The 72,089-nt window shown below is 38.1% G+C and overlaps 3 protein-coding genes across 3 annotated transcripts; 1 reads left to right on the top strand and 2 right to left on the bottom strand.

The window, feature by feature from the left end:
- Positions 1 to 16,419: 16,419 nt before the first annotated feature.
- LOC132550204 (macrophage mannose receptor 1-like) lies at positions 16,420 to 43,222 on the top strand (the record flags this gene model as incomplete). The annotated part of the gene is made up of 29 exons (XM_060214238.1): positions 16,420 to 16,613; positions 17,285 to 17,426; positions 17,688 to 18,025; positions 20,357 to 20,498; positions 20,665 to 20,990; positions 21,730 to 21,868; positions 22,423 to 22,713; positions 23,001 to 23,180; positions 23,718 to 23,875; positions 24,275 to 24,388; positions 24,610 to 24,725; positions 25,572 to 25,720; positions 26,131 to 26,339; positions 26,534 to 26,664; positions 27,900 to 27,964; positions 29,043 to 29,210; positions 29,689 to 29,739; positions 29,923 to 30,101; positions 31,200 to 31,267; positions 31,715 to 31,815; positions 32,730 to 32,984; positions 33,364 to 33,512; positions 35,513 to 35,612; positions 37,436 to 37,698; positions 39,168 to 39,345; positions 40,015 to 40,278; positions 40,941 to 41,120; positions 41,638 to 41,916; positions 42,993 to 43,222. Coding segments are annotated over 29 exons (5,159 nt in total), but the record flags the coding sequence as incomplete, so codon positions are not given.
- Positions 43,223 to 48,278: 5,056 nt separating this feature from the next.
- On the bottom strand, positions 48,279 to 62,988 carry LOC132550203 (uncharacterized). Its single transcript, XM_060214236.1, has 17 exons — positions 62,933 to 62,988; positions 62,453 to 62,476; positions 56,126 to 56,346; positions 54,169 to 55,896; positions 53,857 to 53,973; positions 53,365 to 53,475; positions 52,358 to 52,462; positions 51,967 to 52,074; positions 51,704 to 51,814; positions 51,147 to 51,257; positions 50,785 to 50,929; positions 50,351 to 50,470; positions 50,077 to 50,126; positions 49,677 to 49,848; positions 48,986 to 49,281; positions 48,729 to 48,877; positions 48,279 to 48,467 (listed from the first exon to the last, which is right to left on the bottom strand). Exons 1-17 carry the CDS (start codon positions 62,986 to 62,988, stop codon positions 48,279 to 48,281), a joined length of 3,813 nt encoding a protein of 1,270 aa, XP_060070219.1.
- A 1,230-nt stretch (positions 62,989 to 64,218) lies between these two features.
- On the bottom strand, positions 64,219 to 71,547 carry LOC132550217 (uncharacterized). Its single transcript, XM_060214257.1, has 9 exons — positions 71,352 to 71,547; positions 70,091 to 70,148; positions 69,676 to 69,727; positions 69,019 to 69,209; positions 68,372 to 68,667; positions 66,860 to 66,917; positions 66,639 to 66,690; positions 66,275 to 66,468; positions 64,219 to 64,366 (listed from the first exon to the last, which is right to left on the bottom strand). The coding sequence occupies exons 1-9, from the start codon at positions 71,545 to 71,547 to the stop codon at positions 64,237 to 64,239; spliced, it is 1,227 nt and encodes a 408-aa protein (XP_060070240.1). The 3' UTR covers positions 64,219 to 64,236.
- Positions 71,548 to 72,089: the final 542 nt, after the last annotated feature.

Below are 72,089 nucleotides of genomic sequence, written 5' to 3'. Positions count from 1 at the left end.
AAGACAACCTTTTCTGATAAGGTTGTTTTATGAAGCACAAGTCAATCGATAATTTTGCGATATCGAAATTAGTTGAAAGGTGGAACAGGTTTATTGTTTCTGCATTAGCAATAACAAGATCGTATCATGCACCGATATCTGTGTCAGCGGGACCGATACAGTCTCTAGAGGTCCGCCACCAAGTCTTAAATTGACAGTGGATGTCAACCGATTATCTTATCTACGTGAACACGGATTGTTATTTCTTTAGAAAATTATTTCGGTCAATTCCAAACACGTTCAGTTTAAAGAGCAATTGTCCATTGTTGGAATGAGTTTGTTGATACATAAATGATTTAAATTAACACATTCACCGTTTGGATGATGTCTAACACTCCCTATCGCCCAAAATGTTTAGCAATTTTGCGTCCGACTTTGATTGTGTTTCCATTTTATGGCTGTGGCCTTTAAAGACGTTGAAGATAAAACAACAGTTAGATAATTGATAACAAAGTAGAATTCGACAGGTGATATTATGACGGTAATAAATGTGAGCACCAGCAGTATCTTGTTATTTTGTATAGTGATTTCTTTCTTTCGTTTGATAGGGCCCATTCCTTTAATCACACCGCAGAAATAAACTACACTAATTTTTCAAATGTATACCATAACGCGATGAAATAAAAACAGGCACTTGGCCATTTAGATATCGTTTCACAACACGGGATAATGTAACCACAGACTAATGAAACCGCAGGCTAATGTAATCAGAGTTGATTTAACCACAGACTAATATAACCACATAATGTAACCACAGACTAATGTAACCGCAGACTAATGTAACCACTGATTAATGTAACCACAGACTAATGTAACCGCAGACTAATGTAACTGCAGACTAATGTAACCGCAGACTAATGTAACCGCAGACTAATGTAACCACAGACTAATGTAACCACAGACTAATGTAACCACTGATTAATGTAACCACAGACTAATGTAACCACAGACTAATGTAAGTGCAGACTAATGTAACTACAGACTAATGTAACCGCAGACTAATGTAACCACAGACTAATGTAACCACAGACTAATGTAACCACAGACTAATGTAACCGCAGACTAATGTAACTGCAGACTAATGTAACCACAGACTAATGTAACTACAGACTAATGTAACCACAGACTAATGTAACCGCAGACTAATGTAACCACAGACTAATGTAACCGCAGACTAATGTAACTGCAGACTAATGTAACAACAGACTAATGTAACCACAGACTAATGTAACCGCAGACTAATGTAACCACTGATTAATGTAACTGCAGACTAATGTAACTGCAGATTAATGTAACCGCAGACTAATGTAACTGCAGACTAATGTAACCACAGACTAATGTAACCAGAGTTAATGTAACTGCAGACTAATGTAACCACAGACTAATGTAACTGCAGACTAATGTAACCACAGACAAATATAACCACAGACTAATGTAACCACAGACTAATGTAACCAGAGTTAATGTAACCACAGACTAGTGAACCAACAACTTGATATAGACATTTGAATATTTTGTCATTTAAAGAAATGTCAACTCCAAAGGACGGGCAACTACTTCCCGCACCATGGCATGACTTCTCTTATCCTTAGGAGAAAACAGAACAGAATAATGTGTAATAAAAAAATAAAGCCGAACTTACTAGCACATAAATTATCATTGAAAAAGATATAAATACCATAGAACAACCCACCTCTCGTGTGAACAGGGTTTCAAAAGATACAGGTTGTTGAAATATTCGGGAAGTTTAACCGGTCGTCATAGTGATATCATTGAGAAATGTTCTATTTCTTTGTGCGATGAGACGCTGGGCGTGTTTGATGCTCGTTAGTTTACGTTTTCGTAAACTCTGTTCTCGCTTGAACGTGACTTACTTAGATTGGCCAAAATTTACATGGCGGGTGTCGTCGATGAAGCTGAAGACGCTTACTCTTCCTGAACACCTATTTATGTTCTCCTTGCAATTTAATATTACATAATAATTGCTCGGAAAGCTGCTAATCTTTGTTGATATGTATATTTTTTGCATCCTGCAACTCTCCCAAGTACTTCGATAAAAGGCATTGATCATTGATAAAATATCAAAATGTAAATAAATGTAATAATTCTACGATAAAAGAACACGATCATATAGTAAGCATTTCTACTAATGACAAAGATTTACAAGGAAAACAGTTTAACAGCATATCACCTTTTTCTTAAATTTTTCATTGCTTACGAAGAAACAACTCTACTAAATTGGAAGGGATAGCCGAAAGAAACAATCAGCATAAATACTTTCAATATCATCTGTTCAAAAAAGTAAGACTTCTTCAAGATCCATCCTTTCCGAATTTTGTCGACTCTAATACAGTTGCAAACATGTTTTAAATCCTAATCACACCAAAAATTGGATTTAAGATTAATGCACATGCCAAATGCAATTCACGAACGTTGAATGTGACATATTTTGCTTTTGTGTCTACCATAGAATTTTAAAAGCTGTCACAGCTGACTGGTTATATCGTTTAGACGAGGACGAACGTTCGGAAGCTTCCGTCATATCACCTAAACCGAGGTCACAGCTGATCAATGAGCTAAAATATCCGTTTTATCACCATCATCTTGTCTGTGAAGCTGTCTAGAAAATAGGAAATTGTGATCACTCAAGAGAGTTCAAACACTAGGTCTTTGTGGAAGATTAGAGCATCCGGAGCTGTCCTGTGCCATTTGTGGCTATATTTTTTTCAGAAATGTTTGAATGACGTATTAGAAAGTGGCACAGTAGTTTTTTATGAATCCGTATCAGGCGATCAGGATAATTTCATGTCACCATACTCCCGCGATAGAAACTAGATTTTGACAAAGCATATCGTTGTAAGTTTCTACTTCAAAAGATATGGGTGGTATATTAATGCGATTGCTGTTTCAAAAAACCTTTTTTATGATTTTATCCTTTGTATATTTCTTCTTATTTGATTTGGACGTATTTTGCTGGTGTACAGAATGGAACAAATTAAATTGTTACAGAAGAAGTGGGTTTATGTTTTAGAAGAGGGTGTTGAAATTCTTTAAAATCCACATACTATCGATTCCACTTCCTGAATTAACAGAATCATACTAGTAATAAGACTGAAACCCAGATTTGATAACACTAAGAATGTTGGTGAGTAGTTTTGACAAAGGCTTGGTTCACTTTGCTGTTATTCTCATTTTTCAGTTTTCTCAAGGCAGTATTTGGAATAGTATAGTACAACACTCAATACTAAAACAGAGTTTAACGAAAAAAGTATTTGATTGAAAACGGTAACATTTTGTCCTAGCAAAGCCTTTATTCCCTTTGATATATGCTCCAGTCGACTCAAATACAGCATGATATTTTTAAATGGACGTCTACACACATATTTATATTAGTAACTTTTAGGGATGTAAACAGTACTAGTAGAGTGTGGGACCAAGGTTTGAGTATATTTTCGTCCCAAGGGACGCAACTCGCCATATACTGAAGATAGTGGAGCGAATTACTGATGTAAGCATTAAGTATAATGTTCACAGTGCCATGTTTATTGGTGTTAATAGCTAGAATAAATCCATTAATAAAGTTTTTTTTTCATAAAATTTCATGAATAAGCAGGAGCTGATATATTTATGGAACCGATGATATAGGACAATATATCAGCTGAATGTACGATATTTTCATACATTTTATTCATAAATATATATTTCGAATATGATGAATTCCCATTATCCTACTTGTTCCGGCGCGTGTGTTGTGTTATAATTATCATATACTAATGAAGTAACTAAAGCTGTTACAGTAAATCACATTACCTAAACAAACGAACGTTTTGTGGGGAAAATCTATTATAAAATAGTATGATAGTACGAGTCACACGGATATCCAAAAAGTCCTGTTTGTAAACCAAGAATTTCAAATACAAAAATGTACAAGGCATTAAACATATTTTACCCAAAGACACTTGTATTTTCCAAATTCGCCATGCCATGAAATACAAACATTGTATATACATTCCTGTTAACGTCACCAGGTTTTGTCCTGTTTCGTAATGACCCGTCCTTTATCACATCATAAAAAATATTCCACCGTTAATTATGTCTCGCCCTCCGTGTATAACTCAGATTCGAATTAATTAATGAATATTCATAGATAAGTACTAAGGAACAAGGGTTCAGTAGTCTAGAATTTCAGTCCGTACTAAACAACATTGTTGTTTGAAGTGTTTACAAAATAACAAATAAATAGTAAAACGATTCCTTTTTTCATAAAATGTGATCAAAATTTCTAATTATGTCATATTGTAAGCTGTATACTCTCAGGCGCAGAATTTCTAGATAAAAAATTGAACACAACTTATTAATTATTTTGGTTGTACGGTCAGGGACGCAAATGGAAAAGTCTCGCTTCTGATGCTTTGTCAAGAGACACAATTAAACCCTTGGTCAAGAATGCTCATACGTTTCTTCCTAATCCAATGAAACAGTAACGCGTTTGATATTGAACTTCTGGTATAGAAATCCTGTTCTTATGTACTCTGAAGTAAAGAAAGTTGAATATTAGAACACCTTTCCTAACCCTCCAATAAATCTTAAAAATCAGTCTTCCGCGACAGAAAACTTATCCGGTGCGCCTAAATACCCATATACCGTGACTTCGTGCGTTCTGTTCCATTTAAAGAAGTGTTGATTTCTAGCTATAGCCAAGGTGCGTGATCGCCAATACATCTGCAGTAGATAATTGTTTTTTTAAATAAATATGCCATACCTATCCCAACTTGATAGAGCACGGGCTCACGGAATGCCCATGGGAGGTAGCACTCAACAGCAGGTCACAACTCAATGCAGAGTTCACCAATCGACCATATTGCGGTTTTAGGTTAGTTAGGTAGTTTTAGGTCCCAAAGCAATGGGAAGAGTTGAGAACAGACCGAGATCCGGACGCCAACGTGTAGTGTCACGACATCAAGATCGGTAAATTAGGCTTGCTTGACGGACAATTAACGGCATACGAAACAGCATGAAATACCATTTGGTAATGGAAATAGACTGCGAGGGGCAAATTCATGCCCAAGTTGCCAGAATGTTGGTTTACCTTTGACACTTCAACGTTGTATGTGACGGTTCATGGCACATGCCAAGACGTTACCCCAAAAGCGTTGGAATTCCATGCTCTTCATAAATGAATTTCTACTCACTATTCTGATGAGATGGCCGTCAACGTGTATACTGGCGTCGAGGAGAGCGTCTTGCAGGCGCTTTTGTTTTGGAGCAAGACAGATTTTTGGGTGGATCGGTCATGGTTCGGGAAGGAATTTCCAATTTTTAAAGACATAATTGACCATTAAAACGGGAATTTTAAAGGCTGTACGCTATCGAAATGAAATCCTGAGGTCTTATGTTATGTCATTCATTTTAATGCATCATTTGACCTTTCAGCCTGACAATGCCAGGCCACACGTTGCAAGAGTTTGTAGGAATTTTCTTGCAACCCAGAACACCGCTCCTATGGATTCGCCTCCATACAGTCCCGGTTTGCCCCCAATGGAATATTTGTGGAATGAATTTGACAGAAGAGTAAACATCCCAAATAACCTCCGCCAGTTGAAATAACATTCCCATATGGTCGGTGAATGTCCGTATGAACTCCATGCCACGGACAATTAGAGACGTTTTAGCTGTTCGGAGAGGCACATAGGATAATAGGGATCGGTCTGACAACTGCTGTTATCTTAACTTTGTGTACATCAGTGTTCCCTTATTCATGGAGGCCTAATCAAGTCCTTATTTATTAAAATCCAGAAAATTTGAAGACGGATGATCCAATATTCGCAGTTAACTATTGAATTTCAATGTTAGGCATATTGCTCATAAATATCATTTCATCAAACCGTAAAGTTGAAAATGAGTTTCTTTTATTCTTAGTATATACCACATATATCATTGACTGGAAACAAAGATGTTGTCATTTAATGCTTATTAATCAAAATCAAAATAAGCAAACATTAGGTCTTTTTTGTATCCTAGCATTTGTTATACTTACGAGTTTTGTCGTGAATGGGAACACGATTAATCCCGCATTGCGTCTGGCTATGCTGAAACCTAAGGCAGCGCTTCTCGTTGTTGTAGGGATAAGTTCTGTCGACCATAGAAAGATAACGCACATCAATAATGTGATTACTGTTCTCCCTTTCGTTGTCACGGTGAATGAAGTGGTTACCTCTAAAGATGAAAAAGCATTTGTTCAACATAGAGTACTTTCCGATTACTTACATTTCAAACGTGCACGATTATTTGCAAGAACAATTAAATATTGAAAACATCAACAAAAAGAGACACAAAGAAATAAAAAAAAAATGTCAGCTTCAAAGAACCTAACTACTTTAAACGTCTGAGCAGCGATTGCATAAATGACATTGTGAGTGAAAAACAAACAACGGCCCATTCCTTCGATATGGTCTATATTTTGAAACAGAAACAATTTCTTATAACATGTATCCAAATGACCTCCTTGGCAATTGACTCCAGGATACTTCAGACCAAATTTTGTCCAAACCGCGAACAATACTACAGAAGTAGGATTTTAATGAATCTGGTCCGTTTCTTCTCTTGGGCCATTCCCCTCAAGTTACAGGGGTCGAGACCTACAATTTATACAAAATTGCTTCCCCTTTGCCAAGGAATGTTTCAGACTAAATTCGGAACAGAATTCAAACATTCCTACAGAAGAAGGGTTTTAAAGAATTAAATACCATTTATACAAAATGTATTCCCTTGCAACTAAACTTTTTGGCAAATCCAATTATTCTTAAGGAGGAGTATGATTTTTTAAAACTTCGAAAATTTCCCTTTTTTGGCCCATCCCTCAGGCCCCTGAAAGCCAAGACCTCCCATTTATGCAAAATTCGTTTCCCTCAAGAATTTTCATGCCATATTCGGTCACAATCCGCCTAGTCGTTCATGACGAACGATTCGTAGATAAAAGGTGACGGAACTCAAACTGACTTCAATCAACTGGGAAAACAGTATGACAGATTTAAACGAATGCCTTTAAATAAGTACAAGAAGAATAAGACCTGAAGGTGGAGAGTCTTCTGTTCATCGACGAAACACGCCATGGTAATATTGATCAATCCCGGAAAGTAATGTCAAGTTTCAACTCAGTAAGAGGTCGATAACATGAATTGTAAAGTGTGGACTTGGTATCAGGATAAGAAATGCATACTTGTGTTTGTGTTCTTTTCAGAATGATACTTTATAATGCCGGAAATATAACGAAGTACAGTGATATGCATATCATTAACGATGGACTTTATCGTTAGGCGTAGGAAAATTGTTCTTAAGGTAAATATCTCTCGACAATTGTGTTGTACAATCATATTATCTAAACAAACATAAATATGTAATATATATATATAATATAGTTAATAACGATACGCAAGTGATAATATAAAGAAAATTGTTTTTAAAAACACACAAGAAAATGTTAAGTTAGCATTTTGCATAACGTTTCCACAGCTTAGCTGCTCCTCAGTGCAATGTAACTATGCAAAGAATCTATGAGTCATGTGTATTGTCCACTTACTCGTGACGTCACATACAATATCATGCCCCTTTATCATCTATGTTAACGTGAAGTTTTAGAAAAGAAACAGAAGACTATATAAAAGGAACTGATACCATTACAAAGCGATCAATCGAAAAATTGAAAGAGCAGGTAATTTGATACACGAACACTGTATTATGTGAAGTTTGAATAAGATATATCCAGCACTTCTTAAAACATTGTTATAACAAAACTTTTATCCTAAGTAATATAAATGCAAGATGGTCCTTCCTGGGCAAGTTGTTCTTCTATTCTTGTTTTAAACACTATAAAACAACAACTACGACAACAACAACTACAACAACTCCGTAAGTAAACCAAAGTTGTTCGTCTAAAAGCCATAAAGAATAAGCGTATAACAAGGGCGCCAGTGGATATGTTACAATAAATGACGTATTCAGACTGTTTAGGTCCTATTTCAGTTGTGTTAACACGATATAAACTACATGATCCAATCTTCATCTGAAAATATACGTCCTATCTGTTACATTGTATATGCTTTTGATAACAATCAAAGCACCTGCCTGACTTAATAACGACAGGTATATTGAAAGCTACCTGCTAAGAGTATGATTTGCAAAATAATTTTGAGACTGAACGTTTTGTCATACTAAAAAGACTGGATTATATGTCATCACTCACAAACTTGATTCGGAGATATAATATTAGGATTACATCTTTTTCGACCAAACCATTAAAAGGGTCTTGATGTTAAAAAATTAATGCTTATCACGCTTTTAAGACGGGATGCAAAATAAAAAAAATGTTACAAATTTGATTGGGTAAACACCGATGTATTACAAAACATATATTTGCTGTTGTTATATCCTATCAGACAATTGTACTGTTTTGTGTTTTTAAAAAAAAATGAGGTATTCGTATGTTCTAAACACTAAAAGACAAATTATCAAACCTGTGGTTCGGTGTATATATCAGAAATGCGCTGTTGGTATCCAGTTGTGCCACAAAAACAGTAGGTTGACAAAGCAATAAAAAAAACACTTGCTTCTGATAAGGACCAAGCTCCCCATACTCCACCAGAGTGTCGTCAAAATTCATTTTACTGCCAACGCAAAAGTAGAGTAAACTTCTATTGGGAAAAAATACTTAAAATCGAGAGAGAAAGAAAAATAATCGGCATGAAAAGAGGTGGCCAATATTTTGTACCTAGGCGTTTTTGAAGACTATGCGTCCAGAATTGTACTAGTCTCTGCAATATTCCAATGACACTCCAGTATACCAAAGGGAGAATACCGCGCAGCGTTTACGTCATGGAATACACGACTGCTTGTAATAGACGTATTCAACAATGTCAATCTAATGACACTGATGACAGATTGTTGAATTAGTCTGAAAAAATGCATAACACTATTTCAAAGCTTCAAAACCATCTCTGATAAGTCATAACACAGCGAAACAGTTGTATGATGCAGTATAGTTCATTAAGTTTTGAACCGGATGATACTACTTGCATGTCTTTATCATGATCCTGTAATGGGGTATGGGGTGAACACTGTCGATGAACTTCAATCCCCATGGCTGCCGTCACCACGGCGTTGCCGCACTTAAGTTCTTTTAATATCAAGCACTATTGAAAAGTAATAACAACACTGAATTATGGGGTTTGTGCATCTAATGCAGATGTGTTTCGTCCAATTTGTTCCCAAATGCCTTCTAGACAGACACAATTTAGGCCCTTAGCTTTACCGACGGATCTAAGAAGAAAGAAGCCGTCTTTTGATAGATTTCAATGTTTGTTATAAGCTGTGCTAGTCTCCTTTAGCAGTCGGGATGGCCAACTCACTGAGCATAATACGCTGAGCAATTTGGGTAAAGTGCCATGTCCAAGGTCAAGATCAACAGATGAAGTGAATACCAGGGGCCTTAGAAAATTTTTACTACATTCCACTATCACTTATGTCTGTTTTCCAGTTCTCATTACAGGTATCCATTCCTGTGGAAAGCTTTTCTACAAACCTTCATGTCAATATATGACTACTTTTCAATCACAGGTAAAGGAGGATAATAAGAAAAAATAATACATTAAACAGGCATGTTTTAACGTTTGCAATAGCTCTACTTTGCATTTTTAGAAACGTTTGTCTTCAGAAAATGATGTTTGGCGTGAATATTCAATTTGTAATTGTAGTGGTAAGACACTGGCCTTTCACCAGGACCCTAGGTTTGATTCCTTAAACAGACAAAGGTATGGGTCCCATGCCTGACCACATGCACTTTACCCTGGTACTCCAGTATGCTCCTATCTTGGCAGTGATTCATAGCTTGAATAACTTATTTTGTACTGGATGTAAAATAAATGAAGTTTCATTAAATTGAGGTTTTTTAATGTAAAACCAATTTTCATGATGTAATACTTACCATAACTTTAGTATGCAAATACAGTACCTACACCCATCTTTGTATCCCAACAACAAAAGATTCAAAAGAAAAACAATCCCGCCCTCCCTACGATCCATGAGCCATCACGGCAGGAACGCAGAGTGATCTCCCTTCCTCTAATAACCTTTATGGCGTAAACCCCACAGAGGGGCAGCCAGGCAGATAAGGAAGAGGGGAGGATAGGGTGGGACTCCATAAAGTTATGGTAAGTATTACATCATGAAAATTGGTTTTACATTAAAAAACCTCAATTTCATTTCAGTAATAATTACCATAACTTTAGTATGCGAATTCGTCTTACCGTAGTGGTGACTAGAAGCCAGGCAGCCCCTTCAGCACAACCAAAGTAGTAGGGAGGGAGAACAGAGTGCTAAAGTGAAGGAAGGGACCTCTCTGTGAAAGAGCAGGTGTACCCACATGCCGCCGTACGGAAAGACATGGCCCGGGGCTAACGAGGAGGCCCAGCCACTGACTATGCCACCACCAAAGGTCCCAATGAATACAGGCCTTCTGAGTGGGAAGCTAGGGATCACAGATAAAAATCTGTTAAGGTATCCCTGCCCTGCCAGAATACTGCAGACATGACCTCCTGAAAGGAGGACTCATTGAGAGAAGGGCCCACGATGAAGCAAGGGCCCTGACCTCGTGAGACCGCGCTTTCACTCTCGCCCGAGCCAGATCATCAAAATGCTCGTAAGCATACTAAATCACCTGGCAAACCCACCTGGAAACCGACTGGGAGGAGATATCTCGTTGCCCCTGTTTAATGGGCAAAACAGACGGGATCGAGAGCCCCGCCCCCCCTGGTTTTATCAAGATAAAACCTAAGAGCCCGACAAGGACAAAGCAACCTATCTCGCTCCTCCGAGCTAGTCACAGCCAGGATCCTGATGGGATCGTGCGAGAACCCCGGAACCTGATTCTTCGCTAAAAACAACTCTATTCATAGCAAAGCCTCTGATTAGGGCAGAAAGAGAGGAGGACTAACCGATCTCCTTCCTGCCATAACAAGCAAGAACTCTGGCAATAGCTGTACGATAGCCAGCAATAGTGCCAGGTGGCAGATAGCGGTACCTAAACAGAGAGATTAGGAATTCCGCAATCAAATGCAGAGGCTTCGAATGAATAAGCTTCCTTGCCGACACACCAATCACAGAAGATCATCCAACGTGACTGGTAGACGGCAGAAGAGGAAGCCCTGATTGATTGCTCAATGCAATCTGACACCTCTTGAGAAAAGCCTGCCTTGGCGTGGCTTCCAGAGATAGCCTCAGCGCGTGAAGGTGGAGGATCTCTGGTCAAGAGTGTGTCGTTCTGGGCCAAGGCTGGCGAAGGAGATTCGGTCTGGTGGGGAGAGCCAAGGGCTCCTCCACCAGAAACGACAAGAGCTCCTGAAACCAAGCTTGCCTCGGCCACAGAGGGGCTCTCAGAAGTAAGGAGCAGTGATGCTCCCAGAACTTCTGTAGAACCCTGCCCACCAGGTTGAAGGGAGGGAATGCATATGCATACGTCCCTTCCTATTCCAGAGAAAGGGCGTCCACAGCCCACGCCTTACGGTCTGGGACCGGGGAGACGAAGGTTAGCAGCTGGTTGTTCAGGGAAGTGGCAAACAGGTCTATAATAGGTCTGTCCCACGCCTGACAATTCCCCTTGAAAATCAAGGGACACAGCTGCCATTCCGTCAACACCGGCTGGTGGCGCCTGGAGAGTGGCCACCAACACACTCAGCCTGCCAGAAAGATGCTTGACCGCTATGGTCAACTGCATGTCCTGGCAGAGAAGATGGATGTGGATGGAAAGGGCACACAGGACATGAGACCTGGTGGCCCCTGTCTCTCCAGATACGCGACAACTGTTGTCGGTAGCCACACTTTGGACTGCAGGATACCCCTAAAGGACTGCAGAGCCAAATGAACAGTCTCATCTCGAGTACACTGATGTGCTCTGAGAGTTATTCGCCAGACCACTCCCCCATCGAGGTAAGCTCACATTCCTGTCATGAACGCGTCCATGAACAGGATCATAGAGGGGATAGGCTTGGTCAGAGGTACCCCGTGGAAAACGTTCTCCTGAATGGTCCACCAGCAAGAGAACTCCCTGACCGACTGGGTAAGCGGGATCCAGGCCTCCTGGATGACGGAACCCAGTCAGACAGGAGGAACATCTGGAGAGGTCCGATGTGAATCCTCCCTAGGGGGACCACATATGCCAAGGAGTTGAGATACCCCAGAAAACTGAGGAACCAATGTACCTGGACAAGCGACCAAGTGATGAAAGTCAGAGCCAGAGCCCTGACCTTCTCAAACTTCTCCAGAGGTGGAAGGGCTAAGCCCCGAACCATGTCAAAATGGTTCCCCAGGAAGAAGAAGTCCTAATATGAAGGAACCTCTGACTTCTCTCTGGAAGGAATGAAGCCGACTCTGAGCAAGAGTTTCAGGACCAGACGAGTGTCCTTCACTAACGATTCCCACACCAAAAGAGGCATGAGGGAGTCGTCGAAATAGATGTGGACGTCTATTCTGCAGGAGTGAAGGAAACACCAGCAGCAACTTGGTGAACACCAAAGGAGCTGTCGTGAGCCCCAAGGGCATCTCTGCCTTGGCAGCATGGTCCCTACTTCCTCCTGGAGCACCCGTGCCCTTTCTGAATCCCCGGGAGGAGGAAAGAAACAAAAACGGCCAGGAGGCGAGGGACGAATCCTGAAGAAGGGGAATACCTAGACCCTCCCTGACCACCGACAAAAGCCCAAGCGTCCTCTGTAATATCCTGCCACTAGGAAAGGAAAGCAGAGAGACGTCCGCCCACAGGGAGTTCCGGATGGGGCAGATCGAGCCCCTGCCAGACCAGAGAATCGTCTGCCCACCCGGAGCCTGAGCCTGCAGGAGAAGGACATGAGCCCGGGAAAGGAGAACCACCGTCCACCCGGCCATACCCTTCGCCTTTAGCGGCCAAGAAGCAGAAATAGTCAGGAACCCTTCTTCTTGCCCCCAGGAGGTTTCTTACCCTTCCTACCCTTCCCCTTGTTGCCGTTGAAGTGAGGTTGGGACTTGGGCTGTGCAGAAAACTGAGCAGCCGAAGACTTCGCCTTCTTCTTAGGAGGCACTGACCCCTGCGAGGCACTGGCCTTCTCAGCCTGAAACCTCTTCACCAGAAGTGCTGAGGCGACCGAGTCCTCCTTCATATCCTTCTGAACCCAAGGAAGAGCTCCCCTGAACAGGGTAGAGCCCTAGAAGGGGGCATTCAACAAGCGGAAACGGTAGGGTTACTGGACTGGGCGGAATTTCAGAACTGAAAACTGCCTAGCCAACACGGCATTGACGAGCAGAGAACCTGCAAGGCTGCCGTGTCCTGTATGTCGGCCGTTCTGTCTCGGATAACCGACACTCAGGCAAATCGGATACCCTGTATAGACAAACTGTCAGGAAGTCTATGTATGACAGAACTTGGATGGAGAGGTGCAACATTCTCTCCATCCTGTGGTGCTCTTTGGGATCGAGCACCACCTGGTCCACTGATTTGCCGGGCCAGGCAGCCAGCTGTCTCAACTCCAGCTGTGCTGGTTGAGAGGCCAGCTGCCCATCATGTGTGGCATAGTCGGAAGCTGAAGCCTCCGACAATTCACCAACACCGAGCTGCAGACCGACAAACCCGAGAGCACGGGTAGAGAAGGAGTCCTTCTCTAAAACCGGAGCCCGGGCCGTGGCCAGAACCGAAGACATGATATTGCCTTCTGGCAGAGACCGATCTGAGCGAACGGAAGCCCGAGGAGCCACCAGGGAACCCAGAAGGATGGTGGATTCAGGCGCCGACGATGCTGAGGCGGTGGGCAAACCTCCGCCCTGAGAATCCGGGAGATGTTGGCCCGGAGGACCCGCATCCCAGAAAGCACATGCTGAGCCTCAGCTTCAGCAGTCTCAGGGCCATCTTCCCCTTGTGAACCCTCTTGGCCCAGGAGAAAGATGAATGACATCGTCTTCCTCTGCCGAGCCCGCACCCTCGATGTCCATCTCCTCCTCAATAGAGACCGAAGTCCCCTTGGGAGGAACAGGGGCCGCCAGAGGAGCCATCTCCGCAGAGGGGAACTCCTCTTTATGGCATTTGGACGCAGCGCGACCAACAGCTGTAGCTGTAGGCTTGGGTCGGAGACCCGAAGCCGACCCCTGGGAACAGGAGACCGACGGGTCCGCGCTGGAGGCGGAAGTCCTTAAGGTCTGGCAAACCTTTATAGGACCGGCCAACAAGGCCCCCGAAGTAGCAGAACATTGGGGGGGATTCCGCACTGCTATAACATCTCCTAGAGGAGAGACCAACCCCTATGGGTTCCACGAGTGAAGACCCATGGGGTAAAAACCCAAACCCCTGAGGGAATGGGAACGGTCCAGCGGGCCGGGAGTGACCCCAGAACTGGCCAAGATGGCCTGCCTGAGTCTGGGGCTGGACATCCTGTCCAAAGGACCAGGATGAACCGCCACTCCCACCAGGTGGAAACCCAGACATGTACAGGCTAAGCCCGTAACTGCTGAGTAACTGTTGGTACCCAAAACCATCCGCAGGTTGGCCTGGGCGACCCAGGAATAAGTGCCCGCAGGCACCCCTACTCCCTGAGCCCGGGGGAAAGGGAGACCGGAAACCGGACTCCTGGCCTGAAGCCCCAAACCCTTGGAGGAAAACCCCCTGGGAAACCCTGCACTGGGAAATCTGGATTGGGACGGAAGTCCCAGAGCCAGAAGCCTGTGAGGGTGGGAAAACAGACCCCGCGCTGACACCAGGATTAGTGAACTCAAGTGTCACTAATCCCCGTAGCCACAGACAATCCTGACAAAAAGTCTGTGGCCCCTGAACCTATACCCGAAGGCACAGTTCCGGAGTCAAAGCGGCCCCCACCAACGACGCCACCTGGCGTGCCGAGGTCCCTGAAGGAATCAGAGACCTCGACCGGAAGTCCCTTTCCGACGGTAACACCGCCGCCTATCGAGAGCTACCGGCCAATTCGACCCTTGACTGCGCCGAGTCAGGGTCGGGCTGCCCCCCCCTACTCCAGGACGCACCTGGACAGGGGGAGCCACCCCCTGCTGAAGGGCGGAGCTCGGTGGAACGAGAGCACCCCCAGCAGAAACGCTCTGGTTCAGAACTTCAGGAGGGAGGTCTTAAAAAGCTTACTTCCCTTACCGGAAGAAGAGGACGAATCCCTCTTCCGGCGGAAAGTAAGCTGGAAAGGCATGGGAGCCTAAGCAGCAGACTCCATGTGCAAACAAAGTTCACATAGTGAGGTCTGGCTGTAATGTCGGCAAATGGGACAGGTATCATGGGGTTCCCATTATCTATAGAAATAGGAACATCCATGCGCTGACCCCCGACGTAAACCCGGCACCTTTATCCAGCATCGAAACAATAAAAAATTGTAACAATGAAAACAAGGATAAAAAGTTTTCTAACAATCAAAAAACTACGAACGAGATCATAAAACCTACCGTACGCAGCAAGATTGTACTGCAAAAAAAGAAAACGGTCGTACAAAACGGCCGACAAAGCAGCAAGAAAACAATTTCAACTTCACGAAAATCCGAGTGACGAGACAAGTAGTCACTCACTCGAACACGCGGAGTAAAAACACGGCCGGAAACGAAGTTCTCGAACAATCAAAAAAACTACGAACGAGAGCACAAAGCCTACCGTACGCAGCAAGATTGCACTGCATAAATAAAACGGCCGTACAACACGGCCGACAAAGCAGCAAGAAAACAAATTCCAACTTCACGCAAATCCGAGCAACGAGACAAGTAGTCACGCACTCGAATACGTGGAGGAAAAAAACGGCCGGAAATACGGTCAAAATAAACAAATGACAATACTTAATTTCACAATATAAGTTGGGAGATGGGTTTATAGACTACTAATAGAGTAACAATATACTCAAACGACAATGGCAGTACGAAGAGAAGGAGTAAGAAAAGCACTTAGCTCAGACACCTCCGCACTCGTCGGCAGCCATAAAGGTAAGAGGAAGGGAGATCACTCTGCGTTCCTGCCGTGATGGCTCATGGATCGTAGGGAGGGCGGGATTGTTTTTCTTTTGAATCTTTTGTTGTTGGGATACAAAGATGGGTGTAGGTACTGTATTTGCATACTAAAGTTATGGTAATTATTACTGAAATGAAAATATGTTTTATCACTTTGTGATGCTTTTTAAAGTAACAATCATTACATATTGTATTGAAATTTCTGATATAGCAAGATTAATGCTCATCTTGATAAGATGTGTTATGATGTTGTTATTTATAGTTCAATATTGATGGGACAGCTATTTCATTTATTCAGTTTAAATTTTATAATTTTAATGTTATGTGAAATCAAAGTAATTATATATTGTTATGTTTTAGGTGGATGGTCATCACTTAACACTAACCCAGGTCAATACATTCAGGCCATATTCTACAACACTGTAGTGATGAAAGGAGTGACCACTGTCGGTCGGTCAGATGCAGATGAATGGGTGGTCACTTACAAACTCCAATACCAGTACGATCCCTACTCAGAGTGGGTATGGTATGAAGAGCCACCAGGAACTGTAAAGGTTAGTGGTATAGACCAAACAGGGTCACCGTAAGTGTACGTGGTACCATGCGCCACCAGGAACTGTAAAGGTTAGTGGTATAGACCAAACAGGGTCATCGTAAGTGTGTGTGGTACCATGCGCCACCAGGAACTGTAAAGGTTAGTGGTATAGACCAAACATGGTCACCATAAGTGTGCGTGGTACCACGCGCCACCAGGAACTGTAAAGGTTAGTGGTATAGACCAAACAGGGTCACCGTAAGTGTGCTAATGTGTGTGGTTCCACGCGCCACCAGGAACTATAAAGGTTAGTGGTATAGACCAAACAGGTCACCTTAAGAGAGGTAGAGTGTGTGGTTCCAGGGGCCCCCAGGAAGATGTAGGTTAGCGTTACAAAAAAAAAGGGTCACCTTAAGACAGGTAGGATGTATGGTTCCAGGAGCCCCCAGGGAGATGAAGGTTAGTCATATACAGAAAACAACAAGGTCACCTTCAGACAAGTACTATCCAGATGTGTGGTATGAGGATCCCTAGGGATGGATGATAGCAATAAGTTTTTTGAGGAAAAATTCATTTGATGTAGGTAGATATTTTTTACTTAATTACTTTGTGACTTCTTGATAATGAAAATATATAAATTTTTGTGGTAAAGAGATATATTAATATTATTCTCTAAATTATATTTGCCAGATCTTCAATGGTAACCAAGATTCTGACACCCCTGTAACTAACAAAATACAGTTTCCTATAGAGGCTCGAGGCATCAAACTTTTCCCTTTGTCCTGGCATAATGGCATATCCTTACGCTGGGAGATTCTTGGCTGCATACAAGGTAAGTAGACAAACAGTTCACATTAAACAATTCAATATCTGGACAAATAATAATGTGTGTCTTGTACCCTTGATTTACAAAGCTCTTAACAATTTTAAGCTGAGAAAAATTCAGGTAAGTCTTTATGTGTTTGAAAATTAAGCTTTCTTTGAAGTAACATAAATCACTTGTGTCTTAAAGTTAAAATAAATCATTATTTTCAAACCTTACTGAATTCTGTGACTGAAAATAAAATTCTCGCTTGATCTGATCACACTTCAGATTTCTGTGCTCCTGACTACAGTGTAAGTGGACCTTTAGTTGTCCCAGACAGAGCCATCACTTCATCAACTATTTCTGACTCCGCCCACTCAGCTACAGCAGGCAGACTCCATCCAATCACAATGAGTGGGACACCGTCCTGCTGGCGTGCCCAGTTTTCAGACAGTAACCTTCAGTGGCTGCAGGTTGACCTTGGGAGAACAAAGATCATCCGAGGGATCACCACTGCTGGTAACCCTGATGCTCAGGAGTGGGTGACCTCATTCAAGGTCCTGTACAATATCAATGGTCCCAACTATAACTACAACTATTACTCCGAGCCGTATGGACGGGTCAAGGTAGACAACATAAACACATATCATTCTTCATCTTTTTTTAGAATACATTCTTTGTTATTTTTACAGCAACCATTTAAGATTTATTTTTTGCTTTTTATTAAAAAGTCATGTTTGGTACTTTGATAATAAAAAAAAGAAATTTGTAAAAATGCTAAATTTTCATTTGATTTAATGACCTTAAAACTGCACAGCAATAACAAAATTTAAATTTTGAAAAATGAATGTAATCCTTTATTCAACCATCTTCTAGAATTGAACTTATTTAAAGCCTTTGATGCATGCATAGAGAAATTTTCAAAGATTTATTTTCATAATCCAAAAAAGAGAAGGATGCTGTATTTGATGTTTTGCAATTTTCACTAAATAGCCAGTTTTTTTGAGATCAAGAAACAAGCTTTGATATCTGTTTTTGAGTCTTAAGAATCAAAGAAAGTGATCCAGTAAGTTAGAATTCACTAATTTGAAATCTGTTATTTGTGGTGATAGTTCATGCAAAATATAGCGGAAATCATCTCAAGACTTGTAGAGTTGTACTCAAGAGAAAAACCTCAACAAAGAATAAATGTTGAAGTTGATTATGTTGTCAACTACACAATCAACTACACTGTCAACTGTCAACTACACTGTCAACTACACAATCAACTACACTGTCAACTACACTGTCAACTGTCAACTACACTGTCAACTGTCAACTACACTGTCAACTGTCAACTACACTGTCAACTACACAATCAACTACACTGTCAACTGTCAACTACACTGTCAACTGTCAACTACACTGTCAACTACACAATCAACTACACTGTCAACTACACTGTCAACTACACTGTCAACTGTCAACTACACTGTCAACTACACAATCAACTACACTGTCAACTGTCAACTACACTGTCAACTACACTGTCAACTACACTGTCAACTACACTGTCAACTGTCAGCTACACTGTCAACTACACTGTCAGCTGTCAACTACACTGTAAACTACACTGTCAACTACACTGTCAACTGTCAACTACACTGTCAACTGTCAACTACACTGTCAACAACACTGTCAACTACACTGTCAACTGTCAACTACACTGTCAACTGTTAACTACACAATTAACTGCACTGTCAACTACACTGTCAACTGTCAACTATACTGTCACCTGTCAGCTACACGGACAACTACACTGTCAACTACACAATCAACTACACTGTCAACAACACTGTCAGCTGTCAGCTACACTGTCAACTACAATGTCAACAACACTGTCAGCTGTCAAGTACACTGTCAACTGTCAACTACACTGTCAACTACACTGTCAGCTGTCAACTACACTGTAAACTACACTGTCAACTACACTGTCAACTGTCAACTACACTGTCAACTGTCAACTACACTGTCAACTGTCAACTACACTGTCAACTGTCAACTACACTGTCAACAACACTGTCAACTACACTGTCAACTGTCAACTACACTGTCAACTGTTAACTACACAATTAACTGCACTGTCAACTACACTGTCAACTGTCAACTATACTGTCACCTGTCAGCTACACGGACAACTACACTGTCAACTACACAATCAACTACACTGTCAACAACACTGTCAGCTGTCAGCTACACTGTCAACTACAATGTCAACTACACTGTCAGCTGTCAACTACACTGTCAACTACACTGTCAGCTACAATGTCAACTGTCAACTACACTGTCAACTGTCAACTACACAACCAACTACACTGTCAGCTACACTGTCAACTACACTGTCAACTGTCAATTACACTATCAACTACACTGTCAACTACACTGTCTAAACATTCAGTCCACAGGTAAAACATCTTATGAAGTACCCTTCTTTCAGCTGATAAGAACTATGGGTAACAAAGTATATATAAAAACATGAAAGTCTAAGGTATGAATAAATGTCCAACCGTAAGTCAAACAACAGAGGTGTGCATCCTTAATGTACATTATAGTGAAAGTGAATTACTTAAAACATTTTGATTGAATTTTTTTGCTCTTTTCAAGTGTGAAAGAACAATTGCTAAAAAATGGAATATAACACCTTCAAAACAAAATCAGAACAAAATTTGTTTTAACCTTTAACCTTTTCAGTGTAACAAGCCTTTACACAACTACATATACTTCATCCTGTCAGAGATTTTTGTGTTGAATTGGGTACAAGTCTTCTGTCATGCTCAAATGCTAAAATGTATTTCATTTTTTTGTGATTTTTGTGTTGGATTGGGTACAAGTCTTCTGTCCAGCTAACTGTTGATCTTTTATCATCCATCAGAATTCTTGGAATAATGATCATGTCTGGTTTTATCTCTTTGGTACAGGCTCTACCCGGTAACACAAACAACAATGAGACAGTGACCTACTTTTTTAAGGGTCACTTTACAGCTCGGTTCATAAAAGTTGAACCACTTACATTTCACACTTGGATATCCCTAAGGATAGATATTCTAGTTTGCGCTATTGGTGAGTAGATGAATAAATGAATTGTCGTGGTCTGAAATGAAAATATGACATTGTTATGTTTTATGTACATGTTAATGACCTTTTAGTGTGTGAAACAAATACTGTTATCTGAAATTATCAACCCAGATTAAAAACCTGCTTTATTTTCTCATTTATTAACCCTAAGGCTGCAGTGGAGTGCCTTTGATCAATGGTAACAACAAGATTGGCGATGATAAACTAACAGCTTCTTCCAAAATTGACCCTGAGCATGGTCCATTTCGTAGTCGTCTTGGTGTACCTGCCATGGGCAGATATGGAGGGGCATGGACTGCAAAATTCAATGATGCTCATCAGTACATCCAGGCTGACCTTGGTGATCTGATCCAAGTGGTCAGCTTTGCAACTCAAGGTCGTCAGGATCAGGCGGAGTGGGTGACAGCCTATAACATTAGCTACTCACAAGATGGCAGCAATTGGTTTGCCTATGATGCTTACACAGGACATGCAGTGGTAATTTTGTAATGACAAAAGAATCTACCTGCTCAAAAAACACCCAATATCTATCCAGAATATAGTAAGAATATGTAACTTACCTGTCCTTATTAAAGGTAAAATGTATATCAAAGTGAAATATAGAGTTGACCTGTTCTAGATAAAATCTACCTGTTCTGAATGACAGTATAACATATGGCTTATCTGTCCTAAATAATGAACTTACATGTCCTAAAAAAATGAGTTATAGAACCTTCCTATAATGAAGGTAAATCATAGAATCTACACGTCCTATAGGAAGGTAAAGGAGAACCTACATGTCCTAAAAAAATCTACCTGTCCTAAATAAAGGTTTAACATAGGCTTTACCTGTCCCTAAACAATGGTAAAATATAGAACCTACCTGTCCTAAAACTAAGGTTTTCATTGCCATCTTGTTTGGTACTTTAATAATAAATCCATTTAGTTTCTTGTTGTCTACCTCTATAGAGCACCATTCAATATATGAAATTCAATATAAATTATTTATTTTCAAAGATCGGTTTGATTTTTGTGAAAAATACATCCTTGTTGCTTAACACTTTTGGTAAAATAGCAAATATTTGAAGCACAACAAAATCATTTCTTTAAAATTTCAAATAAAATGAACACCATGATTTTGATATGTTACAAGGTAATGAATCAATTAAAAGCCTTTCTAGATATCTTCAGTGTGAGTTTTTTCCTTCACCACTTATTCTACAAATCTGATTGGCAGACATTTGTAAGTAACTGGGACCAGTATTCAGTGAGGAAGCATGACCTAACCTACCCTATAATGGCTCGCCTTGTCCGGCTGTGGCCCGTGTCGTACCACATTCGTATTTCTCTGCGTTGGGAGATCTATGGCTGTCCAGGTACATATAATACGGTATTTAGTACAAGTCATCGCTATAAAAAATGTAACCTATCAGCAGTAATACATGTTGTAGTAAGCTGTCCTTTATAGAGATACCGCCCTGACAATATAAACACTGTTTGGAGATGTCAGATTTATCCTCCTACTCACAGTTGTCTGTTGATTGGTTGGTTTTTTGGTCAAGTGAACACAATATCTCCAAAGTAAAAGTCACATAACCAAAACACTTTTACATGTTCTAGACATTGCTCGAGGATGTGAACTTTTTTCCACAATTTGTTTAAGGATGATACATGTTCCAGACAATGTTTGAGGTCATGTACAGTTCTCAAGACATTGTTTGAGGATGTGTTCATGTTCCAGACATTGTTTGAGGATGTGTTCATGTTCCAGGCATTGTTTGACGATGTGTTCATGTTCCAGGCATTGTTTGACAATGTACATATTGTTATATCATTACTTATTCTGATGAAATCTAACTTTTTGTTTCAAAGGAAGATCTTAAGTTGATCATTCCTGTATAAAACTGATATTTCATTAATTCACATGCAGGTGCTGACTCCGGAATAAATATTGGTTGCTATGCCGATGACCCATTGCATCGTGACCTGACCTATGAACCCTTCACTGACCCAACTGTGGGAATGTGGCCCCCAATGTGTATTCACCACTGCTTCAACAAAGGCTACTACTACGCAGGTCTACAGAACCAATACAAGTGTTTTTGTGGTAACTCCTATGGGCGGTATGGTCCTGCAACTGACTGTAACCTGGCCTGTTTCCCTCAAACATCCTACCATTGTGGAGGCCCAACTTCCAATGTCATCTATTCTACTGGTCTGAGTAAGCTATTTAAGCTCTACATCTGTAATAACCACACTTAGATACTCCAGATCTTTTATTTCATTGATGGTGGTTACAGGTCCTGAGTACTGAATTGTTGTAGTTTAGTTGTTATTATAAGTGGTCCACTTAATACATAAAGCCTGCTGAACTGACCACTACAGCTGCAATCACCACAGAACTAATGAGTGTGGTTTTCTCCCCAGGCTTTCATTGATCAATCCCGAGAATATTTCAACATACATTTTTCAAGAGCATGTCTTTACCATTACTCTCTGATATTCCAGCTCCAGACTTTAAGGTGTGTCCACCTCAATGGACTGGTTATGAAGACATGTGCTACTTTCTAATGCTGGATCTACAAACATGGAGTGAAGCTCAGCGCCAGTGTAAAGTGATGGGTGGTGACCTAGCAACCATCAACAGTCAAGCAATTCAGGACCTTCTGTTTAGTCTCCTCAATCAGAGTAAGTACTGAAACTGTAACCTAGCAACCATCAACAGTCAAGCGATTCAGGATCTTCTGTTTAGTCTCCTCAATCAGAGTAAGTACTGAAACTGTAACCTAGCAACCATCAACAGTCATCTTGTCTTTAGTCTCAATAGCCATAGTAAGTACTGAAACTGTAACCTAGCAACCATCAACAGTCATCTTGTCTTTAGTCTCAATAGCCATAGTAAGTACTGAAACTGTAACCTAGCAACCATCAACAGTCATCTTGTCTTTAGTCTCAATAGCCATAGTAAGTACTGAAACTGTAACCTAGCAACCATTTACAGTTATATATATATTTTATGTTAGAATCTGTATAGATGCTATCTTGTTAGAGAGTTTCATACTTGGCTCAAAGGGAATAACTTTGACATGGTCACCACTTATTCAGGGAACTTTGTTGTGATTATCATGTGATTTGCGACATGCATGACCTTGTTTTGACCTCGACTTTACATTGCCTTGACCTTTCTTTGACCCTTTGTTGACTTTACTTGACCTTGTGTTGTAGACCATAGCCAGGACATATGGATAGGCTTGACTGACCTTGTGGAAGAGGCTTTATTTGAATGGTCATCTGGGGATCCTGTCAAGTATACCAACTGGAATTTAAATCAGCCACGCAGTCCAGTTAATATGGATGAGGACTGTGTCAGCATGTCTAACGGGGTAAACTCTTTGTAGACCACTTCTTGTGCTTTCTACAGCAGGCTTGTTTTAATTGGATACAAGTGTAATTTGATCTACAATAGAAGCATGGCTCAGGCATGTTCAATAATGTCAAGTTTCTAAACCGGAGACAGTATTTTGAGTTCAGGCAAGATTAATCACTAATCACTAGAGTAGACATTGAAATATCATTTTTCTCCCTAGATATTTTGTTATTGTAAAATCACTACATTTTAAATATTATTATGATTTTTCCATTGTAAGATGTTTAATTACTTTATGAAAATTAAATTAAATTTCCTCATCCACTCACCGTTTATAATCATAGATATCAATATACCAGGCTTTTCTGATATTGCTGCTTTAAAAACATGTGAAAACATCCCCTTTTCGTTGTAGACAGGGGGCTGGCAGGACGAAGACTGTTCCTCCCACAAACAGTATATGTGTATGTCGGCAAAACACGGTACTAATAAACCAACCACAACTCAGCCTGTCGTCGGGTGTGCTTCGGTGAGTATGTTATATACTTAATGTAGAAAGCTTCACTGTCCCTTTATAATACTTCACTTTCATGGAGTATTTCAATTACATGATGGGACATTTTTCCCTTTGTAGTGGCAGAAGTAACATATTTTTAGATATACTGTTTATTGGAATTATTCAACATTATTCATGGCTGGGATTAATTACTTATATATGTTTAGATTTATCAATATATTTATGATATTTAGGGCTGGAAGGCCTACCGTTGGTCCTGTTACCTGGTAGTAGACATGCCAAGAGTTTTCGTGGATGCAAACAAAGTCTGTCGAGACCGTTCAGCTACTATCGTCAGGATTGAGGACAGGTAGGAGCACATGGAAAAACAGCCTATAAACATACAGTAGACAGATAGGAGGATATACAGGAAAAAAATTTAAAAAGACAAGAAGATTTACAAGTCATGATGATAGACTGGTATATAGACATCTACTAAACATAAGACACAGGTTAAAGTTATAAACACACTGGTAAAGATGATAGTGAAGTAGACACACAGATGAAGGTGATAGACAGGTAGACTCACAGATAAAGATGATAGAAAGGTAGACACACAGATAAAGATGATAGAAAGGTAGACACAGAGATAAAGATGATAGAAAGGTAGACACACAGATAAAGATGATAGAAAGGTAGACACACAGATAAAGATGATAGAAAGGTAGACACACAGATAAAGATGATAGAAAGGTAGACACACAGATAAAGATGATAGACAGGTAGACACACAGATAAAGATGAGAGAAAGGTAGACACACAGATAAAGATGATAGACAGGTAGACACACAGATAAAGATGAGAGAAAGGTAGACACACAGATAAAGATGATAGACAGGTAGACACAGATAAAGATGAGAGAAAGGTAGACACACAGATAAAGATGATAGACAGGTAGACACACAGATAAAGATGATAGAAAGGTAGACACACAGATAAAGATGATAGACAGGTAGACACACAGATAAAGATGACAGAAAGGTAGATACATAGATAAAGATGATAGAAAGGTAGACACACAGAAAAGATGATAAAAAGGTAGATACACAGGTAAAGATGATAGAAAGGTAGATACATTGATGACGATGAGAGAAAGTCAGAAATTAAATATGATTGGAATCAGCCGAGTTTTGTTATTTCTGTGTTGGATTTGTAGATATGAACAGTCGTATCTGTCGAGTATTCTGGCTGGTAAAACTGGTCAATATTGGACAGATGTCACAGATACTGTCAACCCAGGCACATACAGGTACTCAGAAGATGGTTCAGCACTTCTCTACACCAACTGGGGCCCCAACAGACCAAGTATGTACTATGTTTGTAAAACTCTATTACTTATAAGGTAGGAGTCACATCTTCTGTATTTACTATACCAGAATACATTCTGTAGGTATGTTGTGTAGCTGGTTACTTGTGGTCAGTGTTAAGTTAGGACAATATTTTTGGCCACAGAGTTGACCTCTAAAATATAGTGTTAGGTCAACGGAATCCCAGAACAGTATCTCTATCCCGTCCTCTTACTTCTATTATCTACTCTTACTTGCTACTTTTCCCATTCTACTCACTTTTCTATATTTTCTCACCTGCTGATAAACGGCAAAGCCATACTAGCGGACTTTAAGCCTGTCAAATAAATAAAACATGAATAAACAGATAACCTCTGTCAGTATGATTTTCCCAAGTATTCATTCAGGAGTTTGATATGTAATTTGCAGCAAGTAATAGTCGCTGTGTAGCCCTGCAAGCAGGTGACGGCAACAACGGGCTATGGTTCGATGTCCTATGTAACACAACATCTAAGGTTATTTGTGAGCAGACGAGACGGGGCTACACTACGCCCACACGACCTCCTACAACCACAGGATTCATCCCTTGTCCCATGGGATGGTGGACCAATTCTAAGGACCCCAGCAGCTGCTTCCAGGTGAGGCAGATCACTTATACAATAATGATTATACATACAATACCAGCGTAATGTTATGTTCTAGCCTACCATACCTAGGGAACACTCAGACAGGTGATTTCTATGATACTTTAACTATCCAGAAATACCGACCGCCTTCTAAAGACTCACATAGACAACAAAATATTACAATATCATTTTACACCGCTTTTCAGGTCAACATCCAACAACGAAATAAGAGGCTGATTTACACTGATGCTGAGGCAGATTGCAGATCACAGGGAGCAACAATGGCCGTGTTCCATAACAGTGCCGCCTATGATGCCCTGTGGAGGAACAGAATGATGTAGGTGACAGGAAAAAAGTGGCGAGGAGCAATAAAGCGATGGGAGGGTGTGGCTGGGAGGGTGTGGCTGGGAGGAAAGAATGACAAGTTCACGGGCCTGATTGGATAAATAAAGGGGCCATGATTGGTGTAACACTGTCGGAGGGTGTGGCTAGGAGGAGAAAGAGACAAGTTCAATGGCCTGATTGGTTGTGTATAGGAGGCCTGGATTGGTATAATACTGGGAGGGTGTGGCTGGGAGGAGAGAGAGACAAGTTCACTGGCCTGATTGGATAAATAGAGGGGCAAGGATCGGTGTAACACTGTGGGAGGGTGTGGCTGGAAGGAGAGAGAGACAAGTTCACTGGCCTGATTGGATAAATAGAGGGGCAAGGATCGGTGTAACACTGTGGGAGGGTGTGGCTGGGAGGAGAGAGAGACAAGTTCACTGGCCTGATTGGATAAATAGAGGGGCAAGGATCGGTGTAACACTGTGGGAGGGTGTGGCTGGGAGGAGAGAGAGACAAGTTCACTGGCCTGATTGGATAAATAGAGGGGCAAGGATTGGTGTAACACTGTGGGAGGGTGTGGCTGGGAGGAGAGAGAGACAAGTTCAATGGCCTGATTGGTTGTGTACAGGAGGCCAGGATTATTATAATACTGGGAGGGTGTGGCTGGGAGGAGAAAGAGACAAGTTCAATGGCCTGATTGGTTGTGTATAGGAGGCCAGGATTAGTATAATACTGGGAGGGTGTGGCTGGGAGGAGAGAGAGACAAGTTCACTATCCTGATTGGATGTGTATAGGAGGCCAGGATTAGGTATAATACTGGGAGGGTGTGGCTGGGAGGAGAGAGAGACAAGTTCACTGGCCTAATTGGTTGTGTATAGGAGGCCAGGATTAGGTATAATACTGGGTGGGTGAGGCTGGGAGGAGAGAGAGACAAGTTCAATGGCCTAATTGGTTGTGTATAGGAGGCCAGGATTAGGTATAATACTGGGAGGGTGTGGCTGGGAGGAGAGAGAGACAAGTTCACTGGTCTGATTAGGTGAGATCAGGATTGGTATAACATTGGGATGGTGTGGCTGGTGAGAGAGAAGGAGGTGAGAGGAGCATCAATGTAATACCAAGAGATTTAGGGGAGAGAAGAGTGGTAAGTATATCATTGTGAGGGTGTGGCGGAGAGAAAATATGGTTTGAAACATTCATTAGACCTGATGATATTTACAGTGATTCTCGGTTTTTCATTCGTTACAGCGGAACAAACAATGGAAACTTCTGGATTGGACTAAAGTATTCACACTCCAGCCATGGAGGTAGAGGTGAGTCACACTGAAGTATTCACACTCCAGCCATGGAGGTAGAGGTGAGTCACACTGAGGTATTCACACTCCAGCCATGGAGGTAGAGGTGAGACACACTGAGGTATTCACACTCCAGCCATGGAGGTAGAGGTGAGTCACACTGAGGTATTCACACTCCAGCCATGGAGGTAGAGGTGAGTCACACTGAGGTATTCACACTCCAGCCATGGAGGTAGAGGTGAGTCACACTGAGGTATTCACACTCCAGCCATGGAGGTAGAGGTGAGTCACACTGAGGTATTCACACTCCAGCCATGGAGGTAGAGGTGAGTCACACTGAGGTATTCACACTCCAGCCATGGAGGTAGAGGTGAGTCACACTGGGGTATTCACACTCCAGCCATGGAGGTAGAGGTGAGTCACACTGAGGTATTCACACTCCAGCCATGGAGGTAGAGGTGAGTCACACTGAGGTATTCACATTCCAGCCATGAAGGTAGAGGTGAGTCACACTGAGGTATTCACACTCCAGTCATGGAGGTAGAGGTGAGTCACACTGAGGTATTCACACTCCAGCCATGGAGGTAGAGGTGAGTCACACTGAAGTATTCACACTCCAGCCATGGAGGTAGAGGTGAGTCACACTGAGGTATTCACACTCCAGCCATGGAGGTAGAGGTGAGTGACATTTCAATTGACTAGTCAGTTGACATTGTTATATTTCACACCTGTAATCAGTGTCTTACTGACACAGGTATACTCTGACCAAGATGGATGGCAGTACTGACAACCCTCAATGTAATCAGTGCTGTAATAAAACATTAGCACCATATGAGAGAATCAACAATTTCAAAGCCTGAAGCATGACAGAAAAGTACAATTATAGATTTTCTGTGACTAATATTTTAACTTTTCTCTCCTGGACTTGATGACTGTTTGGAATGATTTTACAGAAATTTTGACTAAAATCAAAGACCTTTACATCAAACATGTGAGACTTTACAAGTATGTAGCATGCATACACTGTGATGCACTCACTTAGATTTTGAACTTAATATACTAAGATACACACTTTTAAATATATATACTTTTGCAGTGTTTCAGTGGGCAGACAATACAAGACTTGACTTTGTTAACTGGAGTCCAGGCGAGCCTAATAACTTCCACAATGCTGAGAACTGTGTGGAGGTTATTTACTCGTCAGGGAAATGGAATGATGCTCCCTGTGGAATCTCAAAGAACTGGATCTGTTCTATCCCAAGAGGTACATTGTGTCCTATATTTAATTTTAGTGAAATTATATTTTCAGATTTTTAAAGATACTGGTATGTAGTTATGTATGGTTCCTACACTCATCAAGACTTTATATTGCTGATATTCTACATCAAGGAAATCCAACACTTACTTAATATATTGTTTTGTTTTTAAGAGATCATATTCTGACTAGAATGACCTTCATCACTATCACTATGTATATTGTTTTGTTTAAGAGAACACACCGTGACTAGAATGACCTTCATCACTATCACTATGTATATTGTTTTGTTTAAGAGAACACACCATGACTAGAATGACCTTCATCACTATCACTATGTATATTGTTTTGTTTAAGAGAACACATCGTGACTAGAATGACCTTCATCACACTATCACTATGTATATTGTTTTGTTTAAGAGAAGATATTCTGACTAATGAGTGGCAATGCTTTCTCATTAACTGTAAACATATTGTTTTATATTAGGGACTACACCTCGACCTAGAACAACATTGCCTACCCCTCCAGCTCCTCTTCGTAAGTAAGGACAGATAACTCCAGTTAATTAATACATTGGTGTGGTGGAAAGATATTCTTTATTGAGTTTTGGGATAAAAAGATTTTATGAAAATTGTATCATATAAATTTTATGTAAGTTAATCTACAATCATGTGATGATGCTTATTGTACCTTCATTTGTTATTCTCTGTAATATTCCAGTCAACTGCCCAGTTCAGGGGTATGTACGATTCCCCACAAACAACCATTGTTACCTGATCCAAGCAGCATCAGGAAACAATGCTAAAACATGGCGTGAGGCTCGCTCTGTGTGTACAACTAATGGTGGGGACCTGGTCAGTATTGGCGGTATCCGAGAGCAACGTTTCCTGGAGTTTCAAGTACGTAAAATCTCTTTTGAATTTTTACTGCAATCAAATATAACCTTGGTAACAGGTTTTAAAACCTATTTAAAGTATGAATATATCAATTTACATAGCATTAACAGTAAACAGCATCAATCCTTCATCTATATAAAACATGTATACATACTTTGGGGGAGAAAGATTTGTCAACATGTTTTGTGTTTACACTGAGATATTGATGGTTTGAGAACAACTGTAATGGTGACAGTAACAATAATATTGAGAAAATAAAAGAGAAATACCTTGGAATAATTGTCAACAATCAATTATTTTTTAGAAACTATATTCAAGCTGCTGTAAACAAACTGACTATTTGTAGCCATATGAAGAATATGTACATAACAAATCATTCTGCCTACTGTATGTACAAAGCTTTGGTTTAACCTTATTTGGAGTACAGAGGATGTGTATTGAAACCATAATAGCAAGAAGACATTAAACTTCTAGAAAGTCCAATGGTGGGCTACTAAATTACTGACAGGAATGACAGATTTTTTATATGAGGAAAGATTGCATTGTCTTAATCTTCCATCTTTATTCTCTAAAGGCATAGTATGGGAGACATGATTGAAGCATTTTAAATCTCTAAGGGAGGCTACCATGTAACAGTATCACAGGGACTTTTATCAGTAAAACATGATAAAAGGACCCAAGGACATTCAGTAAGATAAACCAAGAAATACATGAGAAAATATTCATTTACTGAACAAATTCTTTATAACTTTAATTTCTTACCTGAAAAGGGATTCAAGCACCAGACCTAGCAACTTTTGAAACCTGCCTGGATGAATTTTGGGAAAGCATTGATAGGGGATTTAGAACAACTCTGGAGTAACATCTCAACATGAACACTGTTGATATTATGTCTTATATAAATATATATATGGTCTGTGATCTGAATATAGAGGCAATTATACCTGTGTTTAGAAAAAAAAGTTATAAAGGGATCATTGCTGATTTCTGTACATAGATACAAAATATATAGATTTATTAGCATTTTCATCTATTATCGCTTGTTATAAAAAGAAGGTCAAAAAGACAATGGAAATAGATGGAAGTTTTATCTTTTTACAGATTGCTAATGTATCTCAAAATGTGATGTGGATTGGTTTCAATGAAATTGATTCCCCATATGGTTACCAGTAAGTACTGATAGAAATAACTAAGGTTGATTTACACGGTTACCAGTAAGTACTGATAGAAATAACTAAGGTTGATTCCCATGGTTACCAGTAAGTACTGATAGAAATAACTAAGGTTGATTCACATGGTTACCAGTAAGTACTGTCTTTTACTTAGTGTCTATTTATTGGTATAAATGTGTATTTGTCAGTAATTACTGTCAGTAATATTTAAGTTTGATTCAGGTTTGGAATCATTATTTACTTTGAAGCAACTCTTTGCGATTAATTTACAAAATACTTTTGTGAGTTTCTTCTTTTGAGAATAATTTTGTGGATAACAGTTGTTATTGGATGGGGAAAGGACTATCAGTGTTGTTGAATTACTTCAATCCTATGTATTCTAAACCATACATAAGATGGCCAGTAAAGCCGTGTGTGATTCCTGTTTCTTGCCTTTACCTACAGCTGGTCTGATGGAACTGTACCATCGTTTATCAACTGGAATAATAACGAACCTAATGACTTTGGTGGGGCAGAGGACTGCGGCCAAATACTTGTTGGAAACGGTAAGTGTTTAATCTCTATCAGAGAGTGTATGAAGATAGAAATTCAGGTAGTTTGATAGCAAAGTTTTTGATATGTCACTTGTGGAACTGCCTCTACACCATTATACTTAAACTCCCCAATAGAATTCCTACTTTGGGAAATACAAACAGGATTTTCCCTACCATGAAGATGTGTCATAGAAATCTCAGCCTAAAGGATGAGATTCTTTAATGTCCAACCAGTGGCAGCTACAAAGAGGGTTAGACATAACTGTTGAAGGTTGATATATCTTTATTCCACACACCAGGGAGGAAATCAACATTTTTTTCTGTCTGCCTTCTTTGCATGTTTCCAGTAGTCATTTCTGATTGTTTGAAAACATATAGACATTGGTTGTAAAGGAATATTGACCTGTTAAGAACCCAAGTGCCTTTGAAACATGACAAAAGTGGAAGGTCTGTGTTGTTGTAAACTTAGTCACAAGTTGTATGAGATTATTAAAAAATATATATATATAGAATCTTACATGAATTTCTATTTAATAACAATATACCAATATTAGTACTAATACTTGTGATTTATGAAACAAGAATATAAAAATTTTGTGAGCTTTCAGTGAATTCTTCAATGGTCAAGTCAGTCAGGTCAAAGGTCAAGGTGAAAACTGAAATATTTCAGACAAATATTTCAGATAACAGGTGGAGACAAATTTGAATTACAGATAAATGTTTTGTTATGATAAAATGAAGCTTAAGAATTTAAAACCAAATGAGAATTTGCCTGACTACCACCATGCAGGTCAAAGGTCAAGGTAAAAAATTTCACAGGGAAATATTTCATAATGACATGATGAAGTAAAGATCCAATACATGAAGAAATCTTCAAACCAAAAGTTCTTGATAAGTGTAATGTCTGATATTTATTGAACTTCCAGGGAAATGGATTGACAACCACTGTGCAAAAAAGGCAGGCTTTATATGTGAAAATGGCCTTGTGTCCCACAATCTCACCACCCCGGCACCTGTCATCCATGGTTACTGTCCCTCAGGATTCAGTCCCTATGGCAATAAGTGTTTCCGAGTTTTCACTGACCTCCTTAACTGGCAAAATGCCAGTAAATTTTGCAAAGGCCTTGGAGGGGCAAGGAAGGGATACAATCTGGCTAGCATTGCAAACAAATTCGAAAATGGTGAGGAAATATTTCATATTCAGTCAAAATCCATCCAGAATTTAATGTATACATCCAGAGTTTATTGTATAATTATAACTTTTTTTTTTTAAATGTCACATAAATTGATAAAACTGAGTGATCTGTTGTTAAATTGGCATGGAATTTAAATGTGAAATAGTGAAAAGATATAGTTTTCCTCTTGAGTTTCAGGAAAATAGTTTTTCAAAAGTCTCTTAGTACAAATGTCTATGTATAAGTAAAAAATGTCTATATATCAGTATAAATGTCTTTGTACCAATGTAAAAGTCAAAATATCATTGTAAATGAACATGATTCAGTATAAACGTAGCAGTATAAAATGACATCTCAGTAATTATGATCTTTTTCACGGCTGTAGCTTTTGTGACAACATTACTTGGAAACCGTGGTGGAATAAACCCTTGGATTGGTCTACAGTTCTTGGGGGGTCAGACTTATTGGATTGACAACACTGACTTGACCTACTCAAACTGGGATAGAGGAGAACCAAATGGGCAAAGGCGATCGGTTAGTTTTAGCAATATCCTACATATTTAGACCCTGTAAGGTGACCTTACTAGAAATGATGATTGATTTGTTTTAACAATATCCTACATCTTCAGATTCTGTAAGGTAACCTAATGACCAAAGATAATTGGTTAGTTTTAACAATATCCTACATATTTAGATTCTGTAAGGTAACCTAATGACCAAAGATAATTGGTTAGTTTTAACAATATCCTACATCTTCAGATTCTGTAAGGTAGCCTAATGACCAAAGATAATTGGTTACTTTTAACGATATCCTACATCTTCAGATTCTGTAAGGTAACCTAATGACCAAAGATAATTGGTTAGTTTTAACAATATCCTACATATTTAGATTCTGTAAGGTAACCTAATGACCAAAGATAATTGGTTAGTTTTAACGATATCCTACATCTTCAGATTCTGTAAGGTAACCTAATGACCAAAGATAATTGGTTAGTTTTAACAATATCCTACATCTTCAGATTCTGTAAGGCAACCTAATGACCAAAGATAATTGGTTAGTTTTAACAATATCCTACATCTTCAGATTCTGTAAGGCAACCTAATGACCAAAGATAATTGGTTACTTTTAACAATATCCTACATCTTCAGATTCTGTAAGGTAACCTAATGACCAAAGATAATTGGTTAGTTTTAACAATATCCTACATATTTAGATTCTGTAAGGTAACCTAATGACCAAAGATAATTGGTTACTTTTAACGATATCCTACATCTTCAGATTCTATAAAATTGTTTTGTTGGACAGTTTTTGTTTTTCACTATTTTAAGGATGAATAACAAGCATCAGTTGGTATTTCTAGTGTACAGGTTTACACCTCACAGTGGTGTGTGACCTGGCAAGCTACAAAAATTACCTGTATATGGGTATATATGTAACAGTTCCGTACAGGCTACGTTCCCTATATAACAAACAAAATACTAAAAATTTACCTGAGTACATTTTATATTTGTTTTTATTTAAAAATGATCGAAAAATGATAACAATACAGAAGGAATGTAAATGAAATCAACTTTCTGGCAGTAGAAGGTTTTAGGGATTCATTGCTGAGACAAAAAGAGATGTCCGTTCAATATTTACATATATAATGTATATATATATAAGTGTCTGTACACAAAGACTGGTCATGTGTGGCACTTTGTAAACAAAACATTCTTAATTACAAGAATATATAACAATTAAGTCTGTATCTCGTAGATCTTTGTGACCAATAAATATATTGTTTTATTAGGAAACAAACTTAATGGTTCTCTTTATAACATATATGAATAAGTAAATGGATAAGTCCCATCTCACACTTACCTATAAGTCATTTTAAAATTTATCTGAGCCCCTATAGAATCACACATCTCCCTGATAGAACAGCACATCGTACACACAGATATGCTATATCAAATCCAGTTTTCCTATCATGTACACATCTTGCATACATTGTGTGAACACCTTGTGTGATCCTTCCTATGTATATGTACGAAAGGTAGATTTTACTCAAAAATAATTTTGAATGTACGTGAATGAATATTACTGTGTAAGGTGTGTAGATGTGTCTAATTACATAGACTCACTATAGCTAAAGTGACATTTTGATGTCATGGGTCATGTGACCTCATTACTTCCTAAAAATATGCATATTCACCTGACTAAGTGTTTGGGACTGAACAGTTGTCGAGAAAGATAGGATACTTGGGACAATTAGACAATTGCATCATTTTTGACTGAAATATAGAATTATGAAAAATTGTGGCCAAAACCCATTAAAGGTAAAATTGATAGAGAAATACTGTGCTTAATGACTTCTGTTGAAAATACCATTGATTAAAAACACCATTTTCTGTTATTGCTAATGATTATACAAAATTATGATTTCCTCCAAACATCTCGACTTGTATACATGTTTGTGAACTACTTATTAAAATCCATTTACTGCAGAGCTACAAACTTGTTTGTATAGGTGTGACATTTTTGATATTTGTAGACAAGGTGTACACGTATATATGGTCGCCAACATAATGCTGGTCTCTGGGATGATTACAGCTGTAACGCAAGCAATCCCTTCATCTGTGAAACAAAAAAATGTAAGTACAAGAATTGACTGCTATTCTTTTTCAAGAAAATGATTTCCAGATGTTTACACAGTTCTGTTGTCCTCAAACTTTTTTCCCTTTTGATATACATTGAATGTACAAACTTGAAAATATGTGTGTTTGTTGGGTATTTACAGTTGCCTAGTGTTATGATCCATCAAGGCATTTAACACAGGAGCAACATCATGCTTTCTTTACAAAGGGAGAGAGGTTCCACTATTTTTTGTATCAGTTTGTAGGAGCTTTCTTGAGTGATTAAGTACTTGTTCTTCAAGTCAAAGGTCAAGGTCAAATTTTAAACTAATTGATACTTCACATAATGTATATTTCATCATAATTTTATGAAGCAAAATTGATAAAAATTGATTGGTAAATCACTTGACTGGTAAATATTCTGTTATGATATAACGGAATAAATTTGCTTTTATCATGCAATATATATATGTAGGTATGAATTAGTTATGAATCAAATATTCAAATCTAGTTTATCTCTTTATTGATAGATATTTTGTAATGAACTGGAATTATATTTTTGTTCACAGAACATTTGTCTCATGTTTATTAATCAAAGGATGCTCATTACCATTATTGTGTTACTAAGGTTGATAATTAAGTATTGTCCTTGTTTTATGTAGGGCCCAGTATTACGACGTAGGAGACACTAGGTCCTACTCAGGTTGATAATTAAGTATTGTCCTTATTTTATGTAGCGCCCAGTATTACGACGTAGGAGACACTAGGTCCTACTCAGGTTGATAATTAAGTATTGTCCTTATTTTATGTAGTGCCCAGTATTACGACGTAGGAGACACTAGGTCCTACTCAGGTTGATAATTAAGTATTGTCCTTGTTTTATGTAGGGCCCAGTATTACGACGTAGGAGACACTAGGTCCTACTCAGGTTGATAATTAAGTATTGTCCTTGTTTTATGTAGGGCCCAGTATTACGACGTAGGAGACACTAGGTCCTACTCAGGTTGATAATTAAGTATTGTCCTTGTTTTATGTAGGGCCCAGTATTACGACGTAGGAGACACTAGGTCCTACTCAGGTTGATAATTAAGTATTGTCCTTATTTTATGTAGCGCCCAGTATTACGACGTAGGAGACACTAGGTCCTACTCAGGTTGATAATTAAGCATTGTCCTTGTTTTATGTAGGGCCCAGTATTACGACGTAGGAGACACTAGGTCCTACTCAGGTTGATAATTAAGTATTGTCCTTGTTTTATGTAGGGCCCAGTATTACGACGTAGGAGACACTAGGTCCTACTCAGGTTGATAATTAAGTATTGTCCTTGTTTTATGTAGGGCCCAGTATTACGACGTAGGAGACACTAGGTCCTACTCAGGTTGATAATTAAGTATTGTCCTTGTTTTATGTAGCGCCCAGTATTACGACGTAGGAGACACTAGGTCCTACTCAGGTTAATAATTAAGTATTGTCCTTGTTTTATGTAGCGCCCAGTATTACGATACAGGAGACACTAGGTCCTACTCAGGTTGATAATTAAGTATTGTCCTTGTTTTATGTAGCGCCCAGTATTACGATACAGGAGACACTTGGTCCTCCTCAAGGTGATAATTAAGTATTATCCTTTGTAATAGTGTCAATTTTTATCAATTCTGTGCCGCCGTTATTGGTGTGTCGCATCGTAGAATTCATGTTTTAAGACTATGGGAAATATATGTGCTTATGTATTTTATTCGTTGTATTATAGGGTCTTCGATCAAATCTGAATTTGAATAAATTCAAGTGAAACCGGATAAAGGCGTTGCCCTTTTTTAGATAATTTTTACACTTGTTTTATGTAGCGCCCAGCATAACGACACCGGAACCTCTACCTAACAGCTGCCTGATTCACCCGGGCTTTAAACCCTTTATGTCTGACTGCTTCATGTACGTTCCAACCAAGATGACTTGGACTAATGCCAATGCATTCTGCCAGAGCAAGGGAAGCAGTGTCTTCCTCACCACCATTAGCAACTGGTTTGAAGAGGATTACCTCTTCCTGCTCATCAATGACCCAACAATTACGACTAAGTCGGGTGTCTGGATCGGGCTTCACAGTGCTCAGGTATGGTCACTCAATATATCCTGATGTTCATTATTATATCAGGAATTTGTTTAAACCTCTGTTACATGTTTGTGGTTCAGCAGTTAATGAAAACAGTGAATTTCAAGGAACCAAAGAAATCAGTTCAGACACAACTTGGTTAAACTTGACAGTAAAAAGGTAAATGTATGAAAATTTACTCAGTATGGATATTGTGTTTTCACATTGTAGATTATAAATTTTAATGGATGAAAGTCAGTAGACACTAACTATATCATCATTAGATGTTCTAAAGGAAAACTCTCAACTCTGTCTATATTAAGTCCACTATTATCTGATGGTGGGCTGTTGTAATCACCCTTCTCTGTGAGCTGTAATGTTTCCTTCTGTCTTAAATTGCTCACTTTCTCTTGAGAAGTGAGTGATAAATTTAAACAAAAAACTATGTGAAGACTCTTCTCATTCTCCAACTGTGCTTGCTCTGTTTGGGAACATGATTGAAAAAAAAATAAAATGTTTGAAAATTCTGTACTTATAGGAAAAAAAACAAAAATGACTGACAGTAATCCACCTTGGATTTTGACAGCTTTATGTTGCTTGACTCTGGTTATAACAGCCTCTCAGTTTCTCCATTCTTCCCATTGTCTGTGGAAGTTTGTCAGTGCTAAAGCAGCGTCAAATTTTACAACACTGAAATGTGCTGAACATTGAACAAGTTCCAGTTTCTTGGTTGTTGGGTCAAGGTTTCTGATATGATTTTCAGAAAATCATCGTCACCTTTCTAACAACTTCATTCCATGAGGGATTCTCATTAAACTTCACACTGCATAAACTATCAAAATGTCATGAATAAGTTTGAGTTTTTGGGTCGTTGGGTCAAGGTCAAGATTATCATGGGGATTGTATTACTATTTTTAGGAAATCATTGTCAGCACTCTATCAGTTTTATTCCTTTGGGGATTCTCATCAAATTTCACACACTTATAAAGGATAAGATTATCTTGGATAAATTTGAGTTACTCAAGGTCAATGTCACTTACTATTTTTAGAATATTGTCAGCACCCTAACGGCTTAATTTCTTTAGAGATTCACATCACACTTTACAAACTTTTTTAAGCACTAAAATGTCTTGAACAAATTTGAATTTTGGGGTTTTGTCAAGGTCAAGGTCACTGTTGCTATTTTTGGCATCTATAACAAATGGGTGCGCTGTTTGAAATTTACATGTCTCCTTAAATTTGCTAGGCTTCCCATCTTAGTATAGAATATTGAGCATTGGTGTGTGTAGTGCCAAAACACCTACAATAAAACAATGAAATCTTAGATATTGGTGCTCCTTGTTCCATGTCAATTGTGTTTATCTGTATTGTTTAACATCAAAGTATTTACAAGTTTTGAAATACATAAAAAGATATTCCCCCAATATTTCTCTGCTGTGTTAAAACTAAGAAGGATTTCTTTACAGGAATGTGTATGCTTGTGTTTTCAGGGTAATGGAACTTACAGTTGGATAGACAGCAAGTGGCCAGTATTGTACACCAACTGGGCTCGTTCACAGCCTGTAGTGACCTCAAGAGGTCAGCAGTGTGTCTCCTCCAATCTTGATGGGGGTTGGGTCGTTATGCCATGTACCTTCCAACTTCCATTTGTCTGCAAACTTAGTACAGGTCAGTTCTATAGTGCCAATAGCAGTGTTTTGTAATGTTTTATATACCCAACATAGTATAAAGTTCTTGACAATAGCATAACAATTTGTCGTGAAATTCCATATAAAATTTTCCTTAAAGACAAGTTTGTTTTTAAAAAAAATGAAGTTACTGAATTTTGTCTTTTGCTTGTTGTGATGAAAACTAAATTTAGACGACTGCCATTATAAGAACACAACCTCATGTGTAGATCTCCAGTGGGATTGGTTTGATTTCTTGGGTGGTTTACTGTGTATCTCAGGAAGCTTTTATCATAGACTACCTTGTCACCTTGTGGTTGTGTCCTTGGCCAATGCACTGTAATTCTACTTGTCATAGATCTTGTACAATAAGACACATGCATGATATTCAGTGAGGTAGCCATCGTCTTCAACAAGGATATAACCTACCTCAAAATAGCTGTGGCTGCATTCATGGAATAATGAATCCATCAAACCGCCGAAGTTGTCTGTAGGTCTAGTTCTCCTTTTGTCTGATTAGTAATATACAGACTTAAGTAGATTAGGGTATTAACATACCACCTTGTACTTGTTTTTTTATAAAATGTCTTGATCCACATGTCAAAGGCCCTTACAGTCCGGTTCCTGTCTTCGATGTTGTATATATCTAGATATGTACTCCATGTTACAGCCAATCCACCTGTGACACCCCCACCTCCCAATGCTCAGTGTCCAGACTCGAACTGGGTTCCCGAGGTGAATGGAACACGATGTTACCTGTTTATGTTGATGGACACTAAAACATTCCTTGACGCTACACTGACGTGCAGTAGATATCAAGCCACTCTCGTCTCCATCAGTGGTATCAGGGAAAACATCAAACTGACGACTGCTGTTAGCAGTATCACCACACAGGTTGATTCTTTCTGGATTGGTCTCCACAAGTATGGCTCATGTAAGTTTTGATAAACTGTGTATTTGGATCAGTGATATTTAAGAATGCTGTCCCTTAAAATGACCATCATATCATTTATCATAGTGAAGATGTGAAATCCTCAACATTCCAGTCACTTTCACTTAAAAGTGGATAGTCCCATGTCTGGCCTTACAGCCTTGGAGTATTTTCTGCCGTCGTTTTTTTTTCAGACATGATGTTACTTGCCCATTTGTTTAATCAAAATATGAAATATTAAAGGGGAAAGGGGCTGCAATATCATCTTTCCTGCCATCATGACATTAATGTTTTGTTTACATTTTTATTGACTTATACTGTGTTTTAAAATGCATAGTTTCAAAAGTTCCATTCTTTAACCCTTTCGGCGCCAATTTATCTCTTACAATGTACAGCTTCAGTGCCAAATATTTTCCGGAAAATATCTGAGAACATCGGAAAAATTGTCGACCAAAGTCGCCTATGGTGGCCTGTCTGCATGTCGACTTTAGTCGCCTACGGTGCCAAAAGGGTTAATATGTAGTCTTGAATGAATACAAAATAACATAAATTTCTAAGGATAATATATAAATATATGTTTTCCTGTAAAAGGGGATTGAGAGTCTGTTCAGGTTTCTATCAGCAATCAAACTGTTTGATCATTAGACACATACCATTCCTTGTAGCGGGATACCAGTGGGCAGACAATTCTCCTGTGCCTTTTGTTTACTGGGAACATGGGGAGCCATCTGGCCAAGATGGACGGGGAAATGCTGAGGACTGCGTTGTCATGCAAGCTTGGAATGGCAAATGGGATGATCTTGATTGTGGACTGAAACGTGGATACGTCTGTCAGAAAAACAAAGGTGAGCATTAATTTTGTACCGAACATTGACAGATGTTGTCCAGTCATCTCTACCTTCATCTTAAATATCAAACAGTCATAGATTGTAGGTATGTAACTTTCACCATTTGTCTTGGGAGTACAGAAACATACAAGTTTTGGTCGTTATGCCAACATTACATAAATGTGTGTTTGCTTTAAAGAATTTTGAATTAGTCAAGATTGACAGAATATGATGTTCTACACATTTTACATAAATCCTTTGAAACTATGTTTTGTTATTTTGTTTGGGATGATTTTGATAATGGATAGTGTCACGATTAAAACAGAGACTCAATGATGAGGCCGTTTGAATATTTCAATAAAGATATATGTTATATAACACCACATAACTTTTAGGTCTAGATTAGTTAAATATGTTTCCAGACAAACACCTTTATACAAATATTTAACTAGTCATTTCTTCATCTTTTGACAAAAACACGTTTAAATGTCTTTTAAGTTTCTTACCATTCATTTGTGTATTTTTCTGTTTTCAGTTGCAGACCACAACATTTTCACCATTCCAGGCGGAGCCCCCAACACATCCCTAGCTAGTCCAACTAGAGCACCAACACCCAGCCCACAAGTTCACATCACATCCAAAGTCACTAGTCCACAAGGTCACAGTACACCAAAGGTCATCTTGCCTAGCTCCACCTCACCAAACCATATGGCCTCTCATTCAGGGCCAGGTATGACCAATCCAACTCGACCCAGGATCACACCAGTGCCAACGGGCACTGCCATCTATGGGCCAGGAGTAACACAGAAACAGGGTAGGTAACTCCTTATACTGTAATACTAACACTGTTTGTATGTACTTTTTCTTTCTGTGTATAAATTTTACATCAATAGAGAAACATTATGAGATAACTTAAGAAATGTAATGATAAGGAACAGGAAATTTTAACACATCCAGAGAAGTAAACTCTCAGATTTATGATAAGGAACAGGAAATGTTAACACATCCGGAGAAGTAAACTCTCAGATTTATGATAAGGAACAGGAAATGTTAACACATCCGGAGAAGTAAACTATGAGATTTATGATAAGGAACAGGAAATGTTAACACATCCAGAGAAGTAAACTCTCAGATTTATGATAAGGAACAGGAAATGTTAACACATCCGGAGAAGTAAACTCTCAGATTTATGATAAGGAACAGGAAATGTTAACACATCCGGAGAAGTAAACTCTCAGATTTATGATAAGGAACAGGAGATGTTAACACATCCGGAGAAGTAAACTATCAGATTTATGATAAGGAACAGGAGATGTTAACACATCCGGAGAAGTAAACTATCAGATTTATGATAAGGAACAGGAAATGTTAACACATCCGGAGAAGTAAACTATCAGATTTATGATAAGGAACAGGAAATGTTAACACATCCGGAGAAGTAAACTCTCAGATTTATGATAAGGAACAGGAAATGTTAACACATCCGGAGAAGTTAACTCTCAGATTTATGATAAGGAACAGGAAATTTCAACACATCCGGAGAAGTTAACTCTCAGATTTATGATAAGGAACAGGAAATGTTAACACATCCGGAGAAGTAAACTCTCAGATTTATGATAAGGAACAGGAAATGTTAACACATCCGGAGAAGTAAACTCTCAGATTTATGATAAGGAACAGGAAATGTTAACACATCCAGAGAAGTAAACTCTCAGATTTATGATAAGGAACAGGAAATTTTAACATATCAGGAGAAGTAAACGATCAGATTTAATGAAGATTTACTGTTATTTCTACTTTATCAACTTTGATGTCATCATTACCCAGTATATTTTAATCAGTACAAGAGCAGGGTTAATGTATATTTGACTGTTTCTTGGTGACATTCAGGTTCGTCTGGCAGCAGCGGTGGCGTGGGAGGAGGAGGTATAGCAGGAATTGTGATTGGCTGTTTGGTCATCGTCATCCTTGTAGGTCTTGGTGTAGTGTTATGGCGACGAAGACAGCCAGTTGTCAAGGAGAATGGCCTGGGATTTGATAACTCAGTATATGAGTATGACTCTAAACAACAGCAGGGAGAGTTCACAAACTCAAACACTGCTAATAATGAGGACTGTTGATACAGAAAAAGTAGTTGGTCTGTGGCCAGTTAGGTTTGTGTAAAATGTTACAAGAGAGACAGATTATCACTCAGAATGCGTGTAGGGCAAAATTGTGAAAACGGATGCATTTGATTGTCAGGATGGTGTTCTTTTTGTGAAAGTAGATTTATGGGTTTATAATATGAAATGCATAATGTAGAATTCCAATAGACCTTTGCCCTCACTTAAAACTGTTCTCATCCAAAACTGGCTGCTGTGAATTCATATTGTTCCATTCCTTTTTTAGGTGTGTGTTTGGGGAGGGTGGGGGAGGATTGGTCACAGGAAATATTTATTGTATTGAGGGCGGCTATATATGATGTAGTGTTACTCCAATAGGGTACTGTCATTCATTCATTCAAACTTGTAACGATATTGTGTGTTATTCTACATCTTGTGTAAATTGACCCTCAGCTGGATCAGTAGTATAACTTCTCCTGTTTGGACTACATAGGAACTTTTCAGTAAAAGTCATTTGATATATATATATTATGTTGATTTCAGCTACTTATATAAGTATAATGCCCACATTCTCTTCATTTTTCTATCCTCTCAAAGCATTTTTTATGAAATATAAAAGTATAGATTCATTTTGTATAAAGGACACTTGAGGAACAAGTGTTTAAACCAAGAGAGTGTACCTGTTCTAACCCCAATACTCAAAGTGTTTGATATTCATTTTCATCAAAAAACACCATTCTCAACAAATATATCATTACCATGCAATCATCAGAATTCAGGATTGCACTGGATCAAAATAATGACTTTCTCAACTCTCATAAAATGATTCCATTTATTGCAATTCAATAGTTTGAAACTTCAATGAAGTAATTAATGTTTTATATGAAATTTCTGATATTATAAAAGTATCAGAGAGAATGTATTTGGAGTGACAGTTCCAACATATTGTTTATGAGGTAAGGAACTGGATTTTAACAATTAATACAGAGACCTTCATGCTCAAGACTCAAATTACAAAATACTCATACATATTTATTTGTTTGACTAGTTTGTAAATGATGCATTCAAAGTGCTATATTATTTTATAATTTTTAAATATATTGCAAATTAATTTTTGTGAACAACTTTAGAAGAGTGTGTACTTTGACCTGATGCTATCAGAGTGTACAAGATTTCCAATTGGTCAGTTTGGTTAAGTATGAGAAAAGCATAAAGTTCACCAATGATTGAATGAAGACCATTGTAGCAATGCTGACGATTGACTGTCATTAGAAATACATACAATGTATGTATAATGATGTCTCTAATGTTTTGGTATGTCTTTATAGTGGTAGCTTTCGATAGGTCAGCCTGTAAGGTTATAAACCGACTTGAGATGAGGAGTATGTTGAAGAAGATGACCATTTATTCGTATTTGTGGTGACTTACAGCTATTGAGATGTTTCAGGTTTTAGGTAAACTCTCTTGTGTTGTTATTTTGGATATAGTATACACAATGTACAAATAAATGTAAATGCTATGATACAAGTTTGTATGAAGTAATTGTTTCTTTAATTTCTCCCTTATGATGTACACTGGTTCACATTTAACATCACAAACGATTCCTCAGGGTTCAACCTCAAAAGATGCCCAAGTGAGTGGAGTCTGATCCAAATTCCTCAAGGAATGAAGCCATTACAGCACTGACAAGGATTTCTAAAAAGAATTGTGGTGACCTTGACCTTGACCTTACAACACTCCAAATTGATCATTATAGTCCTTCCAAAGAATGTGAACTCCTTCAATGAATCCACCTGGTAGAGCACTAACAAGGATGATCTAAAAATAGTAATGGTGCCCTCCACCCTGCAACCCTGATGCTCAGTCTTGTTTCTGAAATTATGGTCCTTTATATGAATGTGGAGTCATAAAATCTCCAGGAATGAAGGCACTAGATAACTGACTTTTCTGAAAATGGTAACAGTCACTTTGACCCTACAACCCTGAAATGTGAGGTGAGGGAGTGAAGTCACACATGTAGTTACTAATTTTGGTGTTTCATACATGCACACTTGTAACAGGAGTGGAAAAATTCATGGTCAAACTGGGGTTTGAACCCAAGACCCTCTAATCTCTAGACTGAGGCTCTCCTGATTGAGCCACCAGGTTGCTAATGATCAACCCAGTCCTGTTCCACCACATTCCTCTTTAATTTTTCCAGTTCTTCACCCGCAAATACAGAGCAATGTGTGCCCCAGGTTCAGGTATCTTCTGGTCAAGCACTCATCTACTTTAAACAAAGGCTGGTTACAAGCTCCAGTTTATAATATGACCATCCAAACTCTAGACAAAGAGTCTCTACCAGCTATGCTACAGTCACTGCTGATCAACACAGTCCACTTCTGCTACATACTTATATACAGTAACACCCCTTCATTCCTGAAACTTGTAGTCTCAAAGGAAAAATCAACTATCCCAGAGGTAGAAATTAAGACCATATTGATATAAGGTCAGCATTCATTAATTAAACTCTAAATCAACGTTTAATATTCAATCAAACATAGTCTCAATAGAAATAAGAAACACAAAACAAATGCTTTTTGTATTTTATTTATCAAAGCGTAAAAAAATATATTTTGATAATTAATATGTAAATTTATTTCATCTGTTGTTTACACAATTACCAGTTGTATAAATTATTTTGATATATGTACATTGTAAATAGTAATGAAAATAGACATAAATAGTCATGAAATTGCTCAGATCTTTGATGTTTACATTTATTATAATACAAAAATAGGAACCAAATTAGCTTGGCACAATTCTAAATACATTTTATACAATGTCTTGTACAAAAATTGATATTGCTTTTGGCTTTTGTAGTCATAAACTACAATTTGATGTTCACTTCCTGAAGTTGTTAAAGTCAGCTGTTGAAGTCAGCTGTTGAAGTCAGCTGTTAAAGTCAGCTGTTGAAGTCAGCTGTTGAAGTCAGCTGTTAAAGTCAGCTGTTGAAGTCAGCTGTTAAAGTCAGCTGTTAAAGTCAGCTGTTGAAGTCAGCTGTTGAAGTCAGCTGTTGAAGTCAGCTGTTGAAACACTCACAGAGAGTTGCTTGAATACAATGCCCTTTTTTTAGAGGATAATTTACAACAAAATTCTCAAGAATTAGCGAGTGGGGTAAAATTTCTTTCTTGTGTCAAAGCCTAATTGCCTTCAGACTTTTGTTAAGGAATGTTTCAATTTCTACTGATAGACTTGAATCAAACAATGTGATTGTAAAGAATTCTTAATTAAATGTTAGGAGAAGTTGATCAGTAATAAAAATATACCACGTAAATACATGTATTAAACACAGGTACAGTACATATATATTTGTATACATATATACAGTACACATATATGTTTATTAAGGGAATGTTAATTGATGTGTTTTGTTCTGATAGACATTCTACAAAGCTGTCCTATACACTAGGTACATTTGTATCATGCCAACATATTCAGATACTTATTTCACAACAAGGTACTGTGTTTTTGCCTGATAACTATTGTTAAAGTCAACATGAAGACTAAATGCTTCAGAATTTTAAAAATAAATAACAGCGGATATCTCAAACTGTACTATTGATACATGACACTGTCTTACCAAGATGAACACATATCCTAAATATCAAGTTCCCACAATTAGTTGTAGGTCCATGTCAAAGTGACTTTCTAGTACTATTGAAACATGACACCGCCTTACCAAGATGAACACATATCCAACATATTAAGATCCTATGATTTGTAATGTAGAAGAAAGGGCTCAGACCAACTTTTCCTTTAAGGTAGATCAAAGGTCAAAATGTAGGTCACAGTGACTTACTTTTGATACCAACACTGTTTGTAAGGTAAAACCATATCCTAAGTATTAAGTTTCTTGATTAGTTGTGTAGACAGTAGAATCTAGACAAGTGTTTTCTTTGATGCAAATAAAAGGCTAAAATGTAGTTTAGAGTGACCTACTTTTAATATGCGACGCACCGCCTCATGAAGGTGAATCCACCACTCAAGTATAAAGTTAATGTGATTACTTGCGTAAAAGATAGGGTTGGAGAAGTCTTCTCATTGATGTAGGTCAAAGATCAAAATTTAGGTCACAGCAAACTTCTTTTGATATGAAACACAGCATCTCACCAAAGTGAAGCCATAACTTGAGCATATAGGTCTCTTGATTAGGAGTGTAAAAGATAGGGAATAAAGTTTTCCTTTGATGTAGTTCAAAGGTCAAAATAAAGGTCAGAAAGACCTAAATTTGATACATAACACATTGTCTGACCAGGGTGAACCCCTTCATCCCATGTAATGAGACAAAACACAAAAACTTGTCCCCTCCAGTTCTTGGTGGTGAACTTAAAAGGCAAGCTTTCAGCACAAACTTATATGTACAATATGATGATATGTACAATTGTATGACATCTTACAGATGTATACACAATGTATAGATATATAATCTTTCTATATGAAGCACCAGTAATATGTGATATAAATTCACTCCCTGAGAGCCTCTCTCTACTGTAGTCCCCAAATTATCATGGCAATACTTTCATGGTTGCATGTTCTCCCCAACAAATTTGTAAAGATTGATATCACCAATGAAACAAAAAAAACTCTACATTGCACATGTGGCTTGTTCAATTGCATCTAAGTGTTCACAAGAATGTATGTATCAATTTTTCACATGGGAGAAAAATCCTTAAAGATCTGCCCTTGAAATATAGTGGTGTGTACCTGATCTAAGAATATCCTTGTGATGTCAAAAGTACACTCTCTAAGTGCTCACAATCATGTAGCCCCGACTTCAAAATTTCACTCCCACAGAGCTGACGCGTGTGTAGATCTAACTAAATATGACATCAGGACTTCTCTGTGATGTCTGTAATTCACTCCCATAGAGCTGACGCGTGTGTAGATCTAACTAAATATGACATCAGGACTTCTCTGTGATGTCTGTAATTCACTCCCACAGAGCTGACACGTGTGTAGATTTAACTAAATATGACATCAGGATTTCTCTGTGATGCTTGGAATTCACTCTCTCACATTTGTTAACTCAGACTTAGGATGTCCTTTTGGTGTAGAATGTCCCTGTAATATCAGAGATCCACTCCCTTAGAGCTGAGACTCGTGTATACCTGTCTGTCTGAGAAGTAACAACACCACATTTTGATGAACCACTACTCAGGACACCAGCTAAAAACCAATGGCCTCTGGTGTCCTCACACATTAAGGGGCCTCCACTGTCACCCTACAGGTGGAATGGTAAACATTTCTTTAGATTGTTGTCAGATTATTTAGTTAGTAATTGGTGTTTTTTCTTATCAACTAAAACTGCTCTTTAGGAAAATTTTCTGAAGGACATTTTCGTCTTGCATTAGTTATTCCCATTTAAAGAAAACTATGTACAAATTTGTATGAATGACTTCAAAGTAAATCATAAATTTCAAAATCTTAATTCAAGATTGTAAACGTTAAGCTTATAAAATAAGATGTCTTACTTAGATCATACCTGACAGCCAGACAAAACCCCACTACTATAGCCAGCACATAGGGTGATGTTTGTGTCGACAACGGTTTCCATGGCAACTGTGTCCTGGCTACAATTCTCATCTTCCAACACCTGAACTTTAACCTCTCTCAGGTACTGGGGTAACTGTCCTGTATCAACAAAAGGAATAGTATGTAAATATTGTTTTCTCATTTACAAAAAATAATACAATATCACCGTCATAATTAAAATATTGATGATAATAGACATGCTACTACCTCTATCATTGTCCAAGTATCCCCATCCTGCCAAGTAGCAGTTATCATACCCATCCTCATCTGTTGGAAGACATATTGGTTGAATGACCTCTGTGAAGATCAGAGGTCGTTCCAAGTGCACCAAAGCTACATCCCAAAGGATAGAGCCAAGTCCGGTGAATGTAAAGTTGGGATGCTGTAATATTCTGTCAGCGGTAACCATGTTACTGCGAGATGTCTGGTCTCTAGAACGTTTGACAGATCCAGCAGAAGCTTGGACATAAAATGGTGTACGTGTGTAATCATGTGCCCCTGGCCTGTAACAATAAATTTATACTTAAAAAAAATACAACTCCAGTTAAAAACAGACCAACGTAAATAAAAATCTATAACACTTTTTACAGCTTAATGTTCAACAATTTGTATTCAGAAATGAATTTATTATAATCAGTACATGTAGATATTGAAATTTACATGTACATATAATTTTGTTCTTCAAGATTATTTTTACAGAGTTTTGAGAGACAAATTGTACAAAAATGAAAGTTTTTTAAAGCATTTAAGATAGTAATTCACTGAGTCTTCTCTGAGGAAGATGAAGACTAAATCATATTAATGATATTTATGCTTAACTGAATTGTCCTATTCTTCTATAATAATAAGCCATTTTTTTAAAAACAAATAGGAATTCCTGTACAAACATATAACTTACAATGCCACACAATGTCCAGCTGTTACTAGCCATTGATTGGTTAATATGGCTGCAGCACAGAGTGGCTCCCCAAGATACGTCAGAGAAACCACCCATGGCCATTTCCCCAAGGGAGATAATTCTCCACCCGCAATGTAAGCAGTGAGAAAATCTCCATTCCTCATTCCACACTCTTCAAAACAGAACAATTATACAATCACAACAAAGCTATGAAGTCAAAACAATGAAATCATAAATTGACATATTTGTCAGTTCAAGGCTTAGTAAAACATGTGAATGATACTGTCAACCTTGCATTGGACAGAACCACAGGTACACATAAATCCTACAACTAAGATAAACTAATAAGTTTTTACTTGAAAAAAGTATCCAATTTTACAGCTTTAAGTGTAATTGTTACCTTTTTTAGAACAGGAAATGTTGACCAAGCTCCCACTGGAACAGCTTGTCCTACAAATACAGATAACTAGATATTGTCACTCCGAACAGAAAAACGGGTTTATAAATTAATTACTATTGAATCTTGAAAAACATTATAATTTTTTCTAATTTTAATAAAGAATATTGTTTATATGAAAACAAAAGTTAATTAACCATGACTGATTGTTTGTGCTCATCATCATTTAAGATCAATACTGCAGTAAGATTTTTCATCTTATCCTAGAAGTACTTACACATTTACAATATTACCAAGGATATGTGGAATTTCAGACATTGTAATGTCTGATTTGATTTCAAAGTACGAGTTTTGAGAGGATGAAGTCTCTGGTGTGTATACTGTCTGGATAGACTTCCTGAAAAATGCAGTAATGATTTTATACTTAAATTAGAAGTAAACATTTAACAGCTGATAACACTATTTCTATATAAAGGGTTATTTGTTAAGAGAAGAAACAATTCTACAAATCAACATGACAATAAATATTCTTTAGTGAATAACAAATTAGTCAGAAGAAAACTAAACACAACAAACAAAAAATAAATCATTTTAATCTCAAATCTACGAATTTCACATCAAGCAAACTTTTGTTGTCTACATAATTTATAAAAAGACCATTTTTTTGAAACATCATCTCAAGATTTCCCCATGCAGATTTCTAAAACTCACTCATGTCCAAGATGTAGGCACATGTGATCACTCAATTGCTGTGTCCAGTTGGTGTTACAGAGGGGCTGGATATGGTTTGAGTGCCAGACCAACAGCTGACCACTGGTCAAGTTTTGATCTGATTGGTTGCCAGTTGAGAGGGAAACTGAAAGAAAAGGCTAATACGCTAGTCTGTATATGCTCTCAACACAACTCAATGTTATAGAAAGAAAAAGATCTGTTCTGAGGCTGCAGTTTTAGGAAAGTCATCTGTTTTGAATGGCTCTGTTATACTTCCTGGAAGTATCTGTTCAGAGATCAGGATATGGATATATGTTAACATTTGTTTGAATTGTCTTAATCTAAACTTGATAATTACTTACAACAATTAAGCTCATCTTCACCCCGGGAACAGTCTTGGTGACCATCACATACAGTATCCATAGCAACACATTGATAGTCAGAGCACTTAAATTCTTCACTGCTGCAGTGGTCTAGAGAATTTTACATATAATATCAGTTTAGAATTAATACAGAAAACACACGAACCTGAAAAATCCATATACCTTACTGATTATACATTGCTTCTACAGGAATGTTGTTACACATAGCTACAGGTTTTTGTATTAATGATCTATATGGTGTCCTATTGATAAACACACCATTTACAACCAAAACCCTATTCCAGAAAGATAGTTCACATTTGTCACTGCTGTTTCTTTCGGACACCTGTAGTACTTGCTAAATCTCTTGTCTGATAGGGTCAGCATTGCATCAATGTTACTGACTGCTGAGTGAACATTTACAAAAATCATTCTGACAGGTATACATAATAAATAAAATTCTGACCAACACATCAAAACATACCAAGGTCATCAAGAACCATCACTACTTGAAATTACTGCAATATCCAACAAAGTGTCTCTCTATACAGACTTACCACAGTTTTTCTCATCAGTCCCGTTAATACAGTCCCAGAATCCATCACAGGCCCATTCTTGTCGTATACAGCCCCCATCCTGGCAGGCTATCTCTGTCTGAGGTTCACACGCTGCCATCAAAGATAATTGTTTTATATTTAAACTGTCATATTTTTTTTTTTTAATTTAGCACTAAATAAGTAACTTAAACTTTCAAAGATTTTAAATTGAGTGTAGTAGATGGAAGTTATTCCAAGCATCCCTTGTAACCTTGATAACTCACCACACTGTGTCTCATCACTATTGTCATAGCAATCGTCCACACCATCACACCAATCAGATGCCTGGATGAACACTCCATTGTCACATCGCTTGTAGCCAGGTCTGAAGGCTGTTAATCATAATTAATACGACTGAATTAAATACAGAACAACTCAACAATGACAGGTAGAAAGGTAAATCACTCCATCAGTTTAAACCATGGACTCTGTAACAGTTTCAGATCAAGATATTATATATCTGTTATGGTCTTGCATATGAGTAAAACTTTCAATGAAGATTTAACTGAAGTGATTTTGAATTAAAGCTTTCAGTTTTCTAGTTAAGACAGTTTCTTCCTGATGAAACTTCTCCCGACATAATTGTAAAATTTAATAATATAAAAGTATACATACGGCACCCTAGCTCGTCACTCAAGTCCTCACAGTCAAACACCTGGTTACATCTACTAGAATGAGACCACAAGCAGAGTCCCGAGGCACACTGGAAACCAAAACACCCTATAACAGAAACAGAGACAGCCCAGAGTCACATTGGCAACCTAGATACTCTGTAGCAACACTTTAAATGGTTACCTAGACACCCTGTAGCAACACTGGTTACCTAGACACCCTGTAGCAACACTGGTTACCTAGACACCCTGTAGCAACACTGGTTACCTAGACACCCTGTACCAACACTTTGGTGACGTAGACACCCTGTAGTAACACTGGTTACCTAGACACCCTGTAGTAACACTGGTTACCTAGACACCCTGAAGCAACACTTTTGTTACCTAGATACCCTGTAGCAACACTGGTTACCTAGACACACTGTAGCAACACTTTGGTTACCAAGATACTCTGTAGCAACACTGGTTACCTAGACACACTGTAGCAACACTTTGGTTACCTAGACACCCTGTAGCAACACTGGTTACCTAGATACCTTGTAGTAACACTGGTTACCTAGACACCCTGCAGCAACAGTGGTTACCAAGATACACTGTAGCAACACTATGGCTACCTAGACACCCTGTAGCAACACTGGTTACCTAGACACCCTGTAGCAACACTTTGGTTACCAAGATACCCAGAACAATATTAGGGTTTTAGACATATCATAACAACCATAAAATGATTTCTTTCATATCTCATTCCATCAAATACAATTTGGTTGTAAATTTTTGACAAATTCATTGTAACCAATTATCATAAAAGAACTCATTTTTGTTAGTGCACAAACAACTTGGAATAAATTAGTGCAATACTGAATTTGTGCACTTGCAATAATTGTTATATCAATGACATACAGAAACTGTATTTAGTGCAACTATACTTTAGTACAATAATTCCAAAGCACTAGAATAGGATAGCCACTGAAATATATACATTTCTGCATATCAACACAAAATTATAATTACCTGAGCAGTTGAATTCATCAGTCTTGTCCTTACATTGCAGATATCTGTCGCACCTAGCTGAACTAGACACACACTGACCACTGCTACATTTGAACTGACCACTCCCACAACCTGATCAATTTGAAACATATTTTATGGTTAACATTTATCACTCAAAATAATAAAACACAGGTTTTGAAATTTGTCTAGATCCTTTTCCATGGACAAATCTCTACTGGTAATTTAACAGGACTTTTATTGTCCACAGACACATTTAGCAACATTCTATTGTTTCTGTTGATGTCCAATAAAAAAGGGACTCCTTACTTTGACTTTTCCTCTTTCATTACCTCCAGACACATGTAAGGGAACATATCTATAGTCAGTAGTTTTATTCTGAAAGGTTGGATTCATTGCTGTGTTACTATCAATGAAGATGACATGTTAAGATCTTTATGTGGTACAGAAACTCTCATGTCTACCCGTGTCTAATAACATAACCATTATACATACTGCAGTCCTTAGATTCATCACTGGCATCAGGACAGTGGACAACCCCATCACAAAACCTGCTGGCTGGTACACAGGTGCCATCATCACATGGTGCCTGACCAGTGGGGCACCGGATACCTAAGGCAAAGATTCGAGAGTTTTAAAAATACATCTTTCTGTATCAATGAGACATTATATTGATTAAGAACATTATGTTTTTGGATTAAATTTTACTCTTTCAATTGCTACTGTCAATTAATCTGTAACATGCTTAGATAATATCAGTTTTATATTGAAATCCTTTATAACAAAAGTACTTTGCCAAACATGTACCTGAGACTGTAGTGGTAATGACTGCAGTAGGGGATGTGATTATAGATGTTGTTCCAGTTGAAGTGGCAAGTTTGAATGTGGCTGTAGGGGCAGCTGAAGATGTGGTGGCAGGTTGGAATGTGGCTGTAGAGGCAGCTGAAGATGTGGTGGCAGGTTGGAATGTGACTGTAGGGGCAACTGAGGCTGTGGTTGCAGGTTTGAATGTGGCTGCATGGGCAGCTGAGGTTGAGGTGGCAGGTTGGAATGTGGCTGCAGGGGCAGCTGAGGTTGTGGTGGCAAGTTGGAACATGGCTGTGGCATTAGTAGTGGCAACAGTTGCGGCTGTTGCTATGGGGACAGCTGTGATGATAGTTGTTGCAGAAGCTAAGGAGACAGTAGTGGCTGTGGAAATAGCTTTGATAGAAGTGGTAGCTGTGGCAACAACTGTAGTTGTGGCGGTGGACCCTGCACTCTCACTGGAGTACATAGGTGTTGTCTCCTTCACAAGGAGGGTGTGATATGCAGACGACAGAGTGGCACTTTGGTTCTCATTCTCATTATCCCGAGAAGACAACAGAGATCTAGAGACCAGGGTGGGAACTACTGTGGAAAAGTGGTAGGTAGATTTTAATGTACTGGGCGTCACTGTAATTGGGTCAAATGTCGATGAGGACTGTTCAGATGTTGAGAGGTAAGAGATCTTTGGCATAGACAGATGCAAGGACTCTGAGGTAGGTACTAGTGTTGTAGATACTGGATATTGTGTGAAAGAAGAGGAGGGAGAAGAATTTGATGTCTGACTGGGACCAAGAACAAAACTAGATAAAGAAAAGGAAACATATACCTTTGAATGAGAAACATCAGCTGTGGTAACCTTAATATTCTCCTCTACAGATGGAGAAAGAATACCTGTGGGGGAAGACCAGGCATACTCTGAAGAGGTTTGTAAAATGGGTGACAAAGGTGGGGAAGTAGAATGACCTTCTGATGTAGAGGAAACACCTGTCCAATTTTCTGATGTTATGGATGACAAAGAGAACTCAGACGACATGTCAAGCTGAGATACTAGTGACTGTAAATGTTTTGTTGACTCTTGAGTAGTTTTAACAAGTGAAAGGTTCTCTAACCTCGAAAATGAGGTCATAAAATCACCAGGAAAAAATGAGGATGCAAGTTGAACGTTTGAGGGTTGATTTTCGTTATTTGTCAGCTCAAAAGTGGACAGGGGCATCAAGGACATATCAAACGTGTCAAAGGAAGAGGATGGTGATATAAAGTGTCCTGATGACATTGTTAGACTGGTTTCCATGGTTACAGAAGCAGACACCTCAGATGGAAAGAAAGACACTAAACTGTCACTAAATATGGATGACTGAGGGACATCAGTGATGTGTTGGGTACTGATGACAGGTTGACTTCGGGAAGGCTTGATATCAAAGTCTAAACTCGGAGTCGGACTAGAAGGTAAAACAGATCCTAATGATGATTCTGATGACAAACGTGATATGACTGATGATTTGATAACAATGGATGAAGAAGTTCTAGAGTGCTGTGGTATAATGAAGGAACTTGTGGTATGATCAACATTTGTATGGACAATGTTTGAGGTCATGTCCCCTAATGACCCTATGCTACCAAGGAGATTTCCAGTACTTTGTGACCATCTCAATGTCTCCACTCCAGTCCTGTCTGTGTAGGACAATGTTGAGTCTCCCAATAAGGCTTCAGCACGGATTGGCTGTCTAGAATCTGTAATTCCAAAATGAACTAGTTTTATCATGTTTGTGAAACTCTGTAAGACTTAACCTGATTACAAGAGATAAAACTGTAACTTTGTGATTAATATCAGGGTTACCTTTGGTTTTTTTAATCTATTGAAGACTTACAGCATATGTCATTCAACATTATTACAAATAACACAGCAGACACACAAAGAGGAAATGTTTTCCTATATCTACAAGACTACGACAAAATGTACCATTTTCTGCAGTGAGTAGGACAGTAGTGACCACTGCAACCATCACCACTGTTAAGGTGAGACACACCACACCCAACACTAAAACACGCCTTGTCACAGCACGGTATTTCTGGCTGTCTGGGTCACCATACATATCAAATCGCTCCATCACTATGGTAACGGCTGACCTTCTTCTCCTCCGACTTACAGATCCAGATCTCAGCCCATTGTGATACTGAATCCTGTCATGTAGTCAGGCTTTAACAAAAAAAAACAACAAAAGATATGTTTTGTCATTTATGTTTTATGTTGAGCAATTGAAAGTTAAAAGGCAATTTTGAATGATCTTCCTCGTTCCAACTTTTGCTGCACTTTTGAAATAACAGGAAGTAATTTTTTGACAACAGAAAGTACAACTATCAGTAACAATACCATTGTAATGACAATTCCATTCACAGGGTTCACCTAGGAATCTACGATGACAATCTCATTCAGAGTGAATAAAAGACCTGATAACTGATTAACAGATACGTGAAGTTAGATTTTCAGTCAAGAATATCTCCATCGGGAAGGTATTGCCACAAACAAACAAAAAAATGTATTGAATTAAGTCTGTGGTTTTGCGAGTACTGATTGTAAAAAGAAAATAAAATGTGTTTAGTTTGAAGTCATCACTTTTTCTGACTTACTGATATATGATGTAAACTGTTAATACAAATCTGTCGTTCATAACATTACAACATGTATGTCCTTAATTGATTGAGTATATAAATCTTGTCTGCTCTCTCACAATGATTATCATTTTCTTGTGTGTTACGTAACGAGAACATTTATTTACCAATTTCTATCATATACGTACATGTAATAGGTTATCACCCCTGATGAGCAGATAACACAACGGATGTATGTGTATGTGTGTTGTTATTTCCGTTGTGACATTTGTGACACTGTTCGACTCCCGTAATATTTGACACTTACATATCCTATGTATACACACGTGTATTGATGACAGAGTCACAGTCTGTTTATGTGAACCTGTATCAAGACTCTCCGTGCGAAACGTTCAAAAAATTAACCACAAACATTGATATATGGAGTAACTTTTGTCACAAAAATTACGACATACCTTATTGAAACCTAGGGAGCCATCCTGCCTCTTGTCAACCTCTCCGCGCGACTTGGCTTATCTCCCCCCTTGTGCTCTTCACCTCACCGATTTTTACCTGTTCGTCACACAAAGGTCAACAGTCACCAAAACTGTGGTCCTCTTATCTCGTTAACCACTTTCCTTAGATTAACTTTGATCTCTGCGATTGTCAAACTTCCAGATTCTCCTAACATTTCAACAATGTTAGCTAAACAGCGGATGTGTTTGACCCATCCCTAAATTCCGTGCAACATGAGGGATCTCAAATAGGGTATATCGGATAGGTGTATTACAGACTCTAGAATTTAATTTGTAAATCTGAAAATATTCATTAAAATCGCTTATCACGGAAGTCGTATATCAGGATTTCTTCACGGGTATGGACGTACCCGTAATCTCACGGATGTCTTACCCAGAGACGTATAATACAGATATTTATATATTATACGTCCATACTTTCCTGTCCTGTAGGATTTACGACACCGTTTACGATTTTTTTCATTAACATGATCCCGACTTTTATCACCGGTTTTAAACTGTAGACTGGTATCTACATAAGAAATATACATTTACATGTATCATACTGTAAATCGGTTTATTTTCGCGTAGACGGCTAGATTAGCGGTAAAAGAATCCATGCCCACCAATTATATAATTACATTGCATGTACCTGAATCATGAAAACCGCCTCCACTTCACGGAGTATTACGGAACACGGACAGGAAAGTGACCGATCATGGTGATGTTAAAGGATAATTATTTATAAGTTCTGAATTGTGTTGAAACCACAAGTAACACGAGTCAGAAAGGCAGATATATAAGATGTTCCTGCACGTGTCTATACCGCATTTAAATGTTCCAAGTAAACTCGCTGCATGTTTGATCAATTACAAACGATATCTAAACAATTGTTGACCCTAACCCTAGAAAAATCATGGATTTGGCTGAAAGCCTCTGTCTTCGTATTAAATACATTAAAAACTATAAATATATATATAAATATAAAATATCACGGACTTGGAAATATCAATGACTCTTAAATCAATACAAGTTATAGGTCTAGAATTCACAGACTATTTCTTGGTAATATTTTATACAACAAATGTTCAAATTTTCTAATCACCGGTATTTGTTTGGGCAGATGACTAGATATATAAACAACTCTAAATGTAGTGACCACTCTCATCCTACGGTATTTTAGAGTTGAAAGGTTCCAGTATATGCACATGCAAGTGTAGCCTGACTGACACATTTGTTGGACATAGACTTATCGATGTATGTAAACGATCTTTTGACTATACCCAGGATAATTTCAATTTCATAGGCTAGCTTGATAGTGAGGTTATATTTTGGGACGCCGCTCTTCTGATGACGAATATCACAATCTGTCAAAGCGTCATGGGTTGACTTAACACTTGGTTTTGATTATAAGGTTAACGAATGCTTATTTATTTAGGAGTCTTAACCTTCAGTATTGATCAATGCATTGTACATATGTGAATACACCCATCCGACGGTCCTGTCCACATATCCGGGTAGTTCTGAACGTCAGCCCTGTTGACACCTTCTTCTGAACGTGAGTCACAAAAGGACGGTCGTCAGCATCACAACGTTTTAATTTACACATTCCTGTTGCAGGTCTGCTCTAAGGTCAGAGTTAAAGTAACGGTTCAAAGGTCAATGCCTGTCCGGAAATTTTCTGTCGAAGAGTTAGAATTACTGTTATAAGTGTCCTTTACTCGCAATCACAGCAATGGCGCCAGATGTCAGAATTCTGTGACCTTTGTCCAAGATATTGATAACTTTTAATATCTTCAAACTTTTGGTAATAGACGTGTTTCATAATTTGGTACCAACTACTCACTTTTACCTAGAGTTGTTGAGACGATTGTGATTTTTCATATCTGAGTGCCAAAGGTCAAGGTTAGAGGTCGAAGACATAAAAAAAAACTATTCCTCTGAAGGAATTTCAAGTATTCCAACCTTGCACAAGGTATGTAAAAAAGACGATTGAATTATGATCTCCACTTTTGAGGCTGTGGTCAATTTTTCCAAATCTATTCCCCCGTGTCATTACAAACCGTCATAATGATTTTCTAGAGATCACAGACATGCACTGTTTTGCCCTGACTACTGGATGTAGCAGCATCTGCATGGCGAGGTGAAGAAAACCTATTTTCTTGAGACAAATTTCATGGGTGCTGTAGAATATGTGTGCTGCATTTTACTGTCTCTCTACTATACACTATCGTCATCAAGGGCAACACCTACCAGGGTCACAAATCTCCAGACACAGATACAACTGATAATTTAGACACTATATGTAGACTCAGATACAACTGATAATTTAGACACTATATGTAGACTCAGATACCACTGCTAATTTAGACACTATATGTAGACTCAGATACCACTGCTAATTTAGACACTATATGTAGACTCAGATACAACTGCTAATTTAGACACTATATGTAGACTCAGATACAACTGCTAATTTAGACACTATATGTTCCAGTTCCCAGCAGAGCTAAGGATTTATTTCTGATTGTGTCACCCTTTAAGTTCTCTTTCTTTCCAGCAGACTTTGGCTACTGGTCAAACATCATGACAATGGACCTTTTTGGATAAACGCATCAGTCTATGTCTTTGAAAGAGGGCCAAGGTCATTCCTTAGGATTGGTCAGCCTTCATCATACCATAACAAGGTACTGACCAATATTCAGAAGTTTAAAGGAAAAACTTTGGTGACCAACCAGTTACCTTCAAATGTGGCCAGATAGTATTTATTATCAGCATCCATGCAATCTGGTAGACAGCTACATACAGATTATTTATCTATCACGAAGACGTCATTCATATTGACAATAAATACAATCAGATCATTATATCTATATTTCAGATATTATTTAAGAGCATTGACACATCCATTTGATTAAATTATGAACGTTTTCCATGTATAAGACAAGAAAAATCTCCAGTTGGAGAATTTCTGGTATGAATGTTGAGGTTGATCTTCTAGACTTCAGATGGATACCTAATGGTATACAGAGGTCTCTTAAAGAGTGGTAAATAATATAAAAGATGGGCAACAAATCTGAAGCCAGGTAGGCCAATAATATATTCCACATTTTTCTCATTTTCCCTGTGTTTTGTTTATTAGAATAGATTCCTGAAAATCCTGATCATCTTAAACAAGATCACACCTCATGTGTATTGTCAGAGGCAATGTGTAAAGCGTTAATGTGAGGCAGTTCAACCTGACTTTAAAATAATGTCATAATATTGTAATTTGATCTGATGTTTTTACACATGTCAATACAATCCAGACAATGCAGAAACTAAATATAGCCACTTAAGCTGATGACTAGCTGTTCAGGTAGTGATTACCATTACTAGTGGCCCTTCAGGTAGTGATTACCATTACTAGTGGCCCTTCAGGTAGTGATTACCATTACTAGTGGCCGTGCAGGTAGTGATTACCATTACTAGTGGCCCTTCAGGTAGTGATTACCATTACTAGTGGCCCTTCAGGTAGTGATTACCATTACTAGTGGCCCTTCAGGTAGTGATTACCATTACTAGTGGCCGTGCAGGTAGTGATTACCATTACTAGTGGCCCTTCAGGTAGTGATTACCATTACTAGTGGCCCTTCAGGTAGTGATTACCATTACTAGTGGTCCTTCAGGTAGCGATTACCATTACTAGTGGCCCTTCAGGTAGTGATTACCATTACTAGTGGCCCTTCAGGTAGTGATTACCATTACTCGTGGTCCTTCAGGTAGCGATTACCATTACTAGTGGCCCTTCAGGTAGTGATTACCATTACTAGTGGCCCTTCAGGTAGTGATTACCATTACTAGTGGCCCTTCAGGTAGCGATTACCATTACTAGTGGCCCTTCAGGTAGTGATTACCATTACTAGTGGCCCTTCAGGTAGTGATTACCATTACTAGTAGCCGTGCAGGTAGTGATTACCATTACTAGTGGCCCTTCAGGTAGTGATTACCATTACTAGTAGCCGTGCAGGTAGTGATTACCATTACTAGTAGCCGTGCAGGTAGTGATTACCATTACTAGTGGCCCTTCAGGTAGTGATTACCATTACTAGTGGCCCTTCAGGTAGTGATTACCATTACTAGTGGCCCTTCAGGTAGTGATTACCATTACTAGTGGCCCTTCAGGTAGTGATTACCATTACTAGTAGCCGTGCAGGTAGTGATTACCATTACTAGTGGCCCTTCAGGTAGTGATTACCATTACTAGTGGCCCTTCAGGTAGTGATTACCATTACTAGTGGCCCTTCAGTTAGTGATTACCATTACTAGTAGCCCTTCAGGTAGTGATTACCATTACTAGAGCAGAGAACAAACAAAAAACAAGCACACAATTCTATATTTTAATATTTCAACTGTATTTTATTCAAAGAATCATAAAAAAATATCTTCAACAAATAGTTGTATAACTTCATGATATTGTATAATATTAATAATGCAGTCAGTAAACAAATATTATTGTCAAAAATGATTGATGTAGTTACTGATCAATTTTATACAGTAGTGTAGTGGAGAAGGAGGAGAAGGAGGAGGAGGAAGAGGTGAAATCTAGATTACCCTGGGAAAACACAGATAACCAGGTGATTCCATACCTTTCCACATTCAATGGGGGATGGAATGTGAAAAGGTATGGGATCACAAGTTGGACAGCAAAACAAGCACCAGCATCAGCTGCTACCAGGTGTAGATACAGTAGTTTACCAATTCTTGTGTGAAATAAATGTGTATATAGATGAAAATAAACTACATTTCAGACAACTGATGACTAACCTCCCCCTCCCACCATTTTGCCGTCAACCAACAGATATGAGGATCAACATATGACTAACCCCTCCCCCTCCCATTGTCTGCCATCAACCAACAGATGTAAGAATCAGCTGACTACTAACCCCTTATCCTCTTATCTAATTTCCAAATGTAGTTTATTGCACAACAGGTAAAAATAGCACACACAGCCATAAGAGTTACTCAATACAAACCTATCTGTGGTGACATAGGTCTACCTGTATCATGGAATGTTACTGTGGCAAATATAACAAGAGGCCCATTTGGCCTGTATCACTTATCCTCTTATCTAATTTCCAAATGTAGTTTATTGCACAACAGGTAAAAATAGCACACACAGCCATTTGGCCTGTATCACTCACCTGGTTTGAGATAATTCTTTACAACTGACAACAAAAGAATAATTCATATAGAACAGCATAGTTGCACATGTATTCATGACTAACGGCCCATGCATAGATCTAGATGTCACAGACAACACTATTTAACTGGAAAATTTCAGAATGTGAAATTTCAGTCTTTCCAGACCTCATAACCCCTAAATATGCACCCATAACGTGAATAACTTGGAAGAAGTTAATTAATTCATAAAAGGAATGTAAAAATAAAGATGAGAGGGTTTGTCCCTTGAATACTTTTAATTACATGCAAGTTAATTTGTACATCAATAGATATTTTATGGGTTCATACAAATTATCAGTCTACAGTACCGGCTAAAATAAGCAGCTTGTACTAAAGAGATCATTGTTGTGCCAGACGTTCTATAAACACATTCTCTTCTCAGTAATAAGTATATGTTGGTTCTATCAAATTATATAACAGATTGAGTTCCCTCCCATTACCTAAGAGCTGAAATCTGCCAGAAAGATTCTGTGTTGAATTTTGAACCTTTGCACATTGCTACATTAATAGACTGAGGGGTCTGGTTTTAACAATTTAAAATCTACACTCCTACTGACCCTCCTACTGTATACTAAAAATGAAAAATGTAGATTTTATAGAATTTTTAAAAGTTTAACCTTAATTTCCTCTTTTGGGTCCCACCCCTCAGCCCCAAGGGAGTTTACCAACTTCTCTCTAACAATTTAGAATTCATCTCCCATGAGGGTATATTTAACCAATGGTTAGAATCCATGCAGTGGATCTGGAGGAAAAGTCTTTTAAAGGAAAAGTTGATGACGGACAAAGCACAATGGCATAAGCCAGGCAGATAAGCTAATTATTAAAACATTATCACCTGAATTAACTTGGTCATGAATTAAATGTTTCATTTAAAAAACAATAGCAAGTGTGTTATGACAAGAAAATCTTATATCTATGAGAAAATATACATGAAGTAACAATACAAAACCTGAAAGTAAAATTGAAAATATATCAATATCATTCCATTTGAAAATGCATATTGTTAAGTAAAATGTTTTCCTTATCAATAAAAACAAATTGCCTTAATGGACAGATGGTTTGATAAGGCAGGCAATGTAAATTGGTTAATAATTCATTGTCTAAAACAATTATTACAACTTCATATCCAGAGATCAATCTTTAATTTTATTTCCTCGAGTCCTTATTAACTTCATTGCTAAAAACAATGGGTCCTACAATATAAGTTTTTCCAAAAAATCTAGTTCCATCAAAATTCCATGAGTACAGGGCTCCCATATCGATCAACTACTGCATGTCTTAAAGTTTATACTTTTGAATATTTTCTTTTGTAATGATGGAGCACCATATATATATATATATATTTCTTTTCAATGTAGTGGTATGTGTTTTGATATTTATGTTTGAATGATTCAGATGCTAGATATTTGTCTTCATAAATCAAGTATTGATCAGCATCTAGATCTCATCACATCACGAACATTTCAACACCCTCAACATTTATAACATCATCAAGATGGCTTACACCTTTTTATCAACACATTTTACACACTTTATATTAACATGGCACAAAACTTTCTGTCAAAAATTTCTAACAAAATGGTTCAGCACTTTCTATGAATAAAATATCAACAACTCAAATTTTTCATCAAAGTGGTTACATTTACTGTCACATACCACTGAGATTGTTCAGCACTTATGATAAAAATTGTCATCACTTTGTGACTAATTTTTTGTATGTTGCGCCACATCACTATCAACTTCATTATACTTTGGTTTTCTTTGACTGCGAATGAGACTTCACTTCATCCCAAAGGTCAGATTTGTACTGGTCAGTGTAGAGAGACGGCAGTAAACCCTTCAGGTCAATCGGTTCAAACACAGACAAGTTGTGGCTGTAAGGTACCATAAACCATGATAGAAACTGGACCGTGTTGTAATATCAAACTATAGTATATGGAAGAATGGGCCACGTTGAATTTTGTAATTTTGACTACACTCAGTAACCAAAACAAAAGAATGACACTGATGGAAAAATAATCCCGTACATAGTTAAAAATTCAAGAAACAAATCTGAAAAAAGTCTGAAATATACTAAAATAAACGAGAAATCTATTGAACTCTCACAAGTCATATTGCTTCAATAGTTCCGTGAGATTGAAAACACTACATTCTGTGAATACAATAACAAGAGGCCCATGGGCCTTAACGGTCATCTGACAAAAAGCAAGCCAAACCTAGAAAGTGGGTTGAGGTCATTCATTTGAACAAACTTGGTAGCCTCTCCTCCAAGCATCTTTCAGGCCCAATATCAGCACTCATGGACTTTTGCTTGTTGAGAAGAAGTCGTTTGTATATTTTAACATATTTGACCCCTGTGACCTTGAAAGTGGGTTGAGGTCATTCATTTGAATAAACTTGGTAGCCTTTCCTCCCAGCATGCTACAGACCCAATATCGGCACTCATAGACTTTTGCTTATTGAGATGAAGTCCTTTGTATATTTTAACATATTTGACCCCTGTGACCTTGAAAGTGGGCCAAGGTCATTCATTTGAACAAACTTTGTAGGGCTCCATGCCAGCATGCTATGGGCCAAGTATTAGCCCCCTAGGCCTTCTAGTATTTGAGAAGAAGTTATTTAAAGATTTTGACATATTTGACCCCTGCGACCTTGAAAGTTGTTCAAGGTCATTCATTTAAATAAACTTGGTAGCCTTTCCTCCCAGCATGCTACAGACCCAATATCGGCACTCATAGACTTTTGCTTATTGAGATGAAGTCCTTTGTATATTTTAACATATTTGACCCCTGTGACCTTGAAAGTGGGCCAAGGTCATTCATTTGAACAAACTTTGTAGGGCTCCATGCCAGCATGCTATGGGCCAAGTATTAGCCCCCTAGGCCTTCTAGTATTTGAGAAGAAGTTATTTAAAGATTTTGACATATTTGACCCCTGTGACCTTGAAAGTTGTTCAAGGTCATTCATTTAAACAAACTTGATAGCCCTTCATCCCAGCATGCCACAGGCACAATATCAGCAATCTGAGCCTTTTGGTTATTGAGAAGAAGTTGTTTAAAGATTTTAACATATTTGACCCCTGTGACCTTTAAAGTGGGTCAAGGTCATTCATTTGAACAAACTTGGTAGTCCTTCATCCCAGCATGCTACAGGCCTTATTTTAGTTGCCTGGGCCTTTTGATTACTGAGAAGAAGTCCTTTGAAGATTTAAAGACATTTGACCCCTGTGTCAAGGTCATTCATTTGAACAAACTTGGTAGGGTTTCATCAAAGCAAGCTACAGGCTAAATATTAGTTGCCTGGGCCCTCCAGTTATTGAGAAGAAGTCGTTTGAAGATTTTAAGACATTTGACCCCTGTGACCTTGAATGAAGGTCAAGGTCATTCTTTTTAACAAACTTGGTAGGGCTTCATCAAAGCAAGCTACAGGCCAAATATTAGTTGCCTGGGCCTTCCAATTATTGAGAAGAAGTCGTTTGAATGAAAAGTTTACGGACGGTGCACGGCGGACGACGACGGACGAAGCATGATGACTATAGGTCATCGGACCCTTCGGGTCAGATGACCTAATAAACCTGAACTAGTGAACACATTCCATGTGAACTATATTACTTCTTAATCACTGAACATGTGCTGCACTTTGAGACTGGAAAGACTCTAGGTACAGAATACTTACCAATAAGAATTAGTGGACAGGAAGAGTTACTGAACTTTGAGACTTGAAGGACTCTAGTTACAGAAAACTTACCAATAAGAATTAGTGGACAGGAAGAGTATACTTACAAATCTGGTTGTTTGGCTGATCCTGCTGGTACTGGATACAGGGCTTCATACACACGATCTGGCTCACTACCATGGATAGCAAAGGCATTGAACTTGGTGACACTTGGAGGGAAGTAGCTGATGGGGAAGACCGCCTCTCCTATCCAGCGTCCACTGTCTTGGATGGTCACTTTATACTTACAGGGTAATTCTTTCTACATAGCAAATTGATTCATCATCACACAAAAAGTCACACATACATAATCATGTAATATCTCTGGCCATTCATAATATTTTTAAAAATGAATCATGTTAGTTTAAAATAGCACATTTTGACCAAATTTTAATTTTTGAGTTTATGTCTACTGAAGTGTATATTGTTTACCTTTACAATATTTCTGACTCCACTCAACAGCAAATTCAAGTGTTGTCCATGTCTGAAAAGATATAAGGACATACACAAGTATTCAAAATTTGATATACATAATATATATCGATCTATTTTTACCCTATATTTTGATCTATAGATACTGTAGATTTTACTTACTATAAAAGGTCTTGAAAATACACCTGATGACCATTATTATGGTGAAAGATCTTACTTACGGCGAGAGTTCTATTTCCAAATAGTCACCATCATCATTCAGAAAGAAGGCTTCCACGACTGGAAAAGGGAGATAACCAATGATTATCAAAATCACTTACTGTTACCATTACAACATACTATATCATTTCATGTGCCAAGTAGGACAGGAATGGAATGTTTTGACATAGGAAGCTTTAACAATACCAAAATAACCCACACACAAAATGTAAAGTACAAATAAAGTAAAAAGTACTGTACAAAACACGTGGTAAGATAATCCTATTTTTTCTGTAACATCAGTCTCAGATATCTAATCATTGTACAGTGTATGTCAAATAGGACAGGTGTATTCTGATGAAGTTGATAGTAAGAAAACTTTCACTATCTTTACAGAAAAACTTCAAAGTGAGTTTTGATGTAACATCTGTTTTCAAAACATGGTGAATTATGCAAACAGAAACAAGAAAAAAAAAACTGAAAAACATCAGCATTAAACTGCTGTAACATCAGTATTACACTTCTTATTATTCAATTTACCAAAAGTGAGGGGTGTGGGATGTATCCTCATAGAATTAGAAGCCTTACAAAAGAACAGCATTAACATGCAGTTACTAGTTAACAGTGTGCTACAAATCATATCCTCAACATTAAATCATACGTCGATTCATTGATTACATATTACCAACTAGGCATACTGCAGTCATCATTATGAAATCACATAAATGTTTTTAAAACATCTACACATATTGGAAATCAAAATTAAATCTTACAATAAACCTGGAGACAGCCAAAGTAATTATAGAACTAAAACCTGGCCAGTTCTCATGTAACAGATGTCATAATTTATTTCAATGCCTCTACATGGATTTGAACCCGAGACCTCTGGCTTACTAGTCTGATGCTCAATGGATCGAGCTAAAGAGAACTTCTCTCTACCCGTGCAGTATATAACAGCTAGTTTTTACCAGGGTTACATACTCCCCCTTGGGGAAATAACTTGTCCTTAAGTTTCCAGCGGTTACAGCGATGTCTGTGGGTCAATGCTGAGTATTATACCCAATTCCCTACATAGACGCCAGTGTAATAGAGATCATGATTTATTTCAATGCCTCCGCTAGGATTTGGACCCAGAATCTCTGGCTTACTAGTCTGATGCTCAACCAATCAAGCTAAAGAGAAATTCTCTCTAGCTGAGCAGTCTATTACAACTAGTATTTACAGGGGTTACATTTGAATGATCCAGAACAAATTTAAACTTTACCTTCCACCTTTCTCCTTTCATATTTTTAGAACCCTTGACAAATCCTAATCGTGACATATAAAGAAAGGATGAGGGAATAATCTTCACTCTGTCTGGCCTTCTTCCAACAAGAAACAGCACTGATGGCTGCTTAACATGTCAATGTTGACAGGAGGCTATGTAAAGTTGGTACAAAGGATTGAAATGCCATGGTATTGGGATACACACAATGAATAATAGAACAGATTATGCTCATTAAGTTCTGGTAATTATGACTGAAATGATGAATCACCTTCATGGTTCCACAGTTCCCAGCATGCAGCACCTGGCTCGGCATCAGGAACAGGCTTGTCATCGAAGAATTCAGCATCAACGCTGATACACAGACCGTCGTCTACAGCGGTCAGTGTCAGTTTCGCTGGGCGGTACTTGATTCCGAGTGGCTGACCATCCCAAGTCGTATTGATACAGAAGGACAAAGACTTCTCACTGAGAATCTCATCCCATAGTTCAGACTTGTACTGGTCAGTGTAGTTATTAGGAAGGATGCTCCTCATGTCTATCGGCTCAAAAACTGACAAGTTGTGACTGGAAAGGACCCAAGTGTTGTTTATTATGAACTTGAATTCAGCATATCAAAAATATAGTTCACATACTGGTAAAGATGTTCCTACAACTCAAGTCCATTTTATAGAAGTGTTATCATATATCAAAAAGGACACTGATAATTCTTTCCTTTCATGGTCTAAAAACACTGAGAACAAAATCTGAGGTTTGTCAAAGCATTCTGAATAAGAGGGATCAATGTCTGATAACTTATTAACTTGCTCTATTCTATATGAAGGAGAATCTCCTACATGTGTTTTAGTTAAAGTTAAAACCGTATTATTGAATGTCTATTTCTTATCACATCTAGACTACATCAAGAAAATCACCTACAAATATGGAAGTTCATATTTGCCAGTAGGAACTGGATACAGGGCCTCATACACTCGGTCAGGTTGGGGACCATGCATTGCAAATGCATTAAACTTAGTGACACATTTTGGGAAGTGAGCAGCTGGAAAAATTGCATCGCCCGTCCAGCGGTTTCCTTGGATACTAGCAGTGAAGATGCATGGCAACATTTTCTATAAAGAACAAAATTTCCACTAGACAAGTATTGATCAAGTTATCATTTCTTATAAGATGTTTTCATTGACAGATCTGTGGACAATCTCAGTAATATATTGTAACCGTATCTATAGACAGCTATGACCTGTTTCAAATCAGTCAAAGACTGAAAAAAATTTAAACACGAACAAAATGATGAAATTGCCAAATGAAAATATCACTTAGGAAAATTAAATTTTGTGTTAGGGTAATAAAGTCTTTCAATAATTAAGTCTTTCAATGTTTTGTACAACTAATCTAAAATTGTGAAAGGAAATATTTGAACAGATATCTTTTACAACAAATTAACTGTAGATTGACGAATGAATTATTTGATATCATTCTATTTCCCATCAAAATGTATGTTCAGTGTAATAAAAACCCTTTCTTAATAACTTCCATCTACTTGTACCAAGGTATATAATTTTGATTATAAAAACTTACCTTTACTAAATTCATCTCACCATGTAGAACAAGGTTGAAATGTTGTCCATATCTAAAATACAACAGAATACACAAGATTATGATTGATTTAATTACATGTCAAATGCACATGCATTTTCAGAATGTCAGAGGGAGACAATAAAAAAATACCACCAAATCGTGAGGAAAGTGGTACCCAATAATAAAGACTGACTCCATCACAGTTACAATGAAATAAAACAAGCATCAGAACATATGTTTTAGTAGATATTTCATTAGTCTATATAGTAATTCACTGAATCCTACTTGATGTAGTTTGATGTTTATGGTGATATTGATGTGATAAAAGGAAACAGTACCTGGTAGTAATCAGTATCAGAATAGATCAGCAGGTTTATAAACAAACTTATCTCCCTTTAACCATGACCATACTTACGGTGACAGCTCAATTTCCAAATAGTCATCATTATCATTCAGAAAGAAGGCCTCTACCACTGAAAGTACATTGTGACATCCATCTTTAGTACATTAAATACACATCTATATTTTTATCCAAATTAGAAGAGCTAAAACAAATTTTAAAATTATTATTTGCATATATCAATATTTCATCTTTGCATGATCTCAACATCAGAAGGCAATACAATGTTTTTTTTATGAATTTCTGTCTGGTTTCAATGATATTTTTGCAAATAACAAGTTTACATCAACTTCTTATCAATATCATTTATCAGACAGGTGTGCATTTAACTGACAATGTCATATAACAGGTAAATATTTACATAATACAGGGATATAACGGACACCATTTTGATGACACTAGCGAAAATAAAATGAAAAACATTATTCTAATTGTTCTCAATATCATGATTTTTGCACAAGGTATTAGCAACTGGCAGACAAACACAAGGATGTGAGATGCAGGTTGATAAAAATGACGGGGATTTTACAGTCTCATTTGTGGACAGGATCTTAGTTACTTGGATTGACCAAAATTTATATGGCTGGTGTTGTCGATGAAGCAGAAGATGTTTACACATCTCAAACACCTCATCTTATTCTACTTGTACTTTCTCAAGAATCTTGGTGTAAAATTTTCTTTTATTTATATTTTCCCCTAATTTTACTGAATTTCTGTTGATATATTGGTATTTTCGTTTTTTTCCAAACAAGTAGTAACAAGTTATGTGTTTATTTTAACTCCTACTAACAAAATGTGGTGTTATGAATGCTTTGGATGACTTTATGACCAGAATGTAACATTTTATGTAATTTTACATCTTTTATGGCTTGTTGAGATCACTGGGTATATTGTCCCCTATCCTCTTCCAGCCCCTCCCCCTCCACGCCAATGTCAACACATGTAAAACAAACTATCTGTCACAATTATCACCATTATTGGCCAGGATCGGAGTGCACTTATCTAGGGAGGAAACCAGACTATCGGTTGAAAACCCATGTGATTTCAGCAGGAGACTTTATTACTTTTCCTTGTCAATTAGGGAAATCGAACCCTGAATATCTATAGATTAAGGTATAGGAAAATCTCAGTACTGCATCATCTGTCTACCACAAATTTCTTCTTCACCATAATGATTTACCCTGAAGCTACCAGCAGCAGCCTATGAACCCTACAATTATACAAAACTTTGATAAAAAAAAAAAAAAAAAGAGAAATATATATATATATATCATACCTTCATATAACCAAAGTTCGTCGCATGGCTCTCCTGGTTTTCCCAATGGAGGAACCGGCTGGTCCCCAAAGAATGGAGCATCAACATGAATGTTGAGATCCTCACCATTGCTAGCAGTACTCAAGGTCATACGAACAGGGTCATACTCCCCACTAAGAGGGCGTCCGTCCCAGGTGTTTGTGATGGAGTACTCCATGATGACACAATTATCCTTGTGATCAGCCGAAGGCTTAAATGGCCTCAGTGATAAATAGTATACTTCTGTAAACAGATATCAGCAGAAAATTAAAAAAAAATTACAGCTAATAATACATATCCATCCACATGATAACGTCAGGTCATTTTCTGGCTCGTTAACCAGGCATACAAACATTTGATGAACAGGTCCCAGGCATTTGTCCATCAGAATGTCATGGTCTTCATTTTCTTCATCTCCATCAATCAGTTTGATTTTTCTTGTGAGGGGGAGGTAAATAGTGCATGCTTGTTCAAAAATGTGTGGGTTTTTTTTTTTAATAGGTTAAAAGTATTGGTTGTAAGTGTCTACAAGGGCATTGTGTATTGGTTCTGTAAGTGTTGTGCATTGGATGATTGTGGTGGGGAGGAGGTGGTGAAGGATCCAGAGGGAATTCAGGCTATGACTGCTAAATCCTTGATTGTACCATGCATCAATTGTTTCGTTGTGAGATGCCATATACTTTTATGTATAATTATATGTACACTGTACATTATCGTGTC

The sequence above is a fragment of the Ylistrum balloti genome, unplaced genomic scaffold (assembly GCF_031769215.1).
Source record: "Ylistrum balloti isolate Yb309-2 unplaced genomic scaffold, AGI_CSIRO_Ybal_v1 Utg370110, whole genome shotgun sequence".
In the NCBI taxonomy this organism is placed as follows: domain Eukaryota; kingdom Metazoa; phylum Mollusca; class Bivalvia; order Pectinida; family Pectinidae; genus Ylistrum; species Ylistrum balloti.
This window is presented reverse-complemented; position numbering and strand designations above follow the sequence as displayed.

Coding starts and splice junctions, on each gene's coding strand:
- LOC132550203 (XM_060214236.1), bottom strand. CDS start 62,988: ATGTGCAAAGGTTCAAAATTCAACACAGAATCTTTCTGGCAGATTTCA. Junction 53,476..53,856: donor TGATGAATCTAAGGACTGCA/GTATGTATAATG, acceptor CAAATTGATCAG/GTTGTGGGAGTGGTCAGTTC. Junction 48,468..48,728: donor GGGTTTTGTCTGGCTGTCAG/GTATGATCTAAG, acceptor TTCCACCTGTAG/GGTGACAGTGGAGGCCCCTT.
- LOC132550217 (XM_060214257.1), bottom strand. CDS start 71,547: ATGGAGTACTCCATCACAAACACCTGGGACGGACGCCCTCTTAGTGGG. Junction 69,728..70,090: donor TTGGAAATTGAGCTGTCACC/GTAAGTATGGTC, acceptor GTTGTATTTTAG/ATATGGACAACATTTCAACC. Junction 68,668..69,018: donor AAATATGAACTTCCATATTT/GTAGGTGATTTT, acceptor GGTCCTTTCCAG/TCACAACTTGTCAGTTTTTG.